This window comes from Nelumbo lutea, chromosome 5 (assembly GCF_056320005.1).
Source record: "Nelumbo lutea isolate HS-2025 chromosome 5, American lotus-T2T, whole genome shotgun sequence".
Classification (NCBI taxonomy): Eukaryota; Viridiplantae; Streptophyta; class Magnoliopsida; order Proteales; family Nelumbonaceae; genus Nelumbo; species Nelumbo lutea.
Window position 1 is genome coordinate 41,790,486 of NC_142688.1, and position 72,089 is coordinate 41,862,574.

General features: G+C 37.4%; 1 protein-coding gene and 1 pseudogene across 3 annotated transcripts; both read right to left on the reverse strand.

Annotated features, from left to right (window-relative positions):
* Positions 1–2,710: 2,710 nt before the first annotated feature.
* LOC148851964 (resveratrol 4'-O-methyltransferase-like) lies at positions 2,711–3,643 on the reverse strand (annotated as a pseudogene).
* Positions 3,644–22,517: 18,874 nt separating this feature from the next.
* LOC148851965 (kinesin-like protein KIN-14C) lies at positions 22,518–59,694 on the reverse strand. 3 transcript variants are annotated; one of them, XM_088944488.1, is made up of 22 exons: positions 59,482–59,694; positions 54,427–54,712; positions 54,197–54,354; positions 53,987–54,097; positions 52,572–52,839; positions 48,326–48,453; positions 48,086–48,169; positions 47,906–47,983; positions 47,736–47,828; positions 47,592–47,621; positions 37,943–38,284; positions 37,768–37,849; positions 37,588–37,683; positions 37,326–37,505; positions 30,597–30,703; positions 30,282–30,460; positions 29,213–29,377; positions 28,861–29,114; positions 28,579–28,742; positions 24,625–24,800; positions 23,036–23,145; positions 22,518–22,798 (listed from the first exon to the last, which is right to left on the reverse strand). In XM_088944488.1, exons 2-22 carry the CDS (start codon positions 54,599–54,601, stop codon positions 22,713–22,715), a joined length of 3,066 nt encoding a protein of 1,021 aa, XP_088800614.1. In that variant the 5' UTR covers positions 54,602–54,712; positions 59,482–59,694; the 3' UTR covers positions 22,518–22,712. The 3 variants fall into 3 exon arrangements, with proteins under 3 accessions (XP_088800614.1, XP_088800615.1, XP_088800616.1); XM_088944489.1 differs by having other exon boundaries at positions 59,478–59,670; XM_088944490.1 differs by having other exon boundaries at positions 47,924–47,983; positions 59,482–59,664.
* Positions 59,695–72,089: the final 12,395 nt, after the last annotated feature.

Here is a 72,089-nt window from a genome sequence, read left to right on the forward strand (position 1 = left end):
GCTATTTTCTTTTACACAATAATATTAATATTGAATTGAGACATGAACCCATAATATATGTGTAAAAACAAGTAGATTAAGAAGTAAAAAAGTCGGACCAACCTTAAACCAAATTGAACCCAACGGGAAGTTTTAGGGATGAGTGACAGAGTGAGGATTATGAATGAGGTTGGATTAGGGTGGTGGTTGAAGATATTTTTGTTCCGAAATTGATATCTCTTCCTCATTAGTTTCTTAACTCAGCAGCGTTGGAGGTTGGAGAAATTTATAAATTAGGTTGATGTACTTAATTATTAAGGGGTAGGTGGGGTTATTTAGTGAAAGGGTCCTTCGTTTACAACTGACTTAACTAACATCCAATATCATACAAAAAAATCAGGTGGTATCTATCAATATTCACGGAGGATTTTATTTGGTCAAAACCCTTCGGTATAATGTCTTTTCAGGGCTTTTTCAAAAAAAAAAAAAGTCTTTTCGGGCAACATAGATTTCTCCATCGGGGGAGATAAGATCAATGTTTTTGAATCGGACCGTTCAGCCCGGAAATCGTCCCAGCAATTCGTTTTATTTCACCCCTAATTCGTTTTTGGGTAAAAAATCGTGACTTTGTCAAAAAACCCCTAACCCGAACGGTCAAACAATCAACTCGTTTGACCCGGATAACAGTTCACAATATAAAGTTGCAGGAAAAAAACACACGAACTCAGGTCTGAGTTCATGTATCATATCTGAGTTCCTGTCTCAGATCTGAGGAAGAAGAACTCAGATCTTCAGATCTGTGTCTGTTGCCACCGCCTCACTGTTGCTATCACTGGTGAGTGTCGAACTTCCTTCTCTCCTTCTTCCCCCCTTCCTTTTCTTGCTCTTATTTTCTTTTTCCTTTCTCTTTTCTTTCTTTCTTTTTTTCTTTCTCAGCCAACAACATCTCTTCTCCTTTCTCAAATCTCATAATTCATATAAAATATTTGTCCTAATATGCAAACCGTCAGAACCGTTTGATTCGGACGGTCGAACCACTGACCTGAAAACCGGTAGCTAGAACGGTTCCATCTCCGGGTCGGTTTTTAAAACCTTGGATAAGATTATACACACCGGGCTGGAGTTCACATCTGCACCCTACAAGGGGGTGCCCCACTTGATGTTAAATAGACTAACGGGTGTTAATTTATTACCATTTTATCATTCATAGAAAAATATAAAATATATAAAAATGTAGAAATTTTCATAAAAAAGAAACGCTCATTTATTTTAAAAAATATATAAATTTTAGAAAAAAAATAATGCAAACAAACTAAAAAAAATTTCAGCAAAATCAAAGGAAAATTAAGCATTGCATCCAAGGAATATTGCAATAAATTTTTAAAAAATATTTCAGAAAATCAGATAAAAATTTACAAAAATGTTTTTGCATAAATTTATAAAGCCCTCGATGGAGATTCCATTTCCAAGTTGGCTTTTAAAACATTGCTTTAAACAGGGAATACAATATCGATTTAGGGTCATGAATTTGTTTGGCACTGAATGAGTCCCTTGGCAACCTTGGACTTTCCATTATCAAAAAAGTGTTTTCCAATTAAAAGCCAGTGAATGACCCAAAAAACAAGGAAAATCTCAAATCAATCCAAAGCATAGCCTTGTAGGGATCATATTTACTTAGCTTATAGGGAACAAAACTTGTGAATTCGTACATTTAGCACTAGTTCGCAAGTTGGTTCATGATAATTCGGGAAACAAAGCATAACATCTTCTGTTTGGTACCAGTGCTCTATATCTATTTTTAGCACTGGTACCAATTATGGGAAGTCCATACATTGGCAGCAATGAACTCCAAAATTGAGAAAACGTCAAACTTCATGTTTCCCCAAATCATGTCTTATCGATTTCCAAGACATGATTTAGAGCAATTTTTTTTATGAAAAAAATGATTCCAAACATGTTACCATTTTCTGAAGCACCGATTTTCCAACATGGCCCTGATGTGCCACGTTTTCTAGAGCAAACGGCATTAAAACCAAACACGTCTCTATGGTCATGATTACGATCATGATAAGAATTTGACCAAACCCCTCATTTTTGCTTGTCATATAGGGAAGAAGACAAGCTTGGAGAATTTTTCATCCTTAATTACCAGCCGAAGGATGGCCAATTCCAACATACCGGATCAAAATCAACACAACCACACGCAGGCCGAAACCCGTTGTATAATCTCAAATTTATTAAGTTTGCAACTAAACGAAGACCCCAAACGAGTCAAGTTTGCTTCAAAGAGGACATCAACAATTATAGTATGGTTACACCATAACACCTCACTCATAACAATTGCAATCGCAACAGAGGCAGCATGGATGGAGCAAAGGAAGAGACTGATGGGCCTAGTTGGATAAAATATTTGAGTTGAATATAGGGGCATCATTGTAATAAATCTTGCAACCGTTGGTTCTAGCTTGCAGTAGCAAATGTTTGAAATTGAAGCTCATTATAGTCAGAAAAGTGGAGGGGTGTTCAGATGATACCCAAAAACTAAAGGAGAATTTTTTAATTCCCCACCCAAAAATAGTTTTTTTTTTTCAATAATATAATATTATTGCAAATTATAGTATATTAAATAGATTAAGATATGAGAGAAGCTCCGAGTTATATATATATATATTACCTTGAGCAAAACTGCATCAGCTGGGGGGATGTATTCAAACATGTCACCTCCAATGAATCAACAACCACGCGTGTGTTCTCTGGTATGGTTTCTATCACAAAGAAGGTCATAGACGGTGCATTTCACATGTGGGAAGGCCTCTGCAATCAGTCTAGCTGCAGTTCCAGATTCTCCTCCAACGTCGACCAAAGACTTCAAATCTTGAAAAATATCACTGCATTCATTGACCACTGCACTCATGGTCAAACGACTGTCACTGATCATTCGATCCTGGAACCCCTTGTTAAGCTCATCATGCTTGCTTATGAAGTCCCAGAATTACTTTGATGGAATGAATTGCTCAAGAATTGCCCGGCCCTATTTAATTCTGGGAAGGAGAACCATGCGAAGCTTGGGATATTGAATGGGTGATCCTTCAGCAGCAGTCTACCAGAGGGAGTTAGAAAATACAACTCTTCCTCTCCACTTTCATTTCTCTCGACTGAGATAAGGCTCGAGTTGACCAACACGAGCATCAGGCGACGCAACCAATCGGATTTTGTTGAGGGGATCCCAAGAGCACAAACCAACTCAGACAGAGAAATAGGTCGCCATGCCTGTGGATTTTTTCTGGTATTCCTAGTTTAATGTTAGGATTACAATTAGAATTGAAAGTCTCTCTTGTAATTGTAATTGAATTAGGAGTCTCGGTTACATCTTCTCTTCTTATGTTTGTAAACGTAGGAGACTCGAGTGTATATATTTCAGTATTGTCAGTGAATAAAAATAAGACAGTAGAAACCAGAGAAGCTCTGGTTTTACATGGTATCAGAGCCTCGACACTCTGGAGATCAATGGCAGCGGCAATGATCGTTCGGCGCCGGCGAAGGACCAGTGATCAACGGCGACATTCCTTTGGTGATCATCGTCTCCTTCGGTGAATAGAGGTGGCACTTCAGACCAGTGATCAGCGGCGACACTGCTTATGGTTTCTGAAGTATCACTATGCATCGTCTCCTACGGTGAACAGCGGCGGCACTTTGGACCAGTGATCAATAGCGACAATGTTCTGTGCTATGCTTTTCAGTCCGACACTGTGTTTTCGGACCGGCGGTGGCACTTCGGTGATCATCGTCTCCTTCGGTGAACAGCGGCGACACTTTGGACCAGTGATCAGCAGCGACAAGTTATGTGCTGTGTTTTTCAGTCTGGCGCTGTGTTTTCAGACCAGCGGTGGCACTTCGGTGATCATCGTCTCCTTCGGTGAACAGCGGCGGCACTTCGGTTTCTGAAGTATCACAGTGCGGTGGTGACACTTCGGTGATCATCGTCTCCTTCGGTGAACAGCGGCGGCACTTCGGTTTCTAAAGTATCATCGTTTCTGAAGTATCACAGTGCGACACTGTGATTTTTTGCAGAGTTCTTCTGGCAAATCAACATTCTGCGGTAGTTTCTCTTCTGTGGCACCAACACTATACTCGACATGGCTGAAAACAAGGATCAGGGCGGCAGTCAATGTCCAAGAAACGTGATCTCACCCTACCTTTTATCAACCAATGACAATCGAGGGAGCATTATCACACAGATCCAGCTTCGAGGTGACAACTATGAAGAATGGGATCGAGCAATAAGAACGATGCTGAGAGCCAAGAAGAAATTCGATTTCATTGATGGATCGGTGAAACAACCTTCGAAGGATTCAGTGGAATTAGAAGATTGGTGAATGGTGAATTTCATGCTTGTGTCATGGATTCTGAATACGATTGAACCAAATTTACGTTCAACTGTAACGTACACTGAGATTACGAAGACACTCTAGGATGACATAAAGGAGCGATTTTCTGTTGGTAATGGACCACGAGTTCAACAACTCAAATCTGAGCTGGCGAATTGTAAACAAAGAGGTATGACGATTCTGAATTACTATGGCAAACTCAAGATGATATGGGAGGAATTGGAAAATTATGAGCAATATCCTACTTGTCAATGTGGCAAGTGCAGCTGCGACATAAGCAAGGCGTGTGATAAGAAGCGAGATGAAGAGAAACTTCATCAATTTTTGATGGGGCTAGATGACACGGTCTATGGAGGTGTGCGTTCACATATACTAAGTACGGAACCCTTGCCAAATTTGAATCGAGCCTATGCCATAGTGATTCAAGAAGAGCAAGTTTAGACTATGACGCGTGCAAAGGAAGAGAAAGCTGAAGCTGTGGCCTTTGCAGCCCACACAAGAAAGAGGCAAAGCGAAGGCAGAGACAAGAACACAGTATGTACTCGCTGCAACAAGACAGGCCACGACATAGAGTCTTGTTTCCAATTGATCGGGCTACCTTGAATGGTGGGGTGATCGGCCGAAAAATAATACCCATGGAACAGGCCGAGGGCGTAGTGGACAGAAACAACGAACAAGGGCAGGAGGAAAAGGTCGTAACCGAGCTAAGGCCAATACAGCCAAAGCCTCTGCGCAATGCAATACGTCTCAAGGAGAATCAATCGATGCAGCCAAGACCGGGTTAAATGGATTGAGCAGTGAGTAGTGGAACATGTTACTCAACCTTTTGAACACACAGAAAGAAGGGAGTCAATGACTAAGTGGTAAGCAAAAACTGTCAGAATGGATAATAGACACAGGGGCTTCTCATCATATGACAGGAAACCTTGAGTCGATGAGAGACATAAAGAATATCATTTCGTGCTCTGTCGGGCTGCCAGACGGGAAAGCGACAATAGCAGAAAAAGAAGGCACAATTGTACTGGACGATCACCTGAAACTGACTAGTGTTTTATATGTGCCTAGTTTGAACTGCAATTTACTTTCTATATCACAATTAATTGAGGAATTGAATTGTATCATCCAGTTCACTAACAAATTCTATGTGATACAGGACCACACTATGATGATGCTGATTGGAGCGAGTGAGCAGCCAAAGGGACTCTATTATTTCCGGAACATTGCATCAACAAGAGCAATGAAGACTATAGAGAGTAGAACGTTGGATATTTGGCATCAAAGGTTGGAGCATCCTTCTTATAGAATTGTTAAATTTCTACCTTTTCGTACTAAGCATACTAACAGTATTAAGGGTTGTGATGTATGCTTCCGAGCTAAACAATGTCGAGAAGAGTTTGTTCCTAGTAATAATAAAGCATTCGATATTTTTGAGTTAATTCATTGTGATTTGTGGGGTCCTTATAGAACGGCAGCTTCTAGTAGTGCACATTATTTCTTGACCATAGTGGATGATTTTTCTAGAGGCATTTGGATTTATCTTCTAATTGATAAGATGAAAGTGGGATGAGTCCTTCGAATTTTTTTTGCTATGGTTTAAAGGCAATTTAACAAACATGTCAAGGTGATCCGTACTGACAATGGAACTAAGTTTGTCTGCTTGGCTAGTTATTTTGCTGAAAGTGACATTATTCATCAAACCACTTGTGTCGAGACCTCTCAACAAAATGGGAGGGTTGAACGTAAGCACCGCCACATACTCAATGTTGCCTGAGCCTTGCGCTTTCAAGCTAGCTTGCCTATTGGTTTTTGAGGGGAATGTGTCTTGACCGCATGTTATTTGATCAATCGGACACCGTCCATTCTGTTAAAGGGAAAGACTCCCTATGAAATGTTATTTGGGCGACCTCCTTCTTATGATAATGTACGAGTCTTTGGTTGCTTAGCATATATGCACAATCATGGTCAAGGAGGGGATAAATTTGTTAGTCAAAGGAGACAGTGTGTTTTTGTCGGGTATCCTTTTGGGAAGAAAGGATGGAGCTTATATGATTTAGAGTCCGGCATGTTCGTTGCTTCCAGAAGTGTTACTTTCTTTGAGCATGAATTCCTGTATGCACACAAAGAGGATGCACAACCAAACAAAGCACAAGATTGTGGAATAAGTGGGACAGATGAGGTGTTGGTACCATTCACTTATTCACCTGGATTGGCAAATGGCGAGACGGAGACTAACTAGCAAGATGAACTCGTAGAAGGAGTCAGTGTAGAAGAAGGAACCCACATAGACCCGAATGCCAATACTAGTGCACCCATGCATTCTTCTGACGTCACCACAGAAAATGCAAGCAAAGGCAGACCTGACGTCAGGGGGGTGGCAATGTTGAGCAACAACGGCAATCTGATGCTCATTTGGGGCATGGGCATTGACAGAAACAACAATCCACAAGGTTAAGAGACTATGTGCTTCACACCACACAACGCTTGAGTCCCTCTCCATGTCCCTTTGCAAGCTCACTCGGCCAATCACATTCTGTAGGTAGTCCTTACCCCATAGATATCTATGTGAATTATAACAATTTTTCTTGTCAACATCGTGCTTTCTTGGCAGCTATCACTACAGGAGTTGAACCCACTTCCTTTGTTGATGCCGTAAAGGATGAAAAATGGAGGGGTGCTATGCAGAAAGAAATACAGGCACTTGAAAATAATCAAACATGGACTGTGGAGCCTTTGCCATCCGGAAAATGAGCCATAGGATGCAAATGGGTTTATTGAATTAAGTATTACACTGATGGGACAATGGAAGGATATAAAGCTCGTCTCATGGTTTTTTGGAACAAGTAGGTTGAGGGAATTGATTATAATGAAAATTTTGCCCTAGTTGCAAAAGTGGTTACTGTTCGTACCTTCCTTGCAGTCGCAGCAGCTAGAAATTGAGAGCTTCATCAAATGGAATACATAACGCATTCTTGCATGGTGATCTTCATGAGGAAGTCTACATGTGAATGCCTCTGGGTTTTCAGTCAAATAAACCAAGTATGGTGTGTCGGTTGCAAAAATCTCTGTATGTCTTGAAACAATGGCCAAGATGTTGGTTTGCTAAATTAACCACAACCTTGAAGACATATGGGTTTCAGCAATCATGTTCAGATTACTCCCTCTTCACCTTTCGTCAGGACAGGGTGCATGTGCTTGTTCTCGTATATGTGGATGATACTATCGTGTCAGGTAATGATCGTATGGCAATTCAAGTCTTCAAGAAATATTTGAGTGATTGCTTCCATATGAAAGACTTGGGATTATTGAAATGTTTTTTGGGCATTGAAGTTGCCCGAAACTCAACAGGAATTTTTCTGTCACAACGAAAGTATGCTTTGGATAATATCTCTGAAGTTGGATTACTTGGTGCAAAACATGTTCGTTTTCCTCTGGAGCAGAATCACAATCTCGCCCTGACAGATGGGGCCCTCTTATCTAATCCTGAGTGATATAAACACTTGGTGGGGAGGCTTATTTATCTATCAGCAACACGTCCAGAGTTGTCTTATTGTGTGCATGTTTTGTCTCAATTCATGCAGCAGCTGCAAGAAAGACATTGGGAGGCTGCGCTGCGAGTGGTGTGCTACTTGAAAGCAAATCTTGGTTAAGGAATTCTCTTGCATTCAGATTGTGACTTGCAGTTATATGCATGGTGTGATTCAGACTGGGTGAACTGCCCTTTGTTCCGATGTTCTCTGTCTGGGTGGTTTGTTATGCTTGGGAAATCCCCGATTTCCTGGAAAACTAAGAAACAACACACTGTGGCTCATTCTTCAGCGGAAGCAGAGTATCGGTCTATGGCCATGGCCACATGTGAATTGAAATGGCTGAATGAATTGTTATTGGCTCTTGAAGTTACGCATTCAAACCCAATATGATTATATTGTGATAGTCAGGCAGCCTTGCATATTGCAGCAAACCCAGTATTTCATGAACGTATGAAACATATTGAAGTTGATTGCCATTTTGCACGGGATGAGATTCCAAATGGTTGCATACGTCCTGCTTAAGGGGTAGGTGGGGTTATTTAGTGAAAGGGTCCTTCGTTTACAATAGTAACATCGGAGAGACATGGTATCCGAACGGGAAATTTTGGGACTGACATCCGATATCATACAAAAAAAATCAGGTGGTATCTATCAATATTCACGGAGGATTTTATTTGGTCAAAACCCTTCGGTATAATGTCTTTTCATGCCTTTTTCACAAAAAAAGTCTTTTCGGGAAACATCGATGAGGGAGAGAGATAAGATCAATGTTTTTGAACAGTCGTTGATTCGGACGGTCGGACCGTTCCGCCCGGAAATCGTCTCAGCAATTTGTTTTATTTCACCCCTAATTCGTTTTTGGGTCAAAAACCGTGACTTTGTCAAAAAGCCGCTAATCCAAACGGTCAAACCATCAAATCATTTGACCCGAATAACTGTTCGCAATATAAAATTGTAGGAGAGAAACACACGAACTCAGATCTGAGTTCATGTCTCAGATCTGAGGAAGAACTCAGATCTTCTTCAGATCTGTGTCTGTTGCCACTGCCTCACTGTTGCCATCGCTGGTGAGTGTTGAACTTCATTCCTTCTCTCCTTCTTCCCTCCTTCCTTTCCTTGCTCTTCTTTTTCCTTTCTCTTTTCTTTCTTTCTTTTTTTATCTTTCTCAGCCAACAACATCTCTTCTCTCATTTCTCAAATCTCATAACTCATATAAAATATTTGTCTTAATATGCAAACCGTCGGAACCGTTTGACCCGGATGGTCGAACCGCTGACCCAAAAACCGATAGCTAGAACGGTTCCATTTCCAGGTCGGTTTTTAAAACCTTGGATAAGATTATACACACCGGGCTGGAGTTCACATCTGCACCCTACAAGGGGGTGCCCCACGACGTCCGACAGCACATCCCCGTCGTGTTTTGGGAACATCTCCCAATGATGACATTATGGGTTCTGATACATCATAAAGAGATGTTCTCAATACACGGTGGGGAAGTATTGTCGGACGTTGTGGGGCACAGATGTGAATTCATTGGGCTGGACTATTTAAAAGTGAACACACTAGTGTTTAGTACAGATGGGCCTAGATGGGACCCATAATCATGATAGGTATGTTAGACAGTTTTTATATGCCCTTAGCTTCAATCTGATTTGATGTACTTTTGTTATTTAGTGGAAATAAATAAAGTGCATGTTTGATTCATGTTGTTTGGTTTAATTCTGTGTAAAACCCTAAAACTGGACATTTATAGAGATTCATGTTAGTTTTAAATGTTCACAGCCGTTGGATAAGTCTGGGGAGATTCATCCTGCCAAGGCAGATGCTGGTGTGCCACCAAGTGTTGGGATGGCCTGTCTCAGCCATCAGGGTAAGACCCGAGGCACATGCAGTATGGGATTACTTGAATCCTTGAATCGGACCAGATTTCCAGTATTGCCCTGGACCTTGGAGATAGATGGGCAAAACTGGAAAGTTACACCTGACCCCTAGACTCGATTATGACATTTCACTAGGTGTTGGATCAGGCTGCCTTTGATATGCCAATCAGTGAGATCCTTAGCGGGGATCAAAACCTGGGTATGTTGGGGCAGTTTGAGAATTCATCTGAGTGGGTGATCATAGTGACAGAATCAGCCACTTTGTCGGACAAAGGGTAATGATCGGGAATGCACTCTCTTTGATGGAAACCAAACTACCGGCAGTTGATTTCAATCGTTGGAATTTTGTTTTGCAAAATTAATATATTTATATATATATATATATATGTACCATTTCAAATTGTTTGCAAATGGTTTTAATTCTCGGGATCCAAGTGAGAGGAGAGTGCGGCACTGTTCCTTGCAGCCGAGGGAGAGGTCCTCTCTTGTCGGGCAGTGCTTGATCATTAAGGGCTGAGAGGTTAAGTGTAAGACCATTGAGGATAATACCTGATGGGCTAATCTTGCACCTGCCCACAGTCCCTGGGTTTTTATAAGATGGCTTAGCCCAGGGACCACTTAATGTAAGTGTTGGGCCTATAGGGTCCATATGATGGACCCAAGGGGTTCATTGAGTTTTTCAGTGAATTCGGCTGGGCCTTGTATTAAAGGCTGGGCTGAACCCATGTGGCTGGTGTGTAGATCAATGCTTGGGTCCCACGCCATACAAAGAAGCCCAACTGGGAAGCAGATTGGAAAGTAATTAGACACTGAACACTTAATGGGCCAGAAGCCCATTTCGAGGTGGGTTGATATGATCACCCATCCTTGGGGCGAATCTGAGATTAATGTTAGTAAAAGGATTGGGCCTTTAGCCTTATCCACTCTTAGAGACCAAATTCAAATTAGATTTGAATCTGGTAACCTCCTGATAAGATCAGGAGTAAGCTAACTTTATCTGCAGATAGGATTAAGAATATCCCCTATCCAAATACTGATTTGGATTGGGATAACTCCTAATTAGGAGGATTCTTAATCAAGAAGAAATGAGGAGAAACCCTAAGAGAAATATCAGATTTTGAACCACCTTGAAGAGATATAGGATATCTCCTGCGAATTGAGATAGGATCTCATTCATACTCCAGAAAAGGAAGAACAAGCAGTTCAGCCCTTTTTCGCCCTTAGAGTTCTCCTCCTGCCGCCGCCATCTGCCCTTCCAAGATTTGATCTTTGCAGAAAAAGAAAGTCAAGAAATCTGTTCTTGACACTAGTCTTGCAACAAAGACTAAAAGGATTCAGTGTTTAGTGTTTCCAGAGGATTCTTGTGAAGGATCCAGTGTGTAGGACGCACCCTGCTGGTTCTGTTCCATCCACAACTGTGTCATCTTCAGCAGGAATGGATCTTGGAGCATTCTTTGGGCATGAACACCAACTTTGGGAGATACTGCTTCTCCGGATCAGGTATATTCCTCCCATTTATCTTTTGGTACAGATCTGGTTTGATTATAGTTCAAGTAGGATCCTTGAATATTGTATTCTAAATTTAGGGAATATGATTCCCAGTTGGGAGAAGGTAGGAAAATTTTTGAAATTCGCCCACCCATTCCGCAACCTTTATGGCTTCCATTAGATGGATCCTACCATTCTTTCAAGGTAATCCAACAGAAAATTGTGAATTGTTACTAAAAAATTGAGAGTTGAGGTTTAAAACTTGAAAGAAGGGAAATTGTCTAAAATTCACCATATCACTACTTGATGTTAAATAGGCTAATGGGTGTTAAGTTATTACCATTTTATCCTTCATAGAAAAATATAAAATATATAAAAAAGTAGAAAATTTCATAAAAAAGAAATGTTCATTTTTTTTAAATATATAAATTTTAGAAAAAATAAAAAATTGCAAACAAACTAAAAAAAACAGCAAAATCAAAGAAAAATTAAACATTGCATCCAAGGAATATTGCAATAAAATTTTAAAAAATATTTCAGAAAATCAGATAAAAATTTACAAAAATATTTTTACATAAATTTATAAAGCCCTTGATGGAGATTCCGTTTCCAAGTTGGCTTTTAAAACATTGCTTTAAACAGGGAACACAATATCGATTTAGGGTCATGAATTTGTTTAGCACTGAATGAGTCCCTTGGCAACCTTGGACTTTCCATTCTCAAAAAAGCGTTTTCCAATTAAAAACTGGTGAATGACCCAAAAAACAAGGAAAATATCAAATCAATCCAAAGCATAGCTTTTTAGGGATCATATTTACTTAGCTTATAGGGAACAAAACTTGTGAATCCGTACATTTAGCACTAGTTCGTAAGTTGGTTAATGATAATCAGGGAAACAAAGGGATTTGTGAAGATCCATCGAGGTTTACTCTATTCATAAATATAGCAGTCGTTGGTAGGATAATAAAAGGTGTTTGGAAACATCATTTTCTCATAAAGTTGTGTTTTTTTTTTCTTATTTGGAAATGTTGCTGCCAAGTAGGATATTTCCTGCGGCAACAACAACATTTTCTGTTGGTACCAGTGCTCTATATCTGTTTTTAAAACTAGTACCCATTATGGGAAGTCCACGTGTTGGCAGCAATAAGCTCCAAATTGAAAAAACATCAAATTTTATGTTTCTCCAAACTACGCCTTACCGATTTCCAAGGCATGTTTTGGAGCAATTTTTTTATGGAAAAATGGTTTCAAATATGTTACCTTTTTCTGAAGCACTGATTTTCCAACATGGCACTGATTTGCCACGTTTTCTAGAGCAAATGGCATTAAAACCAATCACCGCCTCTATGGTCATGATTACTATCATGATAAGAACTTGACCAAACCCCTCATTTTTGCTTGTCATATAGGGAAGAAGACAAGCTTGGAGAATTTTTCATCCTTAATTACCACTCGAAGGATGACCAACTCCAACATGCCAAATCAAAATCAACACAACCACATGCAGGCTAAAACCCATTGCATAATCTCAATTCTATTAAGTTTGCAACTAAACGAAGACCCCAAATGAGTCAAGTTTGCTTCAAAGAGGACATCAACAATTATAGTGTGGTCACACCATAACACCTCACTAATAACAATTGCAATCACAACAGAGGTAGTATGGACGGAGCAAAGGATGAGACAAGAAATTTGGCTAAGTTTGGTACCGACTATGTCCACGTTTAACATGAACAAAACTCAATGGAAGCAAGGGACCAAAAAGGAGCTTCTGAGTGCAATATGTAACATGCACTTACAAAGAAGTTGAAATCCTTCTTACCCATCCATGAAGATGTTATTATGAAATGCCTGTGGAAAGGGAAATAATGACTTTCGAAGATCTCTACCAGATATTATTCATCATCATAAGCCTATAATCGTGATTGTTGTCAAAACTCAGACAAATAACCAGTGTTTATCTGATATTATATCAATGCTTGGCTACTTGGGGTCATTCATCACTGATCGGGAAGGCTTCTCAGGGAGCCTTTGTCTCCTTTAATTTGGAAAGATGAAGAAATAAAAAGGTGTAGGTGTTCAACATTTCTTCTGATCGTTGCATTCATGATGTGGTTCACCTTCATCCCTCCCTTCCTAAATGGCTCCTTTCAGCAATCTGCCATCACCTAGATAGAACAAAACAACCCGCAATAATCTATGCGAAACTTAAATAACTGGTGACCAACAACAACACCACTAGGCCTTGGCTCTAGATGGCAGATTTTAACACTATCACTGATCCATCTGAGAAGCAAGGGGGTCAAACACCAAATAGTTATAAAATATAAGCATTTTGACAGGTAATAAACGATTGCAACATGATGGACCTTGGATTGGGTTTAATGGGTAAAAGTATAACAAACGGGTAGCATAGGAACGTTAAGGCCAAACTTGTTCATATTCTTGCCAATCACAGGTGGAGAATGCTCTATCCAAGAGCTAAGGTAACACACTTACCCAGGACATCTTCTAACCAATACCCAATTTTGATTGTTAGAGAATAAAAACCTATTCAATGACCTCACTTAACAGCTTAAGCTTTTAGGTTGAATGGTTATTTGAGATGGTATCAAAGCCATTTTGATCAAGTAGTATATTGTTTGATTCTCGTCACCCCATTACAATTAACTAAGTTTCAACACAAGGTATGGTGAGCCTGTGTTGTCCACACTTCAAGCCTAGTGGGCATTCGTATGAGATGGCATGTTAAAGAATAAAAACCTATTCAAGGGCCTCACTTAATAGCTTAAGCTTTTATGTTGAATGGTTCTTTGAGATTGATCAACATTAAATGTACAAATTCTAAAGGCCCCTATTTTCAGAATCGAGGAAGTGGCTTTTGTTCAAAGAAGTGGTGAGGGAAGCCTGGAGTACGTCCTCATCCTCAGCAACCTCTTTAATGTATTGCCCATCCTCTCGCCAAGTCTTGGATTGAGAGTCATTTTGTTAACATTTTTAGACAAAAAAATGTCTTTGCACTAAGAGACTGAAAGGTATACAACATTATCTCAAAACTAAGCTTTCACGTTTCCATTCTAAACTACAATTAGGCCTTCAAAAATGAATATCTTAATGTTCTCAAGCTTGAGAAAATCATGTGGAGCCAGAAGGCTGGAGTAATCTGGCTAAAAAATAGCGACCTTAATACAAGATACACTTGAGCCATTAAAAGAGGGCATGCTAAGAAGATTTGGGCCCTCAACGATAACCAGGCCTGGGTAAATAACACGAACGACCTGAAGAATATGTGTCTAAATCACTTTAAAATCCTGTACTCCTCATGTACACTAACAATAGGGGCAATAGTGATCAGTAAAATCCCAACCAATGCGGGAGAATGGTTCCACTAAGTGACTGGCTGGGAAATAAAATAGGTTGTTTGGCCTTTACCAAATAACAAGAGCTCGGGAACGAATGGAATCACAATAGAGTTCTTCAAAAAAAAAAAAAAAAACTAGGATATTTTAGGGTTAACTTTCACTGGAGTTGTTAAGGAGTGTTTTGAAAATGGAACTATACCTTAAGGCTATGCTTGGTTTGAAGGAAAAGGAAGGGAAAGACAAGAAAACCTATGTAAGGTTTTTAAAGGTTTTCCTACCTTTTCCTTCCTTTCCATGCATTTTCCTTCAAATTTAACATAACCTAAGAGTTCAACAAATCAACGATTATTCTTATCCCAAAAATTAAAAACCCATAAGTCTTTTCCCATTTCGGCCGTATTGGTCTTTGCAACACTATTTACAAGGTGATTGCGAAGATAATTGTGAACAAGTTTTGTCCCAAGTAGGCACCTAAGGGAAAACATGATCATCCTACATGAAATTCTGCATTCTTTAAAAAAAATAAATAAATAAAGAGAAAAAGAGGGTTTTATTAGAATTAAACTAGATCTAGAAAAAGCCTATGATAAATTAGGGTGGTCTTTCGTCCTTGAAACTCAGGAAACTGTGAACATTCCTGTGGATTGGGTTAAATTAATCATGAGTTGCATCACCACATCCCTAAGCATTAATTTTAATGTTAAACTCCTCAAAGATTTCAATCCCTCTAGAGGTTTCCGACAAGGGGATCCCTTTGGGTTCTCCAAAAATGGCCTAGGTTTATTGCATATTTTCTACGCAAATGGCCTATTCATTTGATTTTTCTCCAAAGCTTCAATCTCTCAACTTAACAAAATCAGACAAACCCCGGATAGGCTTTGTTCAGTTTCCGAGGAAACTATTAACTATGGAAAATCCATCCTCTTCACCTCAAGGAATGCTCACCATAGGCATACTAGGATTCTGGCTAGAAATCTGGGGGTTAGATGTCTCAACTACTACGAGAAGTACTTGAGCCTCCCAATTTTTAATTCTAGAATGACTAAGAATACCTTTAAATAAATTTTGGGAATTTTAGTTAGCCAAATGGATGCAAAATTGATTGGTTGGAAAGCTACGCCCCTCAGCCTAGCAGGAAGATATACCCTTCTTCAATCCACTCTTTCTAGTGTCTCACCACATGGGATGCATGCAAATTTTCACGATCCCCAACTCCATTTATCAAAAAATGTAACAAATCAGGCGAAATTTCTATGGGGCTCCTCACCAGACAAATATAAAATTCATTTCATATGTTGAGACAAACTCACCCTCCCCAAACTTTTAGAAGGCCTAGGTATTAAAAATTTTAGAGAAACTAACCTTGCTTTCCTAATTAAACTAGCTTCGTGTCTCATCTCTAACTAAGATGACATTGGGCAAGAGCCGTAATTAGTAAATATATGTTGAACGCCCAGAATTTGGATATTGTGAAGAGGCCTACAGATTCTTAGATATGGAAAAGTATGTGTAAAGGTTTGAAGATTCTCAAAGATGGGTTGATTAAAAGAATCATAATTAAAGAAAACAAAGATCTGTGCATTGATCACTGAGTACTAGACAAATTTACTCTAGAAAGCTAACGTCTCCTAAGCCCTCTACCCCATGGTTTTCAAAACCGAACTAGATCGGACGGTCAGACCAGAAAAATCGGGAATCGGTTACCTAATCAGTTCCATTTTTCCCTAAAACCGTTGATTTTGATCAGCAAACCACTGAACTATCCGGTTAATCGTTCGAACCATTCGAATGGTTTTGACCATTTCTTGATTTTTTTATTTTTTGAATTTTTTTTATTTTAAAAACCAATCTCTACCCTACCCAAAACCAGAAAAAGTAAAGCACATTATCTCTCACATGGTAGGCTCCCTTCCCACAACATTTTAGCCAAGCATGGGGTGATGGTTCCAAGGAGTTCCCTCTTTGCATGACGGATGGGGAATTACCAATTAATGATACTCTAACTACAAACATGGATCTCAATTTCAAAGACTAGATGGAACGTAAACTCACAATCTATAACCATCAAAACTTGGATTTATTCTTCTATTTCAATTGGCAAATTTAAAGATAAAAGAATAAAAAAGTCTTGTACAAAACTTCCATTTTAATCAATTTTAAGGTCCTTGGTGTGTCCGAAAGCGCATCGTTAAACACCTCAGAATACTAGTTTAAACATTTATAATTTTTACCATTTCTCAAACAACTACTAACACAGTAAATGGGTAAGAACGGATCGTATCCATAGGGAAGCAAGTGAAAAATTAATATATACTTAGATCCGAATAAGAGAATGCAATCGAGAATGGCAGAAAATATGAAAATAAAATCTATTATTTCTGAAATTAAATGTTTTGAATTTAAACAAGACAATAAATAAAAATCAGAATTTAATAAAGTATGGGAATCAACAAAGGAAATAAAAGAAATAAATAAAAAATGATCCAGAATTTGGATCCGGTGGCAATAGCTGTAGATCGACCAGACAGCTTGCAGAAACCCCTCTACACAAGAACCGAGCATTTGTCCTTTCTACAACCCTCGAACCCCTCGAGGCACCTGAGCCTTGAACTAAATGAATTCAGATCTGCAAAATAGAGAAACGAACAAGACTTAAATCTAAAAGATTGCATAAATAAAAATAACAGAAAAGAAAATAATGATTGATCAAATCTAGTGGCGATAGTTGCAGAATGATTGAACAGCTTGTAGGAACCCCTCCTAACAAGAAATGGGCGTCCTCCCTTTCTACAACCATTGAACTCCTCAAGAAACCTTAGCCTTGTTAACTGGGTGAATTGACCAACCCCTTCTTCAGAGCCCTTGGGGTCCTTTTTATAGAGAATGGTGGATATAATTGGAATTAGAGAGAAAGAGGTGGTGGCAATTAGGTTTTAACAAAAATATGGGTGCCCTAGGGTTTAGAATGAAGGGTTAGGATGGTTCTAGGGTGATCCTAAGGCTGAGAAGAAAAGGAGAAGGCATACAATATTATATAAGGTTGTGATTTAATAGGTAAAGGATGAATGGTGAAGATTAGAAGTTAGGTGGCTCCTAAGGTTAGAATACTAAAAAGAAAGTGCCCTATAATGGATGGTGGAGATTAGAAGGGATGGAAGGTGATGATGTATTAGACTATCTATCTCCAAGGTTTAGGGCATAACTAGAAATCAGCTCGGATTTAGCGTTTCTTACAAACACACTCTACCTATTCCTGGGGTCTAACCCTATCATCTAAGACAAATTACTCAAACTGTTTGACAACACACCAGTGTTAGCCTTGGTAGGATAAACTTGTCAAATCTATCCAACAGCTAAGAATTATCTCAACTAATACGTGTGTTTAGTTTAATGGGTAATTCACATAAAACATACCAATATCAACATGAAACAATAATGTATTTTATTCATTTGTAAATAAATGTTCATGTACATCAATCTGATTGGAGCTAAGGGCATATACTATTTAACACAAAGACAATGGAAAACAGGTCAAAAGATTAAGATCCCATAATTTCGTGGAGATAACTACAAAAGAATTCATGGACTACCTCTTCATGGTATAAGAAGTCTTTCAATTCAAGGAAGTTCTAGAAAATAAGATTGTGTCCTTAATAACCTCTTAGTTTAAAGGGCAAGCTAAAGTATAGTGGCATCAATTGAATGTTATGCAATAGAAAAGAGGAAAGGAAAATATTAAGATGTGGGAAAAGCTCAAGGCAAAGATGGGGTGAGAATTTCCACCCCATATTTATATTCGTTTATTTTATCAAGAATTACAGAATCTAAGGCAAGGAGCTAATATAATAGATTAATATACAAAGAAGTTTCGCCTATTAGTGGCTCAGAATGAGTTAGCTAAAATTAAAGACCAATTGGTGGATAGGCATTGATCAAAAAATCGTTATGTATCGACTCGTTATCGATATGCCCCTACAGGGGTTGTATCGGGTCAGGGCCTAGTTTAGAAGGTAGCCGACACTTAAACCGACCCCTCTGAACCAGTTTTGAATATAAAAATAAAACTTAAAAAAAAGGACTGGTACAAGCTTATACGCCCTAGCGGCATATCGCCCTGTATCAATACTTTGAACCTTGTGGCTAGGTATATAGGTAGGCTGAGACCAAATATTTATGATGTATTAGACCTATTGGACTGCTATGATGTTTCTAAGGCACACCAACTTGCTCTAACCATAAAAAGACAAAGCAACAGACCTAATCAATTTGGCCGAACCCAAACTAATGTGGCCAAACCACCCCCACGTAGTAACCCAAAGCCACCTCTAAATCCAACCACCTAATCGTAGTCTTGTGGGATAAACCAAAACTAGGGTCTTGAACCTAATTAAAATCTAATTAGTTCACTTAGAAGCACTTGACTATTTAGCGCCACATGTGTTTGACTCCTATAATAAAAAAACCTTGGAGGGAGAACTGGTGTATGGGGATGTGGGAGAGGCCTTGGTGATGTAGCGATCATTCCTAACTATTAGGGGTGAATCGTCGGATTAACTAAGAAATAATATCTTCCACGCCACATGTACTATAGGTGAAAATATAACAAGCCTTATCGTATGGGTATTTAGAAACAGTTGAAACTCTATTTTTTTTATTTTTTTTCAAATTTTGGTTTTTTGGGAAGCTTTTAGCATGCATTTTAGTATTAAAAAAAATTGGGGGTCCAAAACAGACGTTTCAAACCGTATCATTCTCAAAAGGTATGATATAATACTCCTGATACGGGGCGTATCGTATTGATACTTTGAACCATGGGTATGGGGGTTCTAGAAGAGGTGAGGCATTTGCTTGATGAATTTAGTAATGCGTTTCTTGAAGACTTACTTACAAGATTACCACCACTAAGGGATATCTAACATTGCATAGATTTAACACTACGTGATTACTCTCCAACGAGGCCCATTATAGAATGAATCCCACTAAACATGAAAAGTTACATATACAAGTAAATGAACTACTTCCTAAGGGGTCCATACAAGATAGCATGAGCCCATGCATGGTGCCCACTTTGTTAGTGCTAAAGAGGGACGACACTTGGAAGAGGTGCATTGACAGTCAAGCAATTTATAAAATAACTATCAAGTATTAGTTTTCAATTCCACACTTCGATGACATGTTGGATCAACTTTCTGAAGCCAATGTATTCATTAAATTGGACTTGAAATCAGGCTACCATCAAATTAGAATTCACCCTAATGATGAGTGGAAAACAACATTCAAAACACGAGATGACTTATATGAATGGCTAATGATGCCATTCGGTTTGTCTAAACACCAAGCACATTCATGAAGGTCATGAACCAAGATCTCAAGCCTTTTATTGGTTAGTGTGTTATGGTACACTTTGATGATATTCTCATATATAGTACTGATATGAACTCTCATTTAATGCATCTTCAAGATATACTTATGACTTTGCATAGCAATCAATTTTATGCAACTATAAAGAAGTGTACTATTGCAACAGATCGGATCTTAATCCTTGGACATGCTATCTCAAGGGAATGAATTTTTATAGACCTATAAAAGGTTCATGACATTGTTGAGTGGCTTGGCCCAAGATGAAAAGGGATATCACGAGATTTGTTAAGCGATCATATATGCCAAGTACCTAAGGGGATAGTAACCAATGTTGGACTATACGTGCCCCCTAATTCCTAAGCAACAAGTAGATCGTATAAAGGTGGCTTGTAGGAAGAAATTGGATGACTCATTTATTACTGATTTATTATTCAAGGAGATTATCAAACTCTATGGCTTACCATTCAGTAGTTCATATAATCCTCAAACTATTGGCAAAACAGAAATAGTCAATAAGAGTTTTTGAAATCTTTTTAGAACCCTTACAATTAGCCATGAACAACAGTGAGATCTCTCATAAACACAAGCTAAGTTCACCTACAATAGGTCCAAAACCAGGAGCATCGAATTCAGCTCATTTGAGGTAGTATATGGGGCCAATCTTCATAGCGTCGTTGATCTTGTTATCATTACTTGGAAAGGACAAATTCATGACAAGGCTAATGATGTGATGTAGAAGCTTAAAAACCTCCAAAAAGAAATCCACAACAAGCTAGAGTCGATGTTATAAATCTCAATACGTCGATAAGGGCATATCGATACCTTTTTTTTTTTTCTTAATTTATTTTTCAAATTTGGTTTAGGGGGAGCCGATTTAAAGTTCCTCCACCCCCTGAATAAGTCAGAACCCCAATACACCCTCTATAAAAGGATGGTGCTAGCTACAAACAACATGATGGAAAGAGAATGAAAATAATATTTAATGCATGAGACTATCTTTGGGCCATTTTAACAGAATAGCATCAAGTAGTTGAGAACGTGGAAAGTTGACACCACAAAAAGTTTGACAATATAAGATAGTTAAAGTTATCAATGAGAATGCCTACAAACTAAAATTATTTAACCATATATATACCCATGATGTTTTCAATGTCAAACACTTGGTACCGTATGTTGGCAATCATTCAAATGATGACTTAAATCCAATGTTAAATTCTCTCCAACCCAAGGAGGATGATGCAACACAGGAGAATGCCAACAAGTTCTATGCATGTTAGGACCACTCCACAACCAATAAGAAATTGCAATAATGTTATTGATCCAACCTAATAATCAATTACCAAGTTAGTGCTAACACAAAACTTCTATTTTAGTTCGAATTTACCAAATTAGCATCAATGCGAAACTTTTATTTTAATTCATGATTACCAAGTTAGTGTTAAATCATGATTTCTAATTTTTTGTTCAATTAGGACTTTCTTTTTAAGGAGTTTTAGTAAAATTCTATTAAAGAGTTATCATAGATTAGAAAACTTCTTGTAGGAGTCACAAGGGCGTAAGTTTATAGAGTAGCTAGAGTTTGTTTCCATACTACGCTAACCTTCTTGAAGTTAATGATCATTGCTGAAACCTTTCATGAAGTTTGGTAAAATGTCCAAAATACCTATGCATTTAGTTACCTTTGACCAAAATGTCTATTTATCAAATTCTCCCCCATATCAATCGTGTAGGCTAAATTTGAAAAGAGTACAAATGCAAATATGTACAATACAAACACATAGAGAATATAAGGTTTTGCACTCTAAATATTTATATTTGTACTCCTAAACTGAGCCTTAAAGGTAAATTTGCAACTTTAAATTCTCCATATTTTTGTTGTTTATAAAGTTTTTATAGGTTTTATAGAAACCAGCCTCAACAAAAATTGCATGAGTATTTTGGAATCACCAAACCTGCAACTGTGTAAAAAAATTCAGGGTAAGTAAGTGTTTGCAATTACCAAACTTCAGGGGAGGTAGCAATGGTCAAAATCTTCAATTTACACGAGCTATAAGTTAAATTGATAACCTCACCAAACCAACAAACCATAGACGGGTACTTGAAACTATGTACGAAACCACATTCTTTTATTTTCGGATATTGATAATAACAAAAATAGATCCTTAAAACCAAGACACCAAGATTTAGCAGAACAAATGAGTAAGGATTTCATCAGTAAATTGTTTTTTCAGAAATAAAATACAAAAGTAGTTGTAATAATTGATACTAGACTATTAAGTATTAACAATGAGAGTGGAATGTAACCGTGCTAGCACAAGTGTGTAATGCAGAGTCCGGATCTGGTGATCACAACACATTGCTGGCCACGTTCACCCAACCACACATCGGGAACATCTGTTGTACATGTGTTGTGTTCATCAGATCCAAACTCGTAATGCACAAGACATCACAGAATAAACCGGTGCAAATATTGCTAATAAAAGCCTCCCACAAACTGAAACAGATCATTGGAAAACATGAGTTAGAAAGTGATTTCAGAGGAGAATTTAAAACATATATTGCACATTGGGCGTTGATATTTAGATTTAAGCCATACATGATGCCAATATGTAACAAGCGTGGCAAACAATAAATAGTAAGAGAGGTAAGAAACCGCTCTACAATTGAAAATACCAGTTAGATGGCATAAAAAAATCACCCGATAAAAGAAAACTAACTATAAAAGAATTACTTTCCATCTAAATGCCTTGTAATCTTACAGCCGTCGTTTGGAGGATTGGCTGAAGACAAGCTGGCTGTGGTTTTCTTTGAACCTGGGAAAGATATAGATATGAAAAGAATAAGAGCTCATTGCACCAGCAAAATTAATTCAAAGATACCCGGTAGTTAGGTTAGTAAAGGAGGATACACGTGGATTACAGAAGAATATAGTTGGGACAAGGTTTAAATGATTTTTCTTGTTTATTTATTTTTTTGAGGGGTGAAAGGCTTAAATGATAATGAAGATGAAAGAATATAAACTAATCCGCAAGATATCAAACTATACATACCTGTTGACAACTTGGACAAGTGCTTGGATGATGAAGATGATGATGGCTGAACTAATGCTGCTTGTCCCTGCTTTGGTGGCGGTCGAGGGATTTTAGGTGGTGCTCTATCCCTACATCATATTTTTTGAAATATTAACCAAACATAATCAAGGTCCAGTATATAATGCTGCAGCAATATTAAAACCATGGTCATGTATCGTATATCCCACGCCCTATAGAGGCATTATCAGGACAGCAAAGGTGACATGATATGAAAATGTTTACATTCATTACACCACCTGAATACCAATTGCAGAGCTAACAGATTTGAAAATGGATATTACGTGGCTTGAAGGTAAAAGACAACTCTTCATGGTACACAGCTTTTTTCCAAAATATAGATCCCTAAGGTCATGTCTTTTGTGGATGAACTTAACACCAAAGTTTTCAACCGACAATTACACTATCAAAGTTTTTTTCTATAATTTTCTGCATTTTCTGAATTTTATCTATTTTTTATTTCTATTATTTGATTTGTGATATCACCAGCTAACCCATTTGACCAAGAAAGCTGTAACACTGACCTGCCAGTTGCACAAAAAAGCAGTTCTATTTCCATGTTTTTCAAGACACTGGTTAATATACGACACAAACATGAAGATGCCTATATAACCTAAATATGATACTGATTTTCTAAAAGATAAATAACAATTAACAAGAATGGAATATTACTTGTACTCCTATCATTTATCATTTGCAATCATGTCTTCTATCATACAGAGCCCGCTTGTACTCCTATCATTTGCAATCATGTCATCTTTTATACAGAACCCGCATAGCTATTTCAGAGAAAAGAAACACCCAGATTCAAAAGCTCATAGAAATACTACTAGAGTAAGTCATACTATCAAAGCAAAAGCTAATTCCACACTGACATTGGTGAATATGTGAAAACTCAACCCTATATTTGAGAAAATAAAAAAGGACATTAACCAATGATGCCCAGTCGCCCAGATACCTGGGATTTTGGAAGGGGGAGACTGGATACACACCCAACTTTTGACCTTTCTTTTTGGCACTAAGTAGCTACTCGGATATTTTAGAAAACAAAGGCAAAAGGCTTTAAAGAAGAGAAGAGTTTCTGAGTTTGAAGCACTTCATGATTTGGAACATTTACAGACAATAGCCATCCAAGATAATATGAGAAGTATTTTGTTACATTTAGACATATTAATTGAAATGATTATTTCTTCATGGCACTTAATCAGATCATTGATCAGAGTTGGAAAGTAAGATAATCAAATTTGAGAAGCTCCATAATCAAATAAGTATTCACGTAACTGTTTCATTGTTCTAAATTGTATACACCCCAAACTCCTAATTTTCAAATTTTCATGTAGTGCAATACCATGCATTTCAACTCCCAATCCAGCACCCACCTTAGGGCCTATTCTGGTTACTAAGGTATGATGACTTAACCACTACCCTTTGTGACCGTTAATCCATCTGGGTGCTTAGAGAAAACAGACACTCACGATTATACTTTTCTACAACTACTAAGGTAAGAATTATATTTGCAAAAATCCAAAGCCTCAAGTAAAAATACTCACTTGTCTGCATTCTCTATTGTCTTTGAACTTTCAGGGAAAAGGGTGAACTCAACAACACTGCATAGTGAGCCATCAGTTTCAGTGGCACCAGAAGACACAGTTCTTTGATCTTTTAGCAACTGCAACCGCTCAATTTCCTCATCTTTCTTTGCAATTGTGTCCTTAAGTGATGCCACCTGCAAGGCCAGAGAGAAGGTAATGAAAAAATGGACTTCAAAAGAACATGAAGGAACAGTTCTTTTATTATTAATAAAGCACTCATATCCGAACATGAAAGAACACATGCATATTAAAGAAATGTCCCATTTATTTGTGTATTCCCTTTTCTTTTCTGTGCCAACGCATTTCTTTCTTACACAACGTATTAAAAGTGAGAAGCAACAGATGTGGTCCCTAAAGCCTGATGATACACTTGAATGAAGTGAGGTGCCCCTTTGAAAAAGAAAGGGAAGCCCAACATACAAGAATATGCAAATTTAATTTGAAGAAATAAAATATTTTGAAAATTAGCTTAACTGGTTTGAGCACACTGTTATTAAGATGAAGGTTTTAATCTGGTATGTTTGAAGTCCTACATAAGATAAGATAAACTATTTATATTTAAACATCACATTTCAACCTAAATACAGGTAATTACCTATTTAGAATCAAATCAAGTTTTTTTATCAATAACTGTGAAATTTCATTAATATGAGAGGAATAAGGATTAATTCATCAAAACATAGAAACAAGCCATAGATAAAGTGCATCCGGGTTAATGCAAGGATCACCCCCACAATATGAACCTCGATTGTGAGTTTAGGCGCATTAGAGGCATCCCTTCTAAAACACTGAACATACTTTTTGCACATCAGTAGTCACCTAAAGCTTCTTTTGGTTGTTACAGTACCTGAAGGATATAAAATCCATTAATGAGAGAATAATTTGTAGAGCTTGACATTGATCCAATGGAGTTAGATGAATTAACATAGTATCTAACTCAAAGAAAACAATGGAATTTAAGGAGGATAAGAAAAAGAAGTGATCGCCAGGATACAGGAAAAACTCACAAGACTTTCCTAGGAACAGAGTATAGGTGTAAAACGGGGGTGGGCTGCCCGTGGGCCTGCAAGGCCCAGCACAACATGGGCATGTGCTATAGTGTCATGCATGGGCCCACAACCCCAGGCTGGGCTGGGCCAGGAGGTTGAGACCCGTGGGCTGCACCCGTACCAGAACAGCCCACATTAATAATATATATAGAATTACAGATATAAATATATAATAATATGTACAATACATTAGTAATATATAAGTATATAAATATGTATTTTTCCTTCATAAAAAAAGAAAAATCATACAGTGCCAGCACAGCCCGCTACAATGCAGCAGCACAACAAAAGTGGGTCATGCCAGCCCGGCACATCTCACATTACACCTATAGAACTGAGTGAAAACCAAGAAAAAGAAAAAACACCTAATCAAATTGGGGCACTATCAACAAATTTAAGGAAGGATGTTTAGGGATAGGGAGGATGAGAGTGAGAGGTTTTACCATGTTTGGAAAATGGATGACAATGTTCCAGGATTCCATCTTGACTTTGATAAGCTTTTGTGTTTTGAAATCTTCTTTCATTTAGAGCACTAATGCACTTTCAACCAATGGTTTAAATTCTGGACTGCCAACATGAGAAGCAGAAAACCCTCCTTGCAAATTAACCTGTGCAATTCTAAACTTCTTTTCTCATTTCATGAGGCATGATCTTCACGGAGACATAAGAAAGTTTTGAAAGTTACTTTGCTGAGGGATTTCCCTCTAGCGGGAGGATTCCAACACTTGATCTTATTTCCAGCTTGGGAATTTCACATCTTTGTTTGTGTTTCTATATGCCGTGTCGATTCACTGCTGCAAGCCTCATTCTTTCAATTCTTACCCATTCTGGGAAAGAATGAGCAAGAATGAATCACATGAGTATTTGGTTACAAAATTCTTGCATGGGCTATATTCATTTTAAAATGAAAAAGGAGTTCATGGCATAAAAATTATGCTAAATTGCAGCATTGAAAATAATGGTGCCTCATATTGCACATTGTCATTCTTTAAAAAACATTCTACGCCAGCAGTCATAAACCGCTGACCTACTTCTTAAAATACCAGTGGCATAGATTTTTACAGGCGCATGGTCAGCAATCTGTTGTGAAAACATATGCTGACAGATATTGAATGCCGGCCATCTGCAGGTAAAAATCTATGCCAGTGGTTTTTGAGACCTAGGCTAGTGGTTTATGACCACCAGCACAAGAGCTTCTTTGAAAGATGAAAATTACACAGTATGAAGCATGATTTTATAATGCTTTGTTATATTTTAGGACTTTATTAATATATTATTTTTATTGAATATACTATTATCAATTTCATGAAATTGCTAGATATTTTGTACTTCATGTTATTAAATTTATTTTTTATTTTACAAATTGTAGATTCCATTTCTATTTTGAAGTTCCAACTCTTTTCTTCATTTGCATAACGCCCTACTCAATTCAACAAACTAAATTCTTTTTAATTAATTTTAAATAGGTGCTAATTGCTTCCATAAAAAAAGAAGGAAAATCAAATTTGTAACCAAATGGGTTCAAAATCTATTTTCATTCTTGCCATAAAAAGAATTCATTTTTTTTCGAAAAAAAAGTGTTTGGTTTGTAGAAACATTTTCTCATTCTACTCGTTTCTACCTTTTTTTTCATTTTTTCATTTTCTCATTTTATTATTGGAAAGAATGAGCGAATGAAAGTTGAACCAAACATGACCATATCCTCCTCTGGCATTTATTTGGACTTTCACTTCGGGAGAGGTTTGAAGGATCATGAATCAAGTGAGGCTGTATATAATCCAATTGGAATTTTTTTCTTGTGCTTCATTCTTCACAACTTTAAACCTATCACCAAGTACACAAGTGCTTTTGTGAAAGAAAATTGGGGTAGATCCTACCACTGTTTTGGAAACTGTAATAGTAGAGAAAGTTGAATCAAATCAAATTGTGAATCGTAAGATTATTTCTATTTTTTATAAACTTGTGAAAAAATTAAATATAGATATATTAAAAGCCTAAATATAGATAGGAAAGTGACTTTACCCTGTTTTTAATCTATATATACCATATATGCACCTAAAATAATAGAATTTACCACTTATACAATAGAAGCCTGAGATAATATGATCAAGTTTGACTAGAAAGCCAAACAAATTCACATACAATGGCTCTTTATTAACCTATATATGATGGAAAATAAACTCAATTTCTAGTCTTAAATAACGTAAATAAATCATTTTCTAGTAAGGGCTTAAAAGAAAATCTCTCTTGGCATAACTAGATATAAACAAAAACATAACAAAGTAGAGAACTAATTCTTAATTGAATTTATTTGAATCATAGAAATCGTAAGATTTATGAATCAAATCGTAGGACTCAAACAAAAATCGTAAGATTTTTGCAAAAAAGGATTCGGACATAAGATTCAAACAAAACCCCTGGGATTTACGATTCAAATCGTGAATCACATCATAAATCGTAAGATTTTGACAACATTGTACCCTACCACCCTCTCAACATACAACCTCGTTTTTTTCTTGGGACGTGACACACTTAGAAAACAACACTTTCACGTTTTTCAATCTAGAAGGTCTAACTGGCCCTTTCTCATAGGTGAGATGAACGGGAAGGCCAATTGTGAACTAACTCCTCATTAGCTAATCTCCTATTTGTTTGACAATTAGCTAATCTCAAGTGGTCTCCTCCAATAGAGGTGACCATATTAGCCAGAGACTGTATAACCCAGCCAGGAAATTGTGATACAAATGTATACAAGTATATTCCATATATGTATAAATTCCATGTGTGTGTGTATTCCATAAATGAATATACTAATTCATATGTGTATAAAACATATATAAGATATAAATATAAAAAAAAATACCAGTTCCAGTAATTCTCTAACATCTCTTCCCTCTTTGTGGCTCCGTGCAGCACCTAACTCAACTCCAGAGACCCTCTCAGCAAGCTTCAAGGTACTTATAGTCTCAGAGTAAGAATCCAAGTCTGGATTAAGCTGCACAAACATGAGGGTCTTGGCCTGACCACCTTAGGAAACATGTAAAAGCACACAGAAAAGAAATGAAAATCAGTGGATGACATATGAAGAACAGTGTAATGTAAATACCACTTAATATGAGCAAAGGACCAGCAAGAAAAATGGTACCCAGAGAACTTTGAAGGACTTGAGTTAATTTGCTATTTCTATAGGGTACATGAGAGTTCTTTTGTGCTAAAGCAAAGATGACATCTCCAAGAGCAGATAGAGATTTGTTTATGTGTTGTGCCTCCCTAAGTCTTTCTCCAGTAGCTTCAGACCGATCAACTCTTTCACTTCCAGCAAGATCTACCAAATGTAGATTACCACGCAAAGTGGCACCAGTAGCCACGTCCGCCCCATGAACATGAACAGTGAGAACACTGCATAGGAAAATCTAAATGTAAGCCAGACACCAGACACCAAAAGAAAGAAAGAAATTCATATGGAGATGCACATGTTAAAGATAATAGACAAAAACCTGTGGGACCGGCTGCTTCTTTCATTTACAGCAGTGGCACCTACAGCCCTGTTCATAAGTCCAATTTGCATCAAATCCAGCACATCTGTGATTGATTTGACAGGATGCATGCTAGCATCAGGGACAGATAGTCCATTGGGTTGTGCAGTAGTCCAAATTCCAAGCGTGTGCAAGTCAAAGGAAACAAAGATTTTTTGAGAAAAAAAGGGAAGAAAAAGATGATAGTTTTTTACACAAGGACAACATGATCCAAAGAATAAACTGGCCTCCATAACTGTTTACAATTTGAATTCCATAGATCAGACTCAAGACCGAATGGATCCCATGAAAGCAATTAGGTTGGGCCACTGTTTAAAAAGGCAAACCACAGGAATGCCTAAGTGCACAGGCAAGGCTCATTTTAAAACATCCACCTTGCTTAATTGGCCACTTCTTCACTCTACATCCCAGAATGCTATTGGAATTTTCCATTAGTCTGGCCAAATCCCTGATTGACCTAAAGGCCTGCAATTATACCCACCAGGATCAACCTTGTATGTCCAAGAATCTCCTCACAAATTCCCCAAGGATTAATGAGGTCCAGCAAAGAGAAAAATTTAGTAATCAGCTCCCCAATCAACGGAGTAGGCAATTTCATCGAGACCATTTAGTGGTTACTCATGATCCTCCAAAGACAGGAAATGTGACCAGGTTAAAGAGGCCCCAAACCCATGTATGGGTTTTGGGCTTACCAAGATTAAAAAAGGAAAAAGAAGGCATTACTCGATGTTGGTCCCAGCTATCTGGGGTCTTGGTGGGGTCATTACTTGCTATAATGGTAAAATCTCAGTCTGACAAGCTTGAGAGTGTGGGTTCATGTCTGAGAGTAACCACATTGTGCTAAAACATAAAAGAAGACAATAATATTACCTACCTAGCAAAAACACAAGTGCAAGGACCAGAACAAAGAACATAGAAACCAAATGTCACACTATATTTGCAGAAATGCAGTTGTAAGCTAAGATAAATAAAAACTTAATTACGGAACACAAATCATGCAAGAGAATTGAAGGAAAGATATTAAGGATATCTCTTTTGGGAACCATCGCTTGAAAGTAAATCACGCACTTGTTCATTATATATCTCAACCATTTGAACACCAACTTCATATGAAAAGGAGCCTCTCCTTTTCTGAGAGATCTGAAAAAGGTCATTTAAAGCTCTATAGTTGACACCCCATTCCTCCTTACGTGATGCATCTGGACCACTCTGGGAGAAACAAAACTTCAGTTTATAAGGTGTTCGGAACTTCAATATAAATATCTTTTTACCAAATAGTACCTAGCAATATCTAGATTACTCCAAAGGTAGTTCTCATAGGGAAAGGTATAAAGAGAGTGCATACCAGTGTATAGGTCTTTCCCGAGCCAGTTTGACCATAGGCAAAAATGCATACGTTGTAACCATCAAGAACAGAACGTATTAAGGGTTGGGTGTCTAAGAATACTTCATCTGAAAAACAATAACAAAGCCAAAACTATCAGTACAAAAGTAACACCCTTTGTACTAAAAGGAACAGATTGAGCAAGTAATTTTAAAAAGTGAGCAAGAAAATAACAAGAACTATCAAACTTTATCAAAATCCAAAACAGGTAAAATATTTTGCAAAGGAAACTAAGAGACCATGCATGATACAAACTAATATAACCCAGAAAGCTTGACAACCAAAAAATGCAAGAAAGTAATGCAAACAAAGACATTCAATCAGGCATAACAAAAAAAAAATCTTTTACAAGAAATAAGTTTAGAACTGTGCCCCCACTACAAGATTAATACCCATAAAAACCAATTCACAACCCATTAAATCATATTAAAAAAAATAAGAACAAAATCTAAAAACAGGAGAAGCAATTAGGGAATTTTAGTGCTGTCAATGGATCAGGTTGGGTGAGGAGTAGACCCCGTCACAACCTGACAAGTAAATGTGCAGAACCAGTTCTGAACCAATCCCCATAGAGTCTGTAATCAGGAACTGTCACGTCTGATCCAATAAGACAATTGATATCTACTTTTAACCTGTAATGACAAATGTATCAGGAGAAAAATAGCAGTTTTTACGGTGAAAATGGGCTGTCTTCTCTATAAGCCTATATATATATATATATATATATAGAACATCTATGACACAGGAAAAACATGGTAACAGAAGCAATGTTTTCAACCTGCCGTTGACCCGGCTGGTCAAACTGTCACCTGGCCAGGATTCCGGGTTCGGTTAAGTAAAGACCCATCAGATGGTCAAAAACCATTGACTTGGTCAAGAAACGTTTGACCAGGCTGGTTCAACCGTCGACCTGGTGACCAGGTCGCAGGTTGCACACTCAATGCATGCAAAACTTTCGAAGGCCATAACTTTGCACTCTGATATCCGGTTGGGGTGCCTTTTTTTTATTTTGGGCAACTTTACGAGATCTATACGTCCCAAGGAGCCGTAGGTGCCTTGGCCTCTATTTTCGCAAAAAAAAAAAAAAAAACCGTTTTTGGCCTCAAATTGTAATTTTTAACCTAGGATAGAATCTATATAAATCCTTCCAAAGTCCAAACACCTGCCTCATGAAGACCCACTACCCAAGTAAGCAATTCTCGTTGTTACCAAGCCAATGGTTATATTAATATCTTGCTTTTTGTCATTGAATACTTTCAAGTTCCTTTCAATCTAGACACACAAAAGAATAGAAGCCCTTTTAACTTTCCAAAGAAGCTTCAATTTTCCAAAGCTAAAACGGTGAAATTATTTCTGAACAAATCCAATATCTCCATTGGGTTGTTTAATAAGAGCAAAGGGGAAAAAGTGGATCATATGGCTCTAACAGTTCTCTCTTCATTGGCGCTAAACATCCATTGACCCGGAAAATCCCAAATATTTACTAAAAATTGTAGCTCAGTTAAAGGCATATATATTACTGAAGGAAGTACATGCTAAATCTGTTACAAGAAATAAGAAAATTGGAAGCAAAACCAATGATACTCCCACAGATCTAAATAACAAACCATGTGCAAAGAGTGAGATCCTTCCAAACTAGGGAATCTTCCAAAGACTCATGATAGCCTCATGCACTTATGTTTCACTAGACCAGATAGCGCATATACATTGTGTGATCAATCGGTATATACATCAGTCAAAGACAGCTCATGTGACAGATAGAATTTTGTGCAACTTGAAGTGGTGACCAAGAAGAGGAACTCTCTAATGCCAGCCATAATCATCTTTATATTATGGCCTATGCAATTGCAGATTGGGAAATACAATTAATGACCAACAATTTACCCCTGGATACTATACCTTTATTAGTGGTAATTCAGCCTCCTGGACAAGGAAAAAAATAGTTGTTGATGCGTTGTAAGATCCAAGACTAAAGGCAAGTAGCAAGCTATGGATCATAGTGTTCCAAATCAACTTTGGTTAAACACTCTCTTGAGAAAAATGAAGATTGGTTAGTCCCATAAAGCTATAGTGTAATACTCAGACTACCTAGTATATGATGTTCATCCCTAATATTGTTTTGTACAGATTCTCTTCGTACAAAAGGCCTCCATATCTACTTTTTTACTGATCTAATAAAACCATAGTTTAAATTCTCAAAAAAAAAAAAAAAAGTGAGATTGCCATCCATGTTTACTCATAATCAAACTCAGAATTAATAGGACAAAACATAATGAACTCAGTTACAATATATAGGTTTTACTGAGAAAGAAAACAAGAAGAGAAGAGAAGAAAGGTTCAAATGGAGAAGAGAGTTATTGTTCACTCTCTCAAACTTGGGATTTTATACTATTGAGAGAAATTACAAGTAAGCCCTCATATGGGCCCCCAAATGCAAAAGAACAAGAAGGACAAGAATACCCTTGCACCCAAACAATCTCAACACTACCCCTCAAACTGGGTATATGTGTCAATCATGCCTAGTTTGTCTAAGTTCTTGGAAATCTTTGGATAATGAAGGCCTTTAGTGAGACAATCAGCCAGTTGGTCTTCTGACCTTACATAGGGTAGGCAAATCTCTCTACTTGTTATCCTCTCTCTGATAAAATGTCTATCCACTTCAATATGTTTTGTACGGTCATGTTGCACAAGATTGTGGGCTATCTTTATGGCTGCTTGAGGCCATAACAAAGATTTCTTCAAACAGCAAACTTTCCCTTTACTATTAGGGAAGCTTACCCAAGAGGTAAGTCCATATACACTTCTTGCAAATCCCCATTAAGAAATGCATTCTTCACATCCATCTAACATAAAGGCCAAGAGAGATGGGCAGCAAGTGACATAATCACATGAATAGAATTCATCTTAGTAACAGGAGCAAAGGTTTCTAGATAGTCAATGCCATAGATTTAGGTGTACCCTTTGGATGCAAGGCAAGCTTTATACCTTTCAATTGAACCACCAAATCTGTACTTAATAGTGTACACCCACTTACACCCAACAGGAACCTTATCCTTGGGACAAGGCATAATCTCCCAAGTTTGGTTCTTTATCAAGGCCTCCATCTCTTGATTCATAGCTTCCTTCCAATGAGGAGTCTGCACTACCTTTGTAACACTACAAGAAATAGAAACAAAGGAGATGGAAAAAATATAGGCATAATAGGATCCTTCCACTCAAGTTCTCAAATGGTCCATTTCTTCCCAAAGAGATTGTAGAGAGAATACATAACCATTAAGCCATTGTTCTCTCTCCCTTACGCATACTACAAGCTTCTCTCATAAACCGATATACTCTAGAAGTATTGTTAACAAGTGGTGACAACTTTGTCCCAAATATCTTTAGCAGTTGAGAGGAACATGTAGTTACGAGAAATGTGAGGTTGCATCGAATAGACCAGCCAAGACATTACTAGTGAAATATCATATTCCCACTTTGCAAGCTTAAGGTCTTCAACTTTCAACTTCACCTCCTTACCTATAATGAATCCCTACTTACCTCTCCTTGTGATAGTAAGTTTAGTCAATTAGGAAGGTCCAAACATTTCCCATCATGTTTTACAATGGCTATCATACCACCAGAAACATCAACATTTCCAAGAAACATACTAGAACCCATTTATACATCTTTTGGTGATTCCACACCTCACAAACAACTATCTCGACAACCAAAGAGCACCCGAACACCCAACCGAAATACAAACAAACCCAAAAGAAAGGTCCAAACTCAATTAAGGCTAGAAAAGAGGCCAAAGGGCTAGCTAGCAATAAAATAGAGGCAAAAAAAAAAAAACTCCCAAAAATTTTTTAAGGTTCAAAAAAATACGAGACCACTTCCCATCATTCCCAAAATAGAAAACGACCTAGAAGAACCAGGTTGTGCAAAACAAAAACCCATCAAACAAGAATTTCTGCGATTTTTCACTTGAAAAATTCACAACAAATCATAGAAGCAACAAACCACAACGAGACATATACCAAAATTCATCTAAAATCAGGATGAATCAGGCCATACAATTTTTAGAGATTGTCACCGCCACCTATACGGACTGCTGACATCATCCGATGGTGGTCTAAAATTAGCAACTCACCCTTTGAGCAAAAACTAGTAAAGAAAGACTCACCACGACCTCCTAGTTGCTTTCATGCCAAGTTACAATATCTAGGTTTTATTGAGAAAGAAAAGAAGAAGAGGAGAGAAATTACAATATCTAGGTTCGAATGGAGATGAGAGAGTCTGTTCACTCTCTCAAACTTGGGATTTTATACTATTGAGAGAAATTACAAGTAAGCCCTCATTTGAGGGCCCAAATACAAAAGAACAAAAAGGACATGAACATCATTGCACCCAAACAATCTCAACAAAGTCAACTATCACTTTATTAGAGAAAGGGTGACCACAAGGAAAATGTATCTACCATTGTGAAGTCAAAAATTCAGCTAGCTATAATTTGTAAAGTTTTTGTTTTGGTTGCTTTTGTAGTCTTTGGTTGTCCTTACAATGTACTTTGCAAGCCTACAGCCTATTGTTCTTTGTGTGATCAATTGTTTATTTAATGAAGTTATTTCTATTATCTATCAGAAAAAAAAAAAAAAATCAGCTAGTTGTTGTCTTAGCAAGTTATAGGCAGTCATAGCAAGTTAAGCATTTGGGATGATCGTGGGCCAAGCTAAACCAGGCTAATCACCCATTATAAGGGGCATAGCCCAAGCCTTGGACAGGCAGCATTTCTAAGACTACAACTTCAAAAATATCTTAAATATTATACATGTTGTATAATTTATGTATCAAACCGTATATATGTCAAAGTCATGTAAAAGAAACAGAGATAGAAGAGAGAAAAGAACAAACAGTTTGGTGGGTGTATCACCTTATGATTGTTGACACCCTAAAAGAGATTTATATTAAAGAAAGTAAAAGGACAAATCTGCCCTTAGTGTACAAAAGAAAGAGTACAAAAAATAGATGTACAACAAAAAGTAAAAGTACAAAAATATCCCTGTGACTAGATCTTCTCACTCTCTCTACACTCCCTCTCAAACTGATGCCTAGAAATAAGCATCAGTTTGTCCATGAGAAATAGATATTGATCCCGAGTCATTGCTTTTGTCAATAAGCCTGCCAATTAGAGCCCGGAGGAGACATGAGGAAGAGATATAACACCCTCAATAAGGAGATTGCAGATGAAGTGGCAATCAACTTCTATGTGTTTGGTGCACTCATGGAAGTTAAGGTTGCAGGCGATTTTGATTGCACTGACATTATCTGCATAAAGAGGAACAAATGGTGATGGTTCATTAAGTATTTCAAGTAGAATAGCTCGGATCCATATGATTTCACTACACATGGAAGATTAAACTTCCACGAGATATGATACAATAGGTTATTTCTTGCACTTCCATGAGATATGGACACCAGCCAGTAGTGGACCGTTGGGTATCAGGCTCCAGCCCAATCAACACCCGCATAAGCCATAAGGTTAATGGGAGATGAAGAGGATAAAAATATCCCATGTGATAAAGTAACTCATACATATCTAATGATCTGATGAACTGTAGATAAATGAGGTTGTCGTGGAGAAGACACGAACTGGCTCACCAATTGAACTGCATATGATATATCTGGCCAAGTCATGGTGAGATAGATTAAACTCCCCACTAGTTAATGACAAAGAGGATCTTCCAGAAGAGAACCATCATCTTTGCTGAATTTCAAGTTCAGTTCTAGTGGGGCATCCACAATCTTGGAGTCATCGAGATTGGATAGTTTAACTAGATCAGCCCGATACTTTTGTTGGTTAACAAAATAGCGCTGAGAGTTTCGGCTCACTTCAACCCCCAAGAAAAATTATACACGTTGTATAATTTATGTATCAAATCATAAATATATATATATATATATATATTGTATGTATATGTATATGTCAGAGTCAAGTCAAAAAGACAAATAGAAAAGAGAAAAGAGAAAAAAACAAACAAATTGGTGGGTGTGTCACTTTACAACTGTCGACACCCTAAAAGAGATATTTATATTAAAGAAAGTAAAAAGACAAATCTGCCCTTAGTGTACAAAAGAAAGAGTACAGAAAATAGATGTACAACGAAAGAAGTACAAAAATAGCCCTGCTGTTATATCTTCTCACTATCTCTACAATAGATGTATGTATGTATGGGCCTAGGTCCATGCATCATCATCAAAAATAAACAAAAAATGTAAATAAACGGCTCTAAGGGACTGTCTGATAATGAATGAAGTTAATGAACTAAAAGACTAATTGTTTTGTCTTTTAGTTGTTAAAATAATAGTTTATAATTCTATATTCACATGCATCATCATCAATAATAAATAAATAATGTAAATAAAAGGCTCTAAGGGGCTGTTTGATAATGGATGAAGTCGCTGAACTGAAAGACTAATTATTTTGTCTTTCAGTTGTTAAATTAATTAAATAATAAAATTTTTAAGGATTTAGTGGCCTACCTAACTTTGGTTTCAGCCATCAAGGAACTCACAACCTCCCTAAAATCTTAGTCAAAGGACAAAGTGATAAGCTTTTCAGTTCAGCATTTTCAGCCGTTATCAAGCAGCCCCTATGTGGATAGAAACGAAACTTAAATGATTTCCGAAATTGACAAAGACAAAGATGCAAACCTTGCGTAGCAGTTGGGCCAAAGACCTTGTTGAACTTAAATAATCGATGGCTGTCTTTTCCTTGCTTGGAGGGATTTACAACAACTAACTCACCATTCTCACCAATATATTCTATGGTTGTCTGTTTTCTATTCTGTCCAGGAAGGAATGGCCTTATCCGACAATACACCCTAATATTACCTAACCAAGAAACACAAAAATGAATTGAAGGACAAAGATATACAACATAGCCACTTCATTGTGATACACAAACCAATGGCACCTTTTAAGTCCTGAACTTCATTATACAGCCTCCGGTTTTCAGCAAGAACCATATGATAATTTTCAGCTGCATCAACTAAGCCTTTAAGCTTTCTACCTGCACAAAGTAAATCTTGAATAACAAATTGAAATATACCAGCATAACTCTAAGAAAGGAAACTAATAGAACAACAAATCCTACCCAAGTGACTAACTTCTGCTAAATAGTTCCTTTTTGAGTTTATAACCTCTTGTTTGATGGATTCAGAAGCCATCCTCAGTTCCTGGAAAGTTCCAAAATATAAATAAAAAACGCAAACTATAAATATCACAAAGAAAAAGGTGAAAATATTCAGAACATGGTTTGCTAAGCGAACCAGCACAGCTTCACACTGAGACTCAATAAAATTCTGGTAGTTGCGTTCTTTTTTCTTCCAATTCTCAGATTTAGAGTCAGTAAATGCCTCAAGTTCTTTAACTTCCTTCTGTGAAGCATCTAAAAGGCATTCAAGTTCTTTTAATCTCTCCTCCAGGCCAACTTTAGTTCCCTTGGCCTCTTCTTCCAATTGCAAGCAGCGTTCTTCATAAGTCCTTTTGGCTATTTGCAATTCCTCCTTCAGTGAAGAAATTTCATGATCAGTGAGGTCCTTCTCTTTCATCAGTCTAAGTGCATCCTGCTCCTGGAGTTTCTTTCTCTCTTCCATTTCAATCTTCTCTTTCTGTGATGAACAAATGAGTATGAAAATAGTAATCCAGCAACTAAATATGCAATTTCACATTATTCTTTTTATCAATAACTGGATGATTTCATTAAGTATTAACTAAGCAAATACAAAGAGGAGAGGGAGATAAACTCTCTTAGCTCCCCTCTCCCAAAAAGAAAAAAGAAAATATTACACCATAGCCCAGAATAAATCGTTTCTTCCCACCCCTTCTTAGCCAAAGCATCAGCCAAGCATTTAACATCCCTCTTAATCCAAATATCCAATGAAACTGAATTTCCACTCCTTGAGCCATATCTCTGAACTTCCTTTTTTCATTTATATATGCTCCCACTAGCCCATCTCCTCCTCCTTTTGAAGCCAACCAAGAACAAGCTTTGAGTCCACTTCAATTATCAGTTTGGAAACATTTAGCTCCTTGACTTTCTGTATTCCTTCCATCACAGCAAGGATTTCAGCTCTCAATGAGTAACCTACACCAACAGGGCCGGAGAATATAGCTCTAATAGTGCCATCCTCATCTCTGAAATCACCCCCTGTGCCTGTAGGTCCAGGATTACCCTCACCACCATCAAAATTCAGTTTGAGAAACCCATCGGATGAAGGGGTCCAGGATGGATTAAGGACAGTTTCCAATGGAGAAGAGTCACCCACTTCCCTTCACTTTCTCATCATATCAGCAGAAGAAACTCCTTTAAATATTTTTGAAGTCTACACCCAATGGATCACCCGGGCTGTAATTGCTTCAATAAGGGCTTCCCGACTTCTTTCCTTTTCTGCAAATAATCTTTGATTTCTTTCTTCTGCCCAGCACACAACAGCTCTCGTACATCTCCACAAAATTTTACCTCTTCTGTTCTTCCAACTAGCAAAGGTGGGGTCAAATAGGCTTTGTATAGTTGATGGGGGATTCCACCTTCACCCAAATAAGAAAGAAACCAATCCCAAACTGGAAATACAAAAGGACAAGAGATTAAAAAGCGAAAGGAAGACTCATCATTAGCCTTACAAAGAAGACATCAATAAGGAGATAAGCACCAGTTAGGTCTTTTCCGTTGGAGAAAATCACAAGTATTAGCCCTACCAAGAATCACTTCCCAACGGAAGCCACCTATCCTAGGCGGAATAGGCTTACTCCGAAACTCATTAATTGGGAAAAGTTGAACCTGGCAATAATTGGACTGGATTGGAGATAGAAAGAAAGAAGAACAAGTGAAAGTACCTGATGGAGAGAGAGTCCAGATTCTGCATTCCCTTCTTGAAGGGTCCAAATACACTCTCAAGATGTTGGATCAAGGTAAAATATTGTTGACCTCGCAGTCTCTAAGACCTATCCTAAGTCCTAGCTCCCAAACTAGGGGTGATCATTTCAGCCCGGCCCGGAAATTCCGGGCTTGGGCCTAGGTTTTGTGTTCAGACCTGGGCCCACAAATTTTAGGGCCGGGCTTGGGCTTAATACTTTAAGCCCGGCCACATATATTTAAACTTGCACATTTTGTGTATAATGTATACATATGTATACATGTTATTTTACATTATATTATATATTTTATATATAAATATTATAGCATGACATGCATAATTTATATTATATGTAATATTTTATATTATATAATATATAAAATAAAAGTTTATATGCATGTTGTCATTTAATATAAAATATTATAGATATGTAATGTTTTATATATGAAAGACATTGGCCCAGAATCAGACCCGGCCCAGCCCAAACCCGTGTAGACCTGGGCTAAGGCTTATGTTACAAGCTCGGAACCCTAGGTCGGGTCGAGCCCGGGCTTTCTCGACCCCAATCATGATCACCCCTATAAGTTGAGGGAAATTGCTCTTTGAGAGTTTCATTACCCAACCATAAATGCACCCATAATTTAACAAGATTAACAGAACAAGGATCATACCTAACAAATGGTAAGAATGAAGGATGGCATGAATAGACTTCCAAGGGGAAGCTCTTGTAGCCCTGGCCAACACACCATCATCCTAATCATCAACCACGAGACCATGAATACTAATAATCACCTTCACCCGCAGCTTGTCCCTATCAATTGGCAATCTCCAAAGCCATTTTGCAAGTAGAGCCACATTCTTATCCTGAATAACCCTAGCCCACCAAACTTCTTACTTCTTTTAACCACCTCCCAATTGACTTTGTGGTCTTTTTTTCTCCTCCCCTTGCTCCCATAAGAAATCTCTCATCATTTTTTTCTAGTTGCTTGTTAATCCCTCTTGGAACCCTAAAGACGTACAAAAAATAAATTGGAAAATTTGCAAGAGTGGACCTAATTAGGGTTATCCTACCCCCTAAGGACAAGTAACACTTCTTCCACGAAAACAACCTATTGGAAAATCCTTCAACAACTGGTTTCCAAAACCTCAAGGGTAAACCTAAATAGTTCACAGGCAAGTTATCCACCTTACAATCCAACACCTCAACTCCTTTAGCAATTTGTCTATCTTCCACGTTCAATCCCACAAGACAACTTTTGTCCTAATTCACTTTCAAATTCGATATTTTCTCAAAGATCAAGACTATCATCATTAAATTTCCCACCCATCATAAGTCATTTTCATCACAAAACAAGATTGTATCATCAACAAATTGAAGGTGAGTGACAGGAATCTCCTCTCTACCAATTCTCCAGCCCTCACTATGTTCCTAGCATCAGCCCTAAGGATCAATCTTCCAAGAACTTCCGCAATTAGAGTGAGCAAGAATGGAAAAAGGAGGCTCCCTTTCCTAATTCCCCTGATAGCTTGGAAATGATCAACCATGGTTCCATTGACCAAATTTGAATAATGGCATGTCCTAACACATCCTAAGATCCTCTTGCACCATTTATCGCCAAACCCAAAATTTTTTATCACTTCAATCAAGAAACCCCAACCGACAAGATCATATGCCTTTTCTAAGTCTAGTTTACAAATCAATCACTTCCTTCTTGATTTCTTCATTTCTTTAGCACATTCATTGACAATCAAAATCTGATTAATCATTTGTCTATCATTAATAAAGGCCCCTTGAGCCAATGAGATCAAAAACATAGCCCCAATTCTCTGAGAAAGCATCTCAGCAATGATTTTGTACAAACTATTAATCAAACAAATTGGCATGTAATCTTTTGGGTGCACAACATCAGATTTTTTATTACACCTCTCCTGAAAGATTAGTTAAAGACTTTCCAAAAATCATTTTTTAATACTTCTTAACAATCTTGGTGGAAAGAAATTGTAAAACCAACCGGACCAGGGGCTTAGATCTACCCATAGAGGAAACAACCTCTTTGATCAACTCAATCTCAAATCTCCTTTCCAAACAAACCTTAGAGTTTTTAGTTAACTTAGACCATTCTAAACAATCAATCCACATTCTTCTATCCAAGGATCTCCCAAATATCAACTTAAAATGATGCACAAAATCATGGGCAATCCCATTTTGATCAATCAAAGTGGCATCCCCCACCACCAATTTGGAGACAAAGTTTCTCCTCCTTCCATTAGCCAGAGCATTGAAAACTTTGGTATTTCTATTGTCAAGGCAACGCCTATGTGACAAGCACCCTTAAAGGCTCGCCTCACCTAATTGCCAAGTAGTTTTTTATGTTATGTAATAAAATTCTTGTATATTCTTAATTTTTTGAGATTATAATATAAAATAGACATTATTAAACTAAAATATTCATTTTGTGTGTTTATATATTAATTATTAATTTCTTTTTATTATTTTCTTATTTGTTAGGGTTTAATCAACATAAACATTGCAAACTGTTTAGTGACCCTCAAAGACTTCAAAACCTAAACCAATAGAAAAGAACTTAAAATTTTATCTAACCAACACTTCTTCTTCCGCCTTTTCTTTTATACTTTTCCTAAAACAAAAATAGGGATTCAGCCCCTATGTTTTTTTAGTTTTTTTTTCTTCTTCTTTTTCTTCTCATGAATATATTGATTTTCTATACTTTAACATGACATTTATAATTTACTTATAAAAATTAAGGATAATTATTAAGGAAATATGGTTATGGAACCTAGGCAAAGCATCCCCTATCACCTGCCTTGGCGCCTTGAAGACTGGTTATTCCTTGATTTTTGTCTCCAACTTATCTTTTTTTTGAATTATATATGTTCCAGTTGTTTCCTTAAAGACCACCTTTCTTCAAACAAGCTTTTCTTTACCCTGATGCTCCTCCCAATACAAGGTGAATAAAAACCTATCTAATGTAGAACAAATCGGATTGGATTGCAATTTTTTATCAATAACACATTTCATTAATCAATCAAAAATATTAATTACAAAGGAGGAGATAAACTTTCTTATCTCCCCAACTGAGGCTTGAGCCCCCATGAATAGAAGTTAGAGTTACAACTAAGCCCAGAACATAGATGCCCTCGCCACCCCTTGCTTAGCAAACCCATCAACAAACGAGTTAATTGATTTCTTCACCAACTGATCTTGACTTCCATGTCTTTAACCAGCCATCTAAACTTTCTCCTTTCATTGTTGTAATTCCATAACCCAGTATTGTCTTTATTTAGCCACCCTACAACCACCTTTGATCCCCTTCAATTACAAGTCTTCTTATATTCATCTCCTTTGCACTTTGGACACCTTCCATAAATGCATAGATCTTGGCTCTAAGAGAATCACCAACCCCAATTGGACCTAAGAATAAGGCTGAAACATTCCCATTCTCATCCCTAAACATACCCCCAACCCCAGAATGCCCAGGGTTCCCTCTACTACTACCATCAAAGTTTTGTTTCAAAAACCAGAGAGGGGAGGGGTCCAAGACAAACTCAGTCCTATTTTGACTTGGGTGCATTTAGCAATCTCTCCCCATTTCCTTAACAGATCATCGACTATATAATTTGTGAACAGCTCTGATAATTTTAGCCACTACACCACCCTAATATGGATCATTTCTCTCGTATCTTCAACACCTCTCTCTGCTTCGGAGAAAATCCTAGAGTTTCTTTCTTCCCATAAAGACCAACATACCGCAGCCCTTAGGCATCTCTATATAGTCCTACCCCTTTTTCAAATGCCACCAGAAAAGAGAAGAAAAAATGCTCTGCAAGTTCAACGAAGGGGTCCAACTACACCCTAAGAGGGAAGAAGCCCATTCCCAAATAGTCTTTGCAATCTGGCATGACACCAATAGGTGAAAACCAGTCTCCCTATCAGCTTTACAAAGAAAACACCTGTGAGGGGATAAACATGTCTTGGGTCTCTTCTTTTGGATCAAATCACTAGTTTTGATTCTTTCCAAAAATGCTTCCCAACAAAAACTACCAACCTTATGAGGAATTGGTTTGTACCAAATCTCTTTGACAAGGAAAGGAAGACCCAAGGGATTGGTTGGTTGTGTTACAACTTTGAAGAAAGAGGCACAAGAGAAAGCCAAGGGGGGCGGGGGTCCAAATTCTAGTGTCTTCTTTTGTGGGGTCCAAGAAGATACTTTCAAGAAGACCTAGGAGACTCAGGATGCTATTTAGGTCTGTATTTCTAACAGCCCTCCTCAATCCCAAATTCCACCCAGTCCCAAAGTTGGAAGAAGAAGGGATAATGAAGGAAGAAACTAGCTCATTTTTCAAGTCAAAAAGGATGTACAATGATGGAAATTGATCCTTCAAAGGGGCATTCCCCACCCAAGTTTGTCCCCAAAATTTTATAAGGTTGCCTAAATTTAAGTCATACCTAATAAGAGGGGAGAAAACTGGCAAGTCATGGATGGCTTTCCAAGGTTATACACTTGTAGTCCTTGCCCAAATTCTAGCAACCCATCCGTTTTCCTCAACCCATGAATGCTCGCCACTATGATTGATTGCAAATTTGACCAATTAAAATTACTATAGGTCAACTACAACTCTTTAAGCTCACACCTTTCAATAAATTGATTGAACTTTCTCATACTTGTGTTAATTCTCTACCTTGGGATGGTAGTCTCTTCAATGAATCTGGCAACATTAAAATCACCCCCTAAACACCAAGGCCCTTCCCACATTACATCTAACATAATACAAAGAGGACAATAATCAATCAACTATATATTTGAAGCATATTCAAAATGTATTCTGGATTTACCATAACTTTTGGTACTCACATCCACCATTATACAATATCTGGAAGCATGGACCAGTGTTTCAAAAGGCATGTCTAGGCTTGGTGAGATTGGTACACTTTGAACCCAAGTACACCTCACCCAGATTGTTCCACATTTTGATTAATCAAACCATGGATTTGATGTTTAACAGGAATTTACCGACTGTGTATTGTAGCTATGATGCTTAAACAATTTTTATCAATAACAAAAACTTATATTAATAAAATAAATAGAATTGCATACAAAACTCAAGGGGAGATAAAATGACTTAGCTCCCCAGAGAACCCGAAAAGAAAATTACAGAACAGCCCAAAATAATTGACTCCTTCCCACTCCCTACTTTGCCAAGTTATCTGCAAAGGCATTAGTAGAGTTCTCGTCACCTATTGAAATTGAATTTTCAAGCCCCTAGATAACCACTTAACCTCTCTACTCTCATAGCGTACATCCAAAGTCCACAATCCTTCCTTAACCAATTTAATACTAGTTGGGAGCCTCCTTCAACAATCAGCTTTATGAACATTCAATTCTTTTGCCTTCCTTAAACCTTCTAGAAAGGCATGCATTTCAGCTCTAAGAGAGTCACCCCTCCCAATGGGACCTAAGAACAATGCAAACACTTTCCCACTTCCGTCTCTGAATACACCTCCTACACCTGAAGGTCCTAGGTTACCCTCACTACCCTCGTCAAAGTTTAACTTACAAATCCTTGGGTTTGTGGAGACCAATGGGGACATTCGGAATGTTTAAAGGCATCCCCAAATACTTCAAAGGCCATTGTGAAACCACACACCCCAAAACCTCAGCCCTCTCCTCCATGTTGATCCCCACTATATAGCTCTTATCAAAATTTTTCATGTTTAAACAACTTTTCCTATTAGGGACTTGCATGTACATGGATGTTATTTATATTAATAACACAATGCTTTAACCAGTTCTTCTAGTAGGTATCTTGAAATATTTTATTTCTTCAAATTTATATTTGCACATTGTTTCATAATAAAGTTTCTTTTTTTCAAAAGTTATTGTCTCACTTCACCAGGGGTGTTCCACTCCTTGCACTTCAATCTCTAAGAATCCCTTATTTCGTTGTGTTTCTAATTTTCCATGTTTGTGTTAATAAGACAATGTTCTAACTTTTTTTTTATAGGTAACAAAACTTTATTAAAATTAAGAAAGAATAAAGTACATACAAGGCTTAGAACCCAAAAATAGGCCAGACTAGCCATCTACCCCATCTTAATAATATTACAATCAAGCCTATAACATTTGTTCACCACAAACCCCTTGTTTAGCCATTGCATTTACAGATCTTTGAACCCATTGAAAAGTTACAACTACTTCTCTAACCAGCCAATTTATCCCCTTGATTACTAGTCTATAAAGCCACATTACCTTGCTGTTGAACCCTATGCAACAGTTAATACCTCGGCTCTTATTTTGTTCACATTACCAATAGGTCATGAAAAAATAGTGCTATTACAGAACCATTGCAACTCTAAAGACCCCTCCCACCCCTGATGGGGCAGGATTGTTGATGCTGATTCCAATAATAGTTAGTTTTATGGTTCACCTCGAAGTGGTTCACACCATTTTTTGAAGCACTGCCACTTTAGTAAATGAACTGGCTACCATCCTCCAACCTCCAAGGACGTCATCATGAAAAACAGGCCAAAGATATCCATTCCACATTACTTTTGGTGCAACCAAATAAAACTTCCTTGGAGTGACACTTTCCATTAATGTCCTTGCATTCCTCTTCTCCCAAATCGTCCAAACAGTAACTGCTCTTAAAGCATCTCTACATGATTCCGCCTCTTTTTTTGTTGAAGAAATGTTGTTAGACTAAACAGACCTCTCTGTTACATAATTTGGAGGGGTCCACCTGCGACCAAAAAGCAAGAAACACCACTCCTAAACACAAGAAATAAATAAAAATGAGATTAGTGAATGGAAAGATTACACACTAGCTAAACACAAGATACAAACATGTAGAGAGAGATACCAGCCAGGTCTCTTCTTCTGAGGTCTTTTGCACATGTTGATTACCTCATGATACACCTCCCAACAGAAAGCCCTTATTTTAAGAGGCATGGAATTGCTCCAAATCTCTTTAGATGGAAAAGAAGTGCACCAATGAGTTAGGTTTGGACAGAGCACAAAAGAAAGAGGCACAAGAAAAGGTTCCACAAGGGTGGGTAATCCAAACATGACAATCTGGTCTACAGAAATCAAAGAAGACACCATCTAAGATTTTAATAGGGGTTTTCAAGTCTCTAAAACCCCTATGAAAATAGAGATCCCAATCCAGCCCATGAATAGAAAAGGAAACAGATTTAAACACAAGCTCAAGTTTGTAGGTTTGAATGGCATAAAGAGAAGGGAAGATGTCTTTCAATGGGGAGTAACCTATCCACATGTCTTCCCAAAACAAAATTCTGTGAACAGAATTTGCATCATACCTGATGTAAGATAAAAATACAGAGAGAATACATATAGCTTTACAAGGAGATTCTAGGAGGCCCTTACAACCACACCTTCATCCCATCCATTAACCTACAAACCATGAATGTTCACCATCACTTTGTGCCATGGTTTACCAGCCTCTATTGCCAATCTCCACAGCCATTTACCTAATAAGGCCCTTATTCTGATTTGCGAACAACAAATAACCAAATGATCCCTTATATTCTCTTCATCACCACTGTCGTTAAGCAAGATTATGTCATCAGCAAATTGAAGATGTATAATTACTAGCTCTCTCCCAAATCCCAACCCTCCACCCCTTAATTAGTTTATATGAAATTTATACTCATTTGAAGGATTCTAGTGTTAATAGTTAGTGTACATGCTTGCAAGTTAGCATACAAAACCAATAAAATAACTTAAAAGCGTATAGGAATTCAATAAATTTAATATTTTCAAATTCCATCACCTAGCACCCCATGGTTGCCTAGCCTCCCTTAAGTGCCTTGAAAACTATGGATATAACATGCAAATGTTTTAAAAAGAGCAGTGGATAAAATTGTGAGACAAAAAAAAACACTAGTAGTGGATAAAGAAGAGAGCAAGGATTTGTGAAAAATATATATATTTCAGAAAAAGACAATGAAATTGAGATAGACATGAGGAAAAAGTGCTCAAATAGCTATGAAAATCAAAAAATTGATGATAGGTTAAAATCAGACCTTCATCTGCTGCAGTTGGTTCATAACAATCTGTAACAAAAAAAGGAACCTTTTCAACTTATATGAGCGAACACTAGTGGTATAATAAAGAATTAGAAAAATGTTCATGCCATCAAAATGTATGATTGTCAATTGTTAATGCACCTTCGTCTCCTCATGAACACCAGTTGCAAGGGTTTCAAGTACTCTGATCCTAGATTGGTACTTCTCTTCGCGATCCTTGTAGAGATTATTTTGCTGCAGATATGAGAACAATAATAAGGAATAGACAAAAAAATTATCTTCAAAACAACCAATTCCTGAAATTATATTACAGTTCTCAAGTGTTCTGCCTGTGTAGCAATCCGCCGTTCAATCTCCTGCACTACTTTTTTCAAAAGACATGCCACACGCTGTGCAAAACAAGGAAAAAAACAATTTTTCACATTAGAGATTCTGTTATTGATCCACTGGTGGTTTACTATAACATCAAAATGTCTTATCATTTGGCATACATGAGCTATTTCCCCATTCTTCCTTTCAATGCTTTCATCTAAAATCCCCTTCACAACACTCAATAGTGACTGAGTTGGAGCATTCTGCAATAAATAAATAAATAGTATAAACAAAGGTGAGGATAAGGGGAAACATGATAATCACTTGGAGAGGCATAAAAAACAGAATGTTTATTATCTAATGATGAAACCAACTTGATCAATTACTGAGGCCATTTTACAATAGGTACAGGAAATTACCTCTAAACTGGTAGATTTCAACATTTCTGAAATCTTAGTGGCAGGGAGATCGGCATAGCGCCCTTGTTTCAACTGAAATAAATCATGAAATTTATGCCCAACGTGATGTATTAATGCAGCCGAAGGGCCTACAAAAAGAAATAGAAAAAGGAAAATCAACTGCTTGAGCAATAAAGCACATCAAGAGTTCACAATGCAGTCACCCATTTATTTTAAATCCTGTAATACAAGATTGCTTCATGTCTAGCATCAATGTAAGGCATCACAAGTTAATGGCCATATTAAATTATAAACAAAGGAAAATTCAGTTTATTTCATCTTTATCAGATTGGGCTTGCATATAATCAAATTTTGTTGAGTTCGTTTCAGCAAGAACTATCTCAAAGCAGTAAATGTTCATATCCCGTTGCAGGTTACATGTATATGTTTCTGGTACCATGTTGCATAAACATTTCAAAATCTGCATGGACCTGCAAAACATTAAAATCCCCACGGGAATAATATCATGTAAACACATGTTATGGGCCCGCGCGTAGGATCTTGTCACGGGTCGGTCCACCAGGAGAGACTCCTGTCTTCCCTTGCCCTTGGCCTTGCGTACAGACCCTATGGTGGCAATCACGTGGGTGATTTGTCCAAGAGATCACCCGAACTCTCCTCACTCTCTTTCTTGACTGCGAAAACTGAATGCCTTTATTTCAATTCGTAGCTCCTTAAATAGGAGATTACAGAAGGAAATTCCTAATTAAACTCAAACTCCAACTTGAACTCAAACTCCTAATTACCTACTATTGGTAACACACTCTTACTTAAGATAAGATAAAGATGAGGATAAGATAAGATAAGATAAGGGATAAGAAATAAGGGATAAGATAAGCTGGCAGCGAGTTGGCTTGACGTGTCCAGATAAGGGTGGGCCCACCCCTATGAGCTGTCGTGTGGGCCCCGCTCTGCTGCTGCTACCGGGTGCGTGCGCGCGGCTCATGGTACTGCTATCGCGCAGTGCGTGCATGCAATGCTGCTATCGCGCAGTGCGTGCGCGCGGCTCATGGTGCCACTGCCGTGCGGTGCCGGGCGTGTGGGCGGTGCGTGCTGCCGTGCAGTGCGTGCTGCCGTGCAGTGCGTGCGGTGCACACTGCTGCCTGGCGGTGCGTGCTGCGTGCCATGGTGCCGCTGCCGTGTGGTGTCAGGCGTGTGCACGGTGTGTGCTGCCATGCGGTGCGTGCTGCTACCTGGCGATGTGTGTTGCGCGCTATCGACAGTGCGTGCTGCTGTGCGGCGCTGCTAGGCGATGCCTGCTGTTGTGCGGCCTGTTGTGCGTGCTACTGCCTATGACTGTGCCGCAGTGAGCTACGGGATGGTGTGACCATAACATTACACCCCTCCCGGACTACGAGCTTGTCCTCAAGCTCGTATTTCGGATACATGGCTTGGAACTCCGCCAATGGATCAAACGGCTACACACTATCTCTCAGTCCACCAACAGCATGAACAACTAGGACTGCCCCGTTGCTCAGTGCATAAAGCTGGATTATTTGATGCAGACCCCAGCCACCTTCTTTAGTTTCCAGCTCCCAGGCGTAACCATGGCTTACAATGACTACACGCTCTGCTACACTCAAGCCAGCCGCAAGGACATTGAAGTGTTCCCTACCTCCTGGGTCATATAGTTTGAAGTAGTTTTGTGGAAGATCCACATAACAGAAATCACGTACTGGACCACGACCCCGGTGTGCTATGCTGTGGATCATAAGAATGCACCAAGTATGCATACAGTAGAGGACCTCAAGAGCGGCCTTACCGAAGAGAACCATGCATTTTAAAATATCCTCTCGGCCTTCCCCATATATATTTTCCTCATTATTACAAAACATAGGGTTGTCCTTGAACACAAAATCCATGTCATCAATATAAGCTTGGAAGAAAGTTACCTCTATATCCTACCCCTCCACCTTACATCTCTTGCGCACTCCTATTTCTTGGATTTCTGTATAGTTACCATACTGTTGTGCCGCAACCATAACTTTATGTCCACGCCGAGCCAAGGCCTTCGGTAAAGCCCCAGCAACATCGCCAAGCCCACCTGTCTTCGTCAAAGGACTGCATTCTGCAGGTTCTACTATAATGTTCGTGACATCGTCCCCGACCCAAGGAGGAGACTTTACAGTTTCATCCTCTGTGCGTTGATCCTTGGAAATAACTGCGGCTGTAGGGGCAATGATCTGTTGCTCAATGCATGCCTCTGCCCAGTCCGGACGGCGTCTATTGGTGTTGGTGGTTCCCTCAGAACTCATTTCTTTGTTGGAGATGAATGCTTCCAGGCGGCGTCGCAGCTCTCGGACATCTTCCTTGACTTCACGAACCTCCATGCTAGTTTCTGCTAGCCTATGTTCCAGTTCGTTGACCTTGGATGATAGCTGTTCCATATCGCCCGTGACGTTTGGCTCTGATACCAAATTGTTATGGGCCCGCGCGTAGGATCTCGTCACGGGTCAGTCCCCCGGGAGAGACACCTGTCTTCCCTTGCCCTTGGTCTTGCGTACAGACCCTATGGTGGCAATCGTGTGGGTGATTTGTCCAAGAGATCACCCGAACTCTCCTAATGGGTGATTTGTCCAAGAGATCACCCGAACTCTCCTCACTCTCTTTCTTGACTGCAAAAACCGAATGCCTTTATTTCAATTTGTAGCTCCTTAAATAGGAGATTACAGAAGGAAATTCCTAATTAAACTCAAACTCCAACTTGAACTCAAACTCCTAATTACCTACTCCTATTGGTAACACACTCTTACTTAAGATAAGATAAAGATGAGGATAAGATAAGATAAGGGATAAGATAAGCTGGCGACGAGTTGGCTTGACGTGTCTAGATAAGGATGGGCCCACCCCTATGAGCTGTCGTGTGGGCCCCACTCTGCTGCTACTGTTGCTGGGTGCGTGCACGTGGCTCATGGTGTTGCTATCGCGCAGTGCGTGCGTGCAGTGCTACTACCGCGCAATGCGTGCACACGGCTCATGGTGCCGCTGCCGTGCGGTGCCGGGCGTGTGCGCGGTGCATGCTGCCGTGCAGTGCGTGCGGTGCGGTGCGCACTGCTGCCTGGCGGTGCGTGCTGCGCGCCATGGTGCCACTGCTCTGTGGTGCCGGGCTTGTGCGCAGTGTGTGCTGCCGCGTGGTGCGGCGCTGCCAGGCGGTGTTTGCTGTTGTGTGGCCTGCTATGCGTGTTGCTGCCTATGACTGCGCCACAGTGCGCTGCCGGATAGTGTGACCATAACAACACAACTCTCCTAAGCAAAAACATTTTACTTTTAGGAAGTAACCGAAATGTACAAAGATATGCGCACAAATTTCATGCAAGCAAAAGAAAAGGACAAAACATCCCTTGCACTATAGCCCCTATCTAAGGACTACTTAGGCATAGAGCTGCCACTATAACCCTATAGAAAATAAAAAATAAAAATAAAAAAATTAACTCTGATTTAAGCCACCAGCTATAGAGTTCATCTCTCCTGGATTCTAAGTGGTCTCAACAGTGATAGAGATTTTCTTTTTTCATCAAGATAGTGAGTGAGACTCCAAAGAAAGACAGAAAGGTTGACATTTGGCGGATCCCTCCGGAATTTACTATAAAAGGAAACAATTATGGTCTACAACATATACAATATAATACCCCACATCATCCAAAAGGATACCGGTGAATTCGGAAAGAATAGGTTTACAAGATAACAAGAAATAAAAGAGAAAATCATAAAAGGATTGCAAACAGAGACCATTGGTCTATCTTATTAGCTTATATCCAAATAAATTAGACCTTTAATTTTGAAGCAATAAAAAGAAGCATGAGTTGATAAATGAATATGAAGAGCAATCCATGGCCTCATCATTGATGCCTTGGTATAATTAGATACCCATCCTAGAGTAAGTATATAGCAATCCATACAATATCAATGTTCTTGTAGATACTTTAGGCCCGACCAACTGATAATAGCCAGGAGGAAAAATTTGTGTCTGACAGAGAGAAAGATTCAGCACCAAAAAGTGCATAAATTGACTGCTAAATGATTTGTCCCAGTTAACCGGGAAAAAATGTTTGCAAGTTACAAGTAGCCATCATATAATAGCTTCTCCACAATATCAATTCAGTCAATGCAAATCATGAAACAACTGCAAGACATACAAGACATATAGCAGTCAATGTCTCACTACAATGTTTGCCACTAAACACCAGAAAGATAAGTCTTTCCCTACCATGCCGAACATGTTGAAATTTTGAATCAGGAAAACTCTTTCGTCTCTCTTCTCTAGATAGTATAGTATGCTGTCCATGTGAAGATGCATCCAAATGTGTACCATTAATTCCCTCCAAACATTCAAGTTCAGAGATTTTCCATCTCTTCCTAGGTTGGCCTCCAGACTTAGCAACTGAATCCAAGTTATAAATATTATCTCCTCCAAAAGTGGAATTAAATTCCTCCTTAAGTGTCAACAGGCAATCTAAAACTGTAGTCATAGAGCCCTGTACCAGTTAACCATAAGAAACAGAGAGGGTGAATATGCTATAGAACATCAACTCAAACAAATATACTAGAACCATACTTCCAATGTATGACTATATCTTTGATGCACGAACTTATGTTACATATGTTTTAGTGTGACAAGATGTACAACATGTTAGTCTCTGATCAGGTGTATGCCCAGTGTTTTAAAAGCGCAAGAGGCAAAAAAAGGCATAGGGGTCAATTTGCGCCTGAGGCGCAAGGCAAGGCACACGCCTTTTTAAGAAAGGCGCAAAATTTAAAAAAAAAATGCAAAATTTTTCAAAAAATGCAAAAAATCAAAAAATTTTAAAAATAATATTAATAAAAATATAAACTTAAATTTTAAAACAAATGTTTTAAAAAACCTATTATCTAAAATCAAAATACATAAACATAAACATGTAAAGCATATTCAAAAGAGAATTTAAAAATAAAATCAAACATACAAAACATTTTCAAGCATATAAAGCCCACAATCTCTTTTTTTCTCAATTACATTACTTCAAGTAGCTAATGTGACATATTACATTCCTGATTCTACGAGCCGCTTTTGTGCCACGCCCCTCAAGGCAAGCCCAAACAAGCCCATGTTAGGGTCTTAAATTCTTAGTTTTCACACAAAAAATAATGATTTTATAGTTTTAATTGCTTTTTAAGAAGATATTTTATTAAGATGAATGAATGAACAACATTACCAAAAAGGGGGGTTCTACTCCGCTTCGGTGAGTGAGCAACCCTAACGTGGACTTATTTGGGCTTGCCTCGAGGGGCATGGCACAGGGGTCCGGGGGTTCTGCCCCTGACCCAACCGCTAGACTCCAAAAGGAAAAAAGCGTCAAATTTTCAAAAGGCACACACCTGGGCTGAGGCGCAAGGCACACCAAGAGCACACCTAGGCACACCCGGCGTGCACCTTTTGAAAGGGATGCACTTAGGGCCTGGGCGAGGCACCTACCCTAAAATACGCCTCACCTGTGTGCCTAGGTGCACCTGAGGCGCGCCTTTTAATGTGTATGCCATGCAAGACTGTAAGCATTTGTGAGATATCCATGACCCAGAATTTGTATTCCCACACACAACATATTTTGTCCAGAAAACTAGTCATTCATGAAATACAATGTATACCTGTTCCAGGTCTGAGAGTTCAAACCTGGGCAATCCCATTTCATCCATGGCTATCAGAAACCTTTTGACATTCTCCAAATAAAACTCAGAAGAAAGATCAGAACTATCCACCTACAAGACAACTATTACTAAATGAAATCCCAATTCTTAAAACTAATAACTGACAGTACCACTGAAAATTCAAAAGAGGACCAGGTCAAAAGAATCCACCTCATTTACAGAGCCAGGACTTAGCATGTTTAAAATACTACACAGAATAGTTCCATCAATTAAGCTGGCTCTTATATCCTCTTCAGAAGCTTCCAATGAAAGCCTTAAATCAGGAAGAATGCCATTTAACCATTCCACCAAATCCACTCGTTGCTTAGCTGTAAAACAAACCACAAGTAAGTGACTTAAAAAAGGAAGAAAATAGAAAATGATAGTGTGGCTTTCATTACCCTCAGTCAGAATATTAGCATTTACTGTTGGTTCAATGACAACCCCATTTAAAGATGCATTTGAGTTGTTAAAACCTCCATTTTCTTCAATGTTATCTCCAGCTTGAGAATTCATGATGAGATTGTCAGAAAGGAGCATCTGGCTTAAGAGCCAAACTCTTGAATGCAGTGTCATGGGCAGACAATCCCATGCTTTCTTAAATCAAAGGAGGCAATTGATCTCCACAACGAAGAAAGAATCAAATAAAATAGCTTGTGCATATATTGCAACATAAATGCATGGTTCCTGGAAAAATGGATCATCAAAAAACATGTAATTACCTCTATATATCATAGAACACCAAAACAACTTACCTGAAATAAATGTCAAACATATCATTTAGTAATTGTATCAAAAGAAATAATGCACCAAACCATGTTGATGAACTGAGATGGTATCATCAATTGACAAACCAGGAGGATTGTCATCATCAACTAGTAGATAGCATCCTAAACAACTTTGCACAGAATCACCACAAAGAGCACTTCCCTCCACAATATAAACTCCTCAGTCACAAATTACAAAGGAAATTAAGCTACTTATTTTGCAAAAGAAACAAAGTACATTGCTTGATTTCCCAAACTTAATCAGATAGTCAATTTCAATTATTCTTTAGCATGGCCATCTAAAAAAGTGCAAATACTGATCTCTATTGTATACAGCTATTTCTTCCAATCACACATGACAATTAAGGAGGTGCAATTTTAACAAATGCAAGAAGAAAGAATGCATTAAAAATATCTCTATTTCTACTTTTTATAAGCAACAGTAAAAAGTTTTTCATTAGACAATCAAAAATATTCCTTCTTATCCAATAGTTGATAGAAGGGTACAAAAACAGTACATTAAAAATTATTAGAGAGTCTGAACTTCTTGCAGTGTCTGAGCTGTTAGGATTGTTGAGTTCAGTTTGTTTGGGGGAAGGTGGGTCAAATTCTAGAATTTGGGGTCCTAATGCCAAAGGGTCCTTTTCTTGTAAATCCTTTCTACATTCGATGGTTGCCACACAATCTTCTCAATTTCCAGTCAAAAAAATTTGGTGCCCTCCTATCCCCCCCTAAAGTCAGTGCTTTTTGTTGGGAAGTTTCTCATGGTTGTATTTACACCTTTGATGTAATTCAAAGGAAAAGACCAAACTGGTGCTTGTCCCCTAACTGGTGTGTCGTGTGTAAATTGAATGGTGAGACTGTTTTCCACCACCTTATATCTTGCCCTTTTGTCAGTTTTATTTGGAATTGGTTTACTTCCCTTTTTGGGTGCAGGTGGTCCCTCCTGACAGGGTGAAAGGCTTATTCAACCATAATGGTATCAGTGGTATGACAAGGAGGGGAAGGATTCTTTGGAGATGCACTAGAGCAGCAATACTTTGGACCATCTGGGAGGAAAGAAACAATAGGATTTTCGAAAGTAAAGAAAAATTCAAGGAAGCTTTAGTTGAAACAATAACATTAAGGGTGGCTCACTGGGTAAAAAGTTCGAAGCTGTTTTCAGCTTTCAAGGTTGAAGATTTTTTCAGGGTGTGGGGACTCATTGCTGCTTCATCATCTATGAGATGACAGTTTGTTGAGACTTGGTCCCCTCCCAACAGAGGGTTGGAAGAAATTTTGATGGGAGTTGTGTGGGTAACCCAGGCCCTTCAAGTATTGGGGGGGGGAGGGGGGCGGCGGCGGCGGCGATTAGAGACGAAAATGGTTCCACCATTGCCCTTTATTCCGGTCCTGTGGAGGTAGGTGATGTGACAAGGGCAGAGTTTCTAGCTGCAGTTTATGGGGTTGAGAAGGCTAAAAAGTTGGGGATCAATAGACTGAACATCGAGGGAAATTCAAAAACTGTAATAAAATGGTTGCAGAAAGGGGAAGGGGTGACATGGCAGTTGAAGAATGAATTCAGAAGATTTAAATGGATGTCAAGGAACTTGTCAATTCAGGTGGGATGGGTAAGGAGATCTGCCAACAGTTTGGCAGATAGCTTAGCAAAGCCAGGGGTTCACAGAACGGATATGTTTTGGGCACACTTGTAATTCTGTACTGGGTCAGCTTACTATGCTGATTTCTTTTGTAACTTATTGTTGTATCCTAAAATATTTCAATCAATAAAAGTTTCAAAGTTATTGATCAAAAAAAAAATTATTGTTTGTGTTCCTTTCTTAATTACACTTATGTCTCCACTTGCAGCTGGCATTAAACCATTTAGACTGTCTGACCATATCAAGCTAAGCAAATTCTGACAAAACTGATCATGGTTATTGTTTTGTGTTACACTGGTTGAAGAATTGAGTGATATATGACTATGATTGAAACCAATATTTGATATTTTGAGGGACACATGGATGAATTGTACAAAGGTAGTTAATTCTACTAGAACTAAGAAAAACAGAAGTGACAAAATTTCCACTATCATACTTGACAAAAACTCAAAACTCCTAAAATATGAAAATAATATATGAGTAGACAAAAATAAATACTAAACCAACCCCAAATGAGATGTAAAATGGACAAATATCCCTATTATCCAAGAATAGAAAATATATAAAATTCACAGATATTTCTGATGTTGGTTATTTAGCTTTCGCACCATAATATTGTCTATTACAATTAACTAGTCAAAATGTCTCTCATGGAAGAAGGACCACATTGAATGGTAACTTTTCCAGTCTAGTTATCAGATGAGAGCACTCGCTTTCATTGCAAGGGTCCCATATGTTTACTCATCTGATAGAAAATTCAGAAAGACAAACAAAATAAATTGAGGTATGCCCCCCTGTAATATATGTTTCTTGAAATTCTAAGAATAAAAATAGGCCATAATCCAATGTTGGTCACAGCTATCTGGGGTCTTGGGAGGGGTGGACCAGGTATGGGCCTGAACTTTGGCCTTTTTGTCAGCACAAAGTGGACATTCTCAGATTCAAACCCACAATATCATGCTTGTCAACCCAAGATTTTACTATTACACCAAGTAAGGGCCCCTTATTGCAATTCTAAAAATGATTCTATTTATTGCCCATTTGTTTCATGTTCTTATGCTTCTAAGAATTGCAAACACTCTTCTTCTCCAACTAAAAGTGAAGTTTGATTGAGGTGTATTGGAGCTGTTATTCTTTGGTCCATTTGGGAAGAGATGAACGCTATAGTTTGCCAAGAAAAGAAAAAATAACTGGATATTTTGATAAGAATCATTTGTTTGAAGTGTTGGGACCGTCACTGGAATCAATAAGATCAATTGAACAGTTCAAATCAACAATGGCAAGTTCTTTAAAGTGTTTCCAATCCCATGAAACAACCACCACCTTAAATCTTGCTGAGCTTTCAAGCAAAAGTCTACACAAAGGGGCGAGTGCAAATGAACAACCAAGATATACAAACATTTGTCAACACATAATGCATGGCCTTATCTTTCTAATAACAGTTGATCTCCATGCTTGATGTGGATAGGTGGAGAAAAAGAGGAGAGCTTTTTCACTTTAAACGAGTTTGAGTGAATGGATAAGGTCCATAAGGTTGGATAAGGATTAGGCTGAGCAATGGGTGTGTAATGGGTGTGGGTGGTTAGTGGAAGGATTGCACTTCAACCAATGTCCAACCCAGCCCACCCAATTGCCACTCCTTATCACTAATGTCTTATGTGCGCTGGTGTCCTAGAATTAACACTTAGCTTTACTTAACCTTACATTCAGCAAGTCTACTAAAGGTAGCAGAAAATAGCAAATGGCAACAAACACCAATATTGTTTATCTGATGGGCACAACCACTTGAACTAAGAGTAATAATAAATGCCAAGCCTTAAGGCCCATAGAATTGAGTGCAACTGATAAGCCTTTCTTGTCAGCTTCTTGTTACTCCTGTTTTAATGGTCCTGTAGTAGACGAATGGATGGCTAGTTTGATCATAACCATAGATACAGGTTTTAGGTTATCAAATGTTGATAGGAATTACCATTAACAGAGCATTTGGAAACCGCCTCAAATTGGATAGACGGTTCATTAGATATGATTACAATTGCATTGGTCATTGTTCAATCCCACATTCCATTTGAGCCTTATATTGTTATAACCAACCTTGTATGGGAGTTCCCCCAATGGATAATAGCCATTCACACTTTTAATTGCTTAATCATATACAACTTGCCAATAGTACAGGGTCTATCCAAAAATGTAGAGAGTTCTTTTGGACTGAATTTTTTTACCATGAACAAACAATGTCTCCCTTCATGCCACATACTAAGTGCTATTTGGAACTTTTGTGGGTGCTTAGGAAAGCTTGCCAAATGGCTCAAGTAGCTAACTTTTAACGGTTGAGTTGTTTAGACAAGAACTCTAAACCACTTCAAATACACATTAGAAAATGCACCCAAAAAATCTCTAAGAATGACAAAAGGCATATTCCTCTCAAAATCAAACTAGATTAAAATAAGCATTACAAAATGAATGAAAAAGGTGTACTCTTTCTTCCTAACCCTACAGTTTCCAGACCAAAGTCAAAATCTGTAGTTTCTGGTTCAGTAAAAATAAATTAAGACTCGTAAGCTCCATCACCTCCCAAATTGACCACCGGAAAAAGCAAATTTCCAGTCTAAAAGATACACAACACTGAGTAGATCTCAAAAAAGACCAGCTAATTCGAGAAATGGCTTCACCACAGACTCTAAGTTGATAGATTACAATTTCAGGTTCGGCATTCCAATTTGAAACACTAAAATAGATCTCTTTACAGCTACATTGCACGTAAACATGATTAAAACTCCAAGTATCAACACTGACAAAGCACAACATAAGTTTATACACTTGTATGAAAACCCGACAATAACTAAATTTCTCTCTAAACAGTAAAAATCATCCCAAAAACAGTCGTTCTTGCCACAGTAACATACATAGTCATCATCAAAGATACACAGCATGCATACTTATAAAAAAAACCCACAAAACAAACAAACCCTAACTGGTGAGAAAAATACATAAAAAACAAAAAAAAAAGAGAAAAAAAAAAGCAATAATACAAGTAGAGATCTGGACCTACTGCAAGAATCAGCCCTAAACGGGATAACGGAGCCCTAAACCACTAAACCCTGTTCTTTATGCAGTCTTCGACCGGCGGATTCTCTTCGCTTAAGAAAAAGCAAACCCATATATAGGTTTTCTCATTCAAATCAAATTACCGCTACAGAAACAAAGAAAAGAAAGCGCTGCCAACAAGAAATTCAAATCAAAATATCAAATTCCGTATCGTCTTAATTATTAGGTAAGACTTCTCAGTCTATGCACTTTTGTTTTGTGACCTGATGAGATCACGTTCATTCCTACGAGTTCGAATTGTATACAGTTCTGCTGTAATGCTTAGCAAATTATTATGTGCCACGTCATTCCTGTGTACATAGGTCCCATTAATTAGGGTGATGTGCGTTATCGTTATTGGACCAGTACCCTCCGGTTCCCGTAGAAGATGCTACGTGTAGTCCAATTTTCTAGACGAGTTCGCATCAGGTGGAACTAAGCTGCAGGACAAACATGCAGTGTCCAATAATAATGGAACACGTGGACCAGCAGGTACATCTCCGTCTTGATTCTTCCGGATACCTTCATTTGTTTTGAATACCTCGTGACCTGATTAGATCGCCACTTGTCCAGCATGGTTGAACAACATTAACGCGGAAGAGAACTGGGAACAGAGCTGAAGCGATTTTTTTTTTTTTTTGACGAACGCTTGAAACGGGATTGTGGGAATGGTTTGAGAAATAGGAGGCTATAAGCAGATGTGCTCTATTTTTTGCTACGTGGATAAACACTGTGGCTGATCAGACCGTTCATTTGGCAGATGACCCTCTGCAATGTCCTAAGTATAACTTTACATCCCAATTTGTATATAACAATTGAAGTGACTGAACATTATTTTTAAGCCTAAGTGACGGAGGGGCCGTTTGATAGTGGTTAAAGTTGACAAACTGAAAGGCTTATTGTTTTGTGTTTTAGTGATAAAATAATTAAATATTCAAAGGTATAATAACCTATCTAACTTTAGATTTGGAGTGTCAATTGGATCGAATTTGGTCCAATGCGAACGGGTCCAATATGAGTTCATTATAGATAGATTAGGTCCAATTCAATCCGATTACTTTGAACCGTTTTTCACTTGTCAAATTCAATGTCTAAACTATTTAATCTATTCAAACTTGTTTTAATCTAAATTGCTTGTAACCAAAATTTGGTTCATTAACATCTGTATAGGAATGGATATTAGTTCAATCCGACCCAATGCAATGTAAATTCATTTGTTCAATCCAATCCAATAAATACACTGCACCATTAAATCTAGACTGGTCTAATTCAATATCTTTTATTGGTCTAACGGATTCAACCCAAAACTAGTCCGTTGGCATACTTAGCTCTACGCATTAAGGACCCCAAACTTCCTTAAAATCTTATTCACTATCCTATAAAAAAAATCTTATTCAGTCAAAAATAAAGCAAGAGATTTATCACCAGTTTAGATGTGATCAAATCTTACTTAGAGTTGAAGTTTTTTTTTTTTTTGGTATAACTCAGAGTTAAAGTTGGATTGACTACTAAACCATTGAAACAAATCATTCAATTCAGCCACTTCATCCAATAATTTGACTACCAGGCAATTTGAATATAAAATTAATTTAAAGAGAAGGGGTTATTTGTTGGGCCCCAATCAGGGCTTTGGGGCTACAATTATAATATATATTATATATAAAATATTTTTATTATAAATGTATAGTACAATTATATAAAATATTTTATAATATAATTATATAATTATTATATAACCTAGATGGTAAACCTAGGATGTCAAAAGGATATGATGTACTTTGACCCATAAAAACCCTATGAATTTTTATGAGTACCACCTGATTGGTTTAATTTCTACTGATATCAATCGATTGCTTGCAAGTTTTTCTAGTATCATAGCCAAATCCTTACATATAATACATGTATGAAATTTATGTTATACTCTATATAGTCTAAAATATTATATTTAATTTTTAGATAAAATTATTATATTTAATAGATATTATATCCGTCATACTATTATATTTATATATTAAAGTAAAACAAAGTAATGTATAATGCAAGGCAAATTACTCTGGTCCTACCTACGCAAGGCTCCTAAATCAGAGAAGGACAAGTCTACAGCATCTATTGTACTAACGCAAAAACCCATGTTTTTGTTTTATCATCTTATTATATGACATCTATCCGTGAACATGAAGGACAAATGGGCAATGTCCATGATAGTAGCATTGCTCTAAAAGAGAAAAAGCAACCTGAAATTATGAGGGGAGAAGTAAGTTGTAAGGTTGGTATTTGTTAGAAAGAAGTAGAGCTGTCAGCTGTGTGGTTCACTATACATCGGATCATGGAATAGTTTTGAGAGAGTGATTTTTTTTGTGAATTCACATATGCTCCCCCACAATGTCCCACGGCACATCTTCGCTGTGTGTTGGCAATATTTCCTCATGATGATATCAGAACCGATGATATCATCATCACGAGATATTCTCAATACACAGCAGGGATGTGCTGTGTGGGGGCGCAGATCTCAACTCTCTGTTTGATTTACACGTTGAGAAGCACGCTACTATGGTGCAACAAAATGTGTTTTGGTTTAGCAATAACTTTGAACCAATCAATTTGTGCATGGTAGATAATTTTACCAAAATCATGAGAGTGTGTGGTTAAATGAATTGGGTTTTATATATGCCAAAACAAAAACCTTAACCGCACATTAGCAGTTTCTTGTAGGTGGATGAAGTGGTTCCATCACGAAACAAAAAGCAAATAAAATTGCCCTTTTGTGGGAAGAATGGCCAATATCTAATTAGTTTAACACTCCTAACAAGTGCTAAGGTTCAATACTTGATGATGGTAAAATCTTTGGCTGATTGGGTGTTCACTTTGTATGCAAAATGCTAACGGTCATATATGTATTAAATTCACGTCTCTCAAGGCCTTAGATAGCTAAGACTAATATTAGGCAATGGCTCTTGATGAAAAATTAATATACAGTACATATTTACCTAAAACAAAATCATCCATGATATGAAAAACCCTTTAAATATAGGGAAAACATTTCAATTAGGATGTATTCGTTTTCTGGATTTTTAGAGAGGGGAAAGCTGACTATCGGGATCTTGATTTTCATTGACCAAGATACATATGTTCTTTTTTCATATTTACGTGCAGCTTTCCCACTTGGGAGAAAGTTGCCAATACATAAATAGAACAAAAATGGCCTTTCTAATAATGGATTTCTATAACTAAATGATAATTATGTTATTTACTTGGGAAATAAAAGAACATGGATAAATATACTTATTTGGATAAATAACTTACTGAAAAAGCGATCAAAGCCTTAGTGCAAATCATCAATTTAGGGGTTATTCCATATAAACAACATAATTTTACTGACATTACAATTGTTTTTATTTTCAAAAACAAAATCAACCATATTATCCAATGCCCTCTTAGAGATATGCTAGCGTCTACAACCATCCATGAGTACTTAGTAGATTCAAAATCATATGCTAGCATCCACAATATACATTAAACAAACAGCGAAGATTGTTTTTGTTTCTCTTTATTTTCTCTTATTTCTAGAAGAAATTTTCATTTTTTTTCTTGCACATGTGAAAATACCTTTTTCCCTCTCTCTCCATGACTTCCATCCTTTCTTTCTCCCTTTTCCCATCTCATTGTGTGCCCCACCATTTTCTCTATATCTCCTATCATACAGGTCCCACCATCACACCTCCCTCTCTCTCTCAATAAGGGTCCCACCTCTACTCTCTCTCTTCCCTTTCTCTAATGCATGTTCCATCTTACCCTCTATGGGTAAGAATGCATCTGAATTACACCATGCATTTAATTTGAAATATGGACTTGCAAACACCCATAGTGTATGTAACTAGTATCCGAGATTCCTTTCTTCTCCATTTTCTTCACTTTAGTTTTTAAAGAAAAATGGACAGTTTTCTCACCAATGTTCACATCTGTTCTTTCTCTCTCCCTATGGGTCCCACCACCACTCCTCTCTTTCATTCTCTCTCAAGACATGTACTGTTGTACCATTTACAAATGCATAAGGAAATTGCAAGTGGGACCATAGGATTGACAGATATGGGATCCACATATCAGATGTGTCATATGCAAATGCAATGTATTATGTTATTTTATCTTTTACTTTTAATGTTGGAACCATTTGAATGTGGTGTAAACGGTAAAGAGCAACATGTATTGCATTTCAACCTTTTGTTTTATAGTTTTACCTTTTATCATTTTTCGTCCATAATAAAAAGAGATGTGTAGCCAATTGATGTTTAAAATAAAGGCCCATTTGGGAGGGCTGTGCTGAATATCTATTCAAATTACTGACAGCTAATTAGGGTCTCTGAATTTTTTACCTGTTGCAAATTTGGCTCACCTCCAAAAGCCAAAGCCTCTGAGATTCAGCCCTCCCAAATGGGCGCTAAGAAACAACCAGAAAAGGTGAGGAATACATAATTTTAAGGTTGGCATAAAGAAATACAGATCATGAAAGCTTTATATACATCATACCTAGGATAGTTTTGGAGGAAGGAATGAGATAGTTTTGTCGTCTTTTCTTTAGCGGTGTGAATGGATCGGATCCCAAGTTCGATTGAGTTCAAATCAGCCCCCGACAAGATTGCCTCCCACAATGCATCCCCATCGTATATTGGGAATATCTCCCGATGATGATATCATTATTTTTGGTATTATCATCGGGAGATGTTCCCAATACATGGCGGAGATGTGCTGTGGGGGGCAATCTTGTGGGGAGCTGATTTGATCTCAGTCCTTTCCTATATTTTCATATTAGGATAAGCCCCATTTTAGATCTTTGGGTTAGACCACATCAGATCAGATAATAGGATTTGATCAGAAATCAGATTGAATTCGGATCATCTTATCCGATCCAAGAAGATCTGATATGATGTATATGCTATTTATTTATTTATATAAATATATGATTATTTATTTATAAATATATTGTTTTTTGTTTTTTGTAAATTTATTATATTATTTATTTTTTATAAAAACATGTATATAATGATCAAAATAGTTGAAAAGTTACTTATATTTTTGTTTTCTTTATTTAAATTTTTATATTTTATTTTTTAATAATTTATTTGTTTTTTAAATCATATTAGATCGTATCAAATCTGAAGATCTGACTGCCTCATCAGATTCGATTCAAATTCATGTTTATAAGATCTGATCAAATCTTCAGGTTGGATTGAATCTGCAATGAATAGTATTGGATCTAATTTAGATATACCATAATTCAAATATGATTCGATCTATTTGCATCCCTAACTGCTTTGACTAATCGAAATGCCTTACGTGCTGTAAACAAGGCCTAGGCTCCAAATTGCAAAATGTATATGCCTCACATCCCTTATTTTCCTCCATTTTTTAGGGCATGTGTCTGGCTAGATTGGCCAATTGGCCAAACAAAAGGAAAATATTTTTAATTTGGTAAAAAAATAGGTTGGGCCTTGACATAGTATTTTTTTTCGTAAAATGTTATGCCCCCTTTTTATCCATGAAAATATGGCATAACACTCTTCCTTCTATAGTGGGAGATAGTTGGGAATTTTGATTTGTGTAATGTTTACCAGTTGATGAGTCGAGATCAAGGAGACACACTCAGATTAGTAACTTAGTACATTGATGGTTGAACCCAACCATCAAAATGATTCAAACAAATTTTTAAAACAATTGTGAAAATATTCATTGAGTATTTGTTAGGTCCCATTAAGATTTTATTTACATTCCCCAAGGAGCATTCCTACTGTGAACTAAGCAATAATTCTTGCTAATAGATAAACCAATAGATCCAGAGGGATACGGATTCCTTGAAAGTAGGACTTTCCAAAGAAGAAACCTCCCTTAAACAAAACAGTCCTATTCCTTGCATGGAGCCCATTCAGTGTCTAGCTTAAGTATGGATTTAAAAAGTATCCTATTTTAGTTATAACATTATCTAATAAAACCTGTTTCTTAAAATTTCTCTTGGGTTCTAAAAATTATCTATATTCATGCTTGTAAAGATTATGGTCCTAACAAAGAAGCAATTTTTTTTTAATTAATGGAAGAATAAAATAAATAGCCAAGACAATACTTCTTCTATTGACCAAATCCTCTATGGAAGCTAGATGGCTTTGGACCATCTATGATATACCATGTTAACTAGGACCCATATATGCAAAACTAACATGGAGTATCATGATTGGATCGATATTATTAATGGAATTGCAGATGATTTGTTCTTCCTTTTGCAACGTAGATGGATGGATGTAATAATTAAAACAGAAATCTTCTATCTAGTAGAGTTGCAATTGTTAAAATATGAACAACTACATTGCCTGTTGATTAACAATTTGATTGAGATCTCCATGAATTGTTCAGAAAAATGATAATGTCTTCTATGATGGGCTCATCTCCCATTATCCCTTGCTGCAACAAGAAGGAGCACCTTCCCATTTGCCAATGCCTTTGCACCTATCAATCAAAGAGGACATTTAGCATTATTATATACCTACTACCAAAAAAGCACTTCAATTGGCTTTGAAGTATCTAAGGGTGTCTTTGGATAGTGCTGATTGGAGTTTACAAGGAACTTGAAATGCATATGAATTGGAAAACCACAATTGATCAGTTGATGAAGAAAAGTTCAGAATGACTATCTAATCACTTCTAACTGCACATTTGATTTTAAATCTTTTAACAAATACAAATTTCATAAAATATGAATTAGTATTCTAAGTTTTACTATTGCTACTATGTCTACCATGACCACTATTATTTGATTCTATCAGGGGAAGTCAAATGGTAAAAGTGGTAATATATATTTGTTATATATTTTTGTTAGAATGGATAAATTACTCTTTGTTATAAACTTCACTATTTTTGTTGTTGTTATTGCTATATTGTTATTATGTTTATTTTTCAAAAGCCAAATAACTCTTATGACTTAATCCTAATGTTCTATGTTTTCTTTTTTTAGAGTGTTTAAAGATAAAAGTAAAGAATATTTAACCATTTTTAATTATTATATATTTTTAAGTCATGTCATGCTATTAGTTATACCATTTTATAAAAGATAAAATTAAAATTATTTAATTTTATTATTAAACAATATAATTAATTTGAGCCATTTTAATTTTAAATATGTTAATAATGAGCATCTACCTTTAGATATCAGTATTTTTAGATATTACATATTTTTTTAATTTATGATTAATTGCACAAATTTTTATGCTATATGGTGGTTAAGAAGAAAAATATTATTTTTCGAGTATTACTATATTTATGATATATATTACATGATGTCAGAGGTGAATGTTTTTGAGAGTGGGGCCTTTGTCATTAATGTGGGTTCCCCATTACCAAATTTGTACGAACAAGAGAATTGCAAAAACATCTTCATGGGTGGAGGTTTAAATTCTTAAAAAGAGTGTGAATTTAAATTCCATAGATATTTTAGTTCATATGCATTAGGTAAATCTAAATACTCAGATTTGAAATTCCAACCTACAAGGCTACAATTCCAATTCCCACGATCCAGCAATTACTACAGATAAGATGGGATATTTAGAAAGATATAACTGATCTTCCTCCATACTCCTAGAACTTTTCTTTACTTTCATAATTCATAGGGTCTACCAAGGATTGCAAAAGGAGTTCAATCCTTCTTTTAGAATACACAAGTAATTCTTTGCCTTCCAAAGCTCATTAGCAAATTGTCACCATCAAACCTTGAACTCTCTTGCTAAATCTTTGTAATTTCCAACCAATTCATTCCATGAAGGTTCCCAATAGCTGAAGCTTAGACAACTGATGGCACCGGACCAAGAATAGAAAAAGATCGATGATCCAAACCATATGTTGCTTAGGTTAGAATTTATTGAGGTGAGAATTTAAGAAAATTGATTCTCCAATTGATCCACACCTTGAATAGATTTATCTTGGACACGGAAAATTGTTTCTTGATCAATTGTCACCATCAACCCTTATAACTTTCTTCTTCGTCTTTGTTACACCCAATCAATTCATTCCAGCAAAGTCGCCCCTGGTGAGGACAGAAGCTTAAACAATTGATAGAATTCGAAAAAGAATGGAAAAAGATCACCCAAACCACGCCACTTGGGCTAAAGGACATTGGGGGAGGACATGGCAAATTGTTTCTTCAATTGAAATGACTGCTCTAAATGAAACTTACACAGATCCGCCACTGGGTGCCCCATATGCACAACTCTGCGTAAATCAGGAATATCTCCCGAAGTTGTCATTAATGGAAGATGTTTCCAATATACGGTTGAGATATAGTGTAGGGCGCTTGTGGGGTGTGCACACTCTGTGGGGCACAGATGTGAATTCGAATTTATCCTGAACCAATCTCATTCCTTTCGTGGTGAAGTAGTTAATTTCGGCCCCATTAAAATGACTGCTCCCAATGAAGCTTTTGATCTTCTACATGATCAAGAGTCTTCTTATGGGTTTCCAATTGGAGCACCCTCATCTATTATCAGGACAAAATGTCTCCCTTTCTTTGTCCATTTCTACTCCAGTCAAATAAGTGGATTTAATTGTGAAGATTCTTCCATGTGTGAGATGCTAGAAAATTTTATTTATCATGTTTAGGATACTGAAGATGTGCTTTGAATGTTCCTCACTTCCTATTAAAAGAATAGTCAATTCAACAGATCTTATTCACTCCACTAAAGTTCATTGTAAAGCGATCATCCACCCTTCTATATATATACTATCACATTTTATTGGTCTGTTTCAAAGGAGTTTACCTCCTACCATGGTCGGATGCTTTCATCCATCCACCTCTTCATTTTTCATATCCAAATCCTAAATTTTAAAGTTTAATTAAACGTTTAAGGCTCAGTTTGGAAAGAATACAAATATAAATATATACAGTACAAATATATAAAAAATAATACAAAATACAAGGTTTTATATTCCATTCAAACCGAGCCTAAACTCCAACCCTAAACCCCAAAACCAGAGTATAAAATGAATTGGATCGGACACACATCCTCCAACCAGGTAGGAGCTAAATGTTTCCCACTCAAAAAGGCGTCTGGGTATCTGCCAAACTGCCAACCAACTTGTCTAGGGGTGTTAAGTTGTACAAGGATAACTTAGGTGGTCTTTGGGTTCGATGCTGTTTCCTCAAAAAAAGGCTCCACATTGACGCTACATCGAAAATAATAGTGTATCAAGAAACTAAGACTTGTTTGGTTTCGTTTTTCTAAAAAATACAAAGAAAGCAACCATATCTTAGAATTTGGGAAGACATGGTTTCGTTTTTATAACCGTTGTTGTCAACGGTAACATGACATGGCACCAATGTATCATTTGATGTGGTTTACATTTAAAATGATATGGTGCACCATAACATGTGTATATCTGTGTAAAACAAACCCTAACACCATATTTTATTTCATAGGGTTTCTTTCCTTTCTCAGCTGCCGGGTGGACTTGTTTGTGTCCCCGCGACATTGCTCAGGCCTTCTCCTCCATCAATGACTTCACCATGGAGCTCAGCTGTGAATGTGGCTGCCTTAACCAGAGTTTGGCATTGAACCTGAGTGTCTCTTCCACAGTGATGGAGCTTCTCCATCAAAGGTGGATGAGGTCTGAGGCATGAGCTTGCCGGAAAGGATCTCTAGCAACATCAACTTTCCAACACTGCTCGGGCCATCGAATTGTAGAAATTCCCAATTTCTACAACTCTTTTACGGATTTGTTTTTCTTGAAATTTTATCCATTTTCTGCAAGTCACTATTTCTGCACTTATTTTCCGAATTTTTCCTTGGTAGCTTGCATCTTCTTGCTATTATTTTGTATTTTTATTTGTAATTTTTTGTTACTTCTTCCAATTTGTTGTTATTTCCTTGTCATTTTCCTCATAAGTTTTCTAATATTTTATAATGTAAATGCTATTAATGAGGATTGTATGATAAATGTGGGCGTTTTTGCACCCTTGGATGCAAGAGAATACAAAGGCATGTGAAGCATTGGATAATATGGACTAGTGCTGAAAACGAGCACTGGTACCAAACAAATATCAGTGTCATTTCCCCAAAAAAACATCATATGTGGCATCATTGTTGCCAAACAAAAAAATGAGTCATTTTCCCAAACAATAGTGCAACAGACCATCATCCACACAGCACTGTTTTCTCAGAAAACAGCTTTGAGGCAATGACATTGATGCCAAGCACCTACTTAAAAGCAATGTTTTAAAAACTAACATAGAACTGGAACTACTTTGGCCATCAATCTCTGAGTCAATGGTTCAATAATCCAATCTGAACAGACAGCCCATTGCAATTAAAAAATAATAAAATATAAAAAATAATTAAAATAAAAATAATGGTCAAAAGACACTGTACGAGTCAAACAAGTTGATAGCCCAACCACCTGGGTCAGTGGGTCGTTAACCAAGAACGATTTTTGACAACAACCAGGTCAGGGGTGAAACTGAACACGTTGCTTGGATGATTTCTAGGCCAAAGGGTCTAACTGTCCAAGACAATAACGGTTCCAAAACCATGCTTAGAAGAAACTCATCCAACCTTTTCTTTAGGATTATCAAGTTTGTCAAATACCATCAAATGGACCTTCTGGTAATACTTTAACCCCATGAAAACATTTTGGAACCCTTCATGGTCTAATTCCTACCCTCAAATTCTGAACTAAGGTTTTAGGTTGTCTTTGGTTTGACAAAGAAACCAATAATTTTCTGTTTCCTCTTATATTCTATCAAACCAAACACAACCTTAAGGAATTGTATGACTATATTAATAACATTCTATTAATCCTAGATTCTGTTCAAAATCAGATTGTATTAAGAATATGAGGTTTTAGGTTCATATTCTGCGTATAGATTCTCTACTCAATTCCTTAGTCCAAATTGATTTTAAAATCCACCTACAAGTTGAATTCTAGGATTTTCTTAGTGTTGTTCCTAGTGGTCCAAATAGTGAATTTCATATATTCTTGTAATCATGCTAAGCATTCCATAACGTTTAATGGGCTGGGCTGGGCCAATTATTCTCATAACTCATCTTCATTGGGTTGAGCTAGTATGCTTGCTTATTTATTGCACGATTTACTAAAGCAGGGCCATTGTTAGATCAATTAATTGGTGTTAGGCAGTGTATGCCTTAGTTCCAATCAGATTGATGCACATTAATATTTATTTGTAAATGAATAAAGTATATTATTGTTTCATGTTTGTATTGGTATGTTTTCTATGAATTACCTTTTAAATTGGACACTTATAAGACTCGTATTAGTTTAGAATGTTTTTAGCCGTTAGATAGACTTGGGGAGTTTATCCTACCAAGGCTAACACTGGTGTGCTACCAAATAGTTTGAGTAGTTTGTCTTAACTGCTAGGATTAGGCCCTAAGCACAGACAATGTGTATTTGGAAGAAACACTAAACCCAAACCAATTTCTAATTATTCCCTAAGCCTTGGAGATAGATGGACAAAAATGAAAAGTTACACATAACCCCAAACTTGATTATAGTATTCTACTAGATGTTGGGCTAGACTATCTTTGATGTGCCAATCAGTGAAACCATCTAAGGTCAACACTTGGGCATGTTGGGGCAGTTTAGAAATTCACCTAAGTGGGTGGTCATAGTGATAGGATCGATCATTTTGTTAGACAAAATGAACATCAATGTTTACATTCTCTTTGATGAAAACCTAAACTGCTACTGCTAAATTTCAACTATATTTGAAATCTGTTTTTGAAAAATGTATTTATATGTTATGTATTACTATTTTATGGAAAAAGTTTTGCAAAATGTTTTAATCCCGAGATCTTTTTGAATAGAGAGTATGATACTGTACATTGCAGTTAGGGGAGAGGTTGTTCTCTATCAGTCAGTGTTTTGATCATTATGGGCCGAGAGGTTAAGTGTAAGAAACCATTGCTAGATTGATTAACTGATGGATTTTATCTCACTTAAGCTCATTATCCTTGGGTTTTTATAGGGTGGTTGAATCAAATGATCATTTGGATATAAATGTTGGGCCCAAACTGGACCATTGTTAATTCAGTTAGGGGTTCACTACCTTGAGCAATGAATTCGGCTTAACCTCTTTTAGAGGATAGGCTGAACCCATGTGGGCTTATGTAAGATCATTATAGGGTCTCACATCATACAATATCAAGCCTAAAATGGTCATGCAACACCTTAGGTCGTGAGCTTTTGAAGTAAATGGGCCTAAGGCCCATAATTAGTGAGATTAATTAAGTTGTCACATGACAACATGCTCTGGGTTGAATTTAGGTTTGGTGATAAGTATGAATAACCTATCCTCTCAAGAGGATACATCTTATCTCTTAATAGAGTCCATATCCAAATCAGATTTGGATAATCTCCTAATTTGATTAGGAGAGTGGTTCATAAGACGATAAAAGAAGAAGAAGGCAAACTAGAATAGAATACCTCTCTTTCTTGCTCTCTCTCTCTCTCTCTCTCTCTCTCTCTCACTCTTCCTTTCTTTGTCTCCCAAGAAGCCCTATCACGACCTAAGCTTTAAAGAAT

Excerpts from the sequence above, each read along its gene's own strand:
- LOC148851965 (XM_088944488.1), bottom strand. The coding sequence starts at position 54,601 with ATGACACTGCATTCAAGAGTTTGGCTCTTAAGCCAGATGCTCCTTTCT. Across the intron at positions 37,684-37,767 it reads AGCAGAAGTTAGTCACTTGG|GTAGAAAGCTTAAAGGCTTA; the intron begins GTAGGATTTGTT and ends TACTTTGTGCAG. Across the intron at positions 30,461-30,596 it reads CGGGAAAGACCTATACACTG|AGTGGTCCAGATGCATCACG; the intron begins GTATGCACTCTC and ends TGTTTCTCCCAG.